The 72,089-nt window shown below is 31.0% G+C and overlaps 1 protein-coding gene across 2 annotated transcripts; it reads right to left on the reverse strand.

Moving 5' to 3' along the window:
- Positions 1 to 7,001: 7,001 nt before the first annotated feature.
- LOC143073407 (G-protein coupled receptor dmsr-1-like) lies at positions 7,002 to 56,359 on the reverse strand. 2 transcript variants are annotated; one of them, XM_076248931.1, is made up of 2 exons: positions 56,277 to 56,359; positions 7,002 to 11,723 (listed from the first exon to the last, which is right to left on the reverse strand). In XM_076248931.1, the coding sequence occupies exon 2, from the start codon at positions 11,656 to 11,658 to the stop codon at positions 10,432 to 10,434; it is 1,227 nt and encodes a 408-aa protein (XP_076105046.1). In that variant the 5' UTR covers positions 11,659 to 11,723; positions 56,277 to 56,359; the 3' UTR covers positions 7,002 to 10,431. The 2 variants fall into 2 exon arrangements, with proteins under 2 accessions (XP_076105046.1, XP_076105045.1); XM_076248930.1 differs by lacking the exon at positions 56,277 to 56,359 and adding an exon at positions 36,270 to 36,471.
- Between the last annotated feature and the right edge of the window lie 15,730 nt (positions 56,360 to 72,089).

The following is a 72,089-nucleotide window of genomic DNA, read 5'->3' on the forward strand; positions in this document are numbered from 1 at the left end:
GTTATAAATTCACAAACGCACAATAATAACAGTAATAATTTAAGTGATACAAGAGTCTCAAGGAGAGGCAGTGCTTTTGCAAAAGTTCCGACACTTTCTTGCCAAAAAACCGAACCCTAGGGTAAAAGAAGGAAAGACATAAAAAATAATAAAATCAAACTTGAGACTATATCAACGAATGAAATTCAACTATCACATACCCGACTTGAAATTTATATATTGAATCACTTCATTATATTCAAGTTTACCACTAAATGGCCATATCAGTTTATTTTTACTTTTATATATCTTTTTTCCTATTGCAAAATCCCCACCAAAACAATAGTGTTGGCACAGTGTGAAAAAAATGAGAATTATGCATGTTTTCTGGCATAATCTTTAAAATACAATAGTTAACATATCTGACATATGTTAATTCGTGTACTTTTATATATTAAAACACGGACTTGATCATAAATGCAAAATTTTATGCATTTTTATTAGAAAAAAACATTATTCACGCTGACTAGAAATTCTGTTTTCCGATCACTTGTAGTATCTATTTGACTAAAAAAAGTCTGTAAAATACATTGGAGACTTCAGAAACACGGCATCAAGATGATGTAGTCAAATATTTATTAAACATGATTGTATTGTATAAAATCTTCTCAGCATATGCTATTATTCTCATGAATGAGTTTTAAATACGACCAAGAGGCTTGTGCACTGCATTACTAATGATTTACCAGGTGCAAGTTCAGTTTAGACAGATGCTCATCAATATTACAATTTCTTGGAACGATATTCTCAGTAACTAAGACAAAAAAAATTCTTCTTTTTATTGTAAACAACATGAAGACCTATATTAATACATGCTGTACACCAGGAAAACAGAGATAAACGTGTAAAGGAAGAAGGTCATTAGTTTGAGGAAAAAGGTCATATGTATGAGTGAGGAAGGTTATAAGTGTAAAAAGTAAAGTCAAATGTGTGATTGAGGAAGGTTATAAGTGTAAAGAGGAAGGTCAAATGTGTGACTGAGGAAGGTTATTAGTATAAATGAGGAAGCTCATTAGTATGAGTGAAAATGATCATTTGTATGTGCGGAGAAAGTCATCAGTGTGAAAGAAGAATTATTTAACTTTGTTATACCTGTTTCGGTGACAAACAAAAATGATCTGCAAAGGTATGTAAAAATAGGTCAACATGGAGGAAATACTAAAATGAGTAATTGATTTCGAAAACTGATTTTAAACCTTCTTTTAACATTCTAAAAGATAAAAAAGCCCCTGCCGAAATTCTTTAGAATGAAATTCAAAACAGTGTGGCTGTGGCCATTGATTGATACATTAAATTCATCCATTGACTGGGACAATTTACGTGAACGTTTGTCTGTAACGACCACTGTTCACGACGTACCTACGATAGACATTTGAACTGTGGGGTCACCAAAGTGTTCTTAACGCCTTTAATTATAAAATAATTCGAAAAATTAATCAGGAATAACATTTATGTTTTGATTTATATAATTGATATACTAGTAAATCAAAACATCGTGTTATTTCTGATTAATTTTTCGAATTACTTTATTAAGGTGTTGAGAACCTTTGGTGACCCCATAGTTTAAGTGTCTTTAAAAAGTACATAGTGAGCAGTGGTCGTTACATAAAAAAGTTCACCTAAATTGTCCCAGTCAATGGATGAATTTAATGTGTCAGTCAATGGCCACAGCCACACTGTTTTGAATTTCATTCTATTATTATTTTCAGATTTATTGATGATGTCCTATCACTGAATATGTCATATTTCAGTCAGTACTTACATCTCATATATCCCAGCGAACATTTCCATATAAGCGGGAGGTTAACTAGCCATAAAACCAGATTCAACCCACCTTTCTTTCTTAAAATGTCCTATACCAAGTCAATAATAAGGCAGTTGTTATCAAATAGTCCGTTCCTATGTTTGGTAGCGTTTGTTTTTGTAGCAGTTCTGTATTTCTGTTATTCCGTTGTTCTCCTCTTATTATTGATGTGTTTCCATCGGTTTTGATTTGTGACATGGATTTTTCGTCTTTTTCTTATTATGGTATCTAGTTATCCATCAGACTTTTTTTATGATTACAAACTGGTTTGTTTTCGTTTAATCGATTTATTACTATTCAACAGCGATTATAATACTGTTGCCTTTATTTACATGAAGCAATCGGAATATTTTGCCTTGAATCATTTTTATTTGTTCGTTGAGCAATATAGCCTAAATGGAAACATGAATACAAAGATTGCAAATTAGAAAGAACATGACACGAAAAATGTATATAGTTGATTCTATAGACTAAACGTCCCGAGGTATACATTTCGACTATATTTAGGACGAGAATAAGTGAATCATAATCATAAATCAAAGCGGTAGGATCTGCCAAGTTTGGCGACTGTAATATAGGGCTAGAACTTTAGATGATTGTCTCTGAAAAAAGTGAAATTTTACTTAACTCTATGCCTTGCAACCGATGCCGCTCTTTTTACGGGTGGGAGAAATCCGAAAACCAAATTTATCTAAACCCGTCACATCTGGGATTTGATGACAACGAATATTAGAAATGTAAATAAGAAGATGTGGTCATAGTGTAAATGAGACACCTCTCCTTCCAGGTCACAATGTTTAAAATGTTAACAATAATAGGCCTAGGTCAAAGTACGTCCTTCAACACGAGGCATTGACTCACACCGAACAGCCAGCTATAAAGCACCCAAAATAACTAGTGTAAAACAATTCAAACAGGAAAACCATAAGACCAATAAAAAACGAGAAACGCAAATCGAGCACACCTATGATACACACCAAATAACGACAACCACTCAACAACAGGCTGGTTTTGGGACAGGTGCATAAAAAACAGGGCATGTCTTGAATGTAACTGTAAAGTTCAAATATTAATAAAATATCCGATGTCAGTCTTTAAGGTAAATAAAAAAGCTACAGTTTGACTCACTTGTTCTTATTTGTTTGACATGTAATTCAGAAATCAAACGAAATATTAATCAACTTTCAACATTACTTCAGTATTTGACAGTATAGTAAAAACAATGTCACAGGTACCAGAAAATAGTTATGGAAGGTACCAAGTTTATAATTTAATACTCCCGATGCACGTTTCCTCTTCATAAGACTCATTAGTGACGATGAGATCAAATAGTTAGAAAGACAAATAAATACAAAGTTGTAAAGCATTGAGGACCCAAAATTCCCAAAAGGTTGTGCCAAATATAACTAAGATAATCTATACCTGGGATAAGAAGATCCTTATTATTTCGAATAATACATACTTTTGCAAACAGTAAATTTAAAAACAAATTACCATATAATTGACATTCATGTCAACACCAAAGTGATGATTACTGGGCTGGTGATACACTCGGGGACAAAACGTCCATCTGCAGCGGCATCGACCCAGTGTTGTAAATAGTTATCAAAGGTACCAGGCTAATAATTTAATACGACAGACTTGCGTTTTGTCTACATAAGTCTCATCAGTGACGCTCAGATCAAAATAGTAACCGCGACTATTTTAAAGATTGAATGATAAAATCTTTATAATATCATGATTTGAGAATTACAACCAATAAGCATTCATAAACTACATACTTTCTTGTTCGTTGATATCAGACCCTCCTGTAATTATCAACTCGTTAAAAAAATTAATCGTCTTTGTTTTGTTGATGTTGCTTCTTCTGCTGTTTCCTAACTTGTTTATGTTTATCTTTTTTGACAGTCTCTTGTATATACAGTTAACCTTCTGACCTGATAAACTTGTTAATGAAATCAATTTGATTAAACTTGTAACAACAGTTTGATCTATGGCTTTTATTTTATGACACCATCGTTTATGTCCTGTTAGAGTGTTTTATGCTTTCCGTTAGTTTCTTTTCATTCAGGAGATTGCCATTGATTTGGTGAATGAAAAGAGAGAAGAAATTAATCTAGAGAAACTTCTTAATTAAGAATGTTTATCCCCTGAACAAAGAGATTGACTACATGTTACATATTACCTCTTACGGCTTGTCACACAATTTTTAGGATATTTTATTCAAGGGACGTATATACTTTTCCTTCAAAAAGGCTTTAGAGTCCGTGCTGTAATATGCGTACAACACATACTAATGTCAATCACTTGGTATTTCAATTCGTTTTGTTATATGTTTAAAAAAAGCAACAGTACAAATTACAAGGTCTAAATGGAAAAAAAGAGAGAAAAGAAAAATAAACCATACAGAATAAATTTAAAACAGAGTTAATTTAATACAAATGATGGATGGATGGTGATGGTTTAATATATATTGTAATATCTAATGCATATACATGAATATAACTCTGTTTGTACCAGTCCGTAGGCTGAGTCGGATTTTGAAAAAAAATGCTAGACCAACAAGTAATAGTCTTCAGGAAGATATGTCTCTCTTCTCACTCTTCGGTGTTGACGTGAATATCAATAATATGGTCATTTTTATAAATTTACTGTTTGCACAAGTATGAACTATTCTAAATACTAGGGATTTTCTTATCCCATGCACAGATAAACTTAGTCGTATTTGGCAAAACCTTTTGGAGTTTTGGATCATCAATGCTCTTCAACTTTGTACTGTTTTGGATTTTTTACCATTTTGATCTGAACGTCTTATGTAGACGAAATGCGCGTCTGGCGTATTAAATTATAAGCCTCGTACCTTTGATAACTATCAGCATCTCGAAATGTACAATTGTATTGCTTCTTTGTGTTTTCATCTGTCCTGGATGTTCTTACATTTATATATACTGTAGTCCTGTCATGTAATGTTGTCATTTTAGTGTTATATTTAGCATTGTCATATGAAGCGCGAGGTTTGGCTAGCCACAAAATCAGGTTCAACGAACCATTTTTTCTTAATATTTTCTGTACCAAGTCAGGAAAATGGCAGTTGTTATCTTATTCTTCGTTTTGTGTGTGTGTGTGTGTGTGTGTGTGTGTGTTGCATTGTCATTGTTTTTTTGTTGCACTTCAATGTTTCTGTTTTCCTCTTATAGTTGATGTGTTATTCTCGGTTTTAATTTGTAGCCTGGATTTGTTTTTTTCTCAATCGATTTATGACTTTCGCACAGCAGTATTCTACTGTTGCCTTTTCTTAACCGTCCAATCATTGCTCTAACTCCGTAAATTATGTGTGTTCAATGAAGATGTAGATGATACACATTTAAAAAATTATCAAACAAACCAAACTAACTGTGGATACCAAACATTACATGAATTCTCTGCTTAAACCGGGCTGGTATATAAACATAAAAAAGAAAAACATTTGGCAGTATAAGAGGTGTTTCGTCAGGATATGTCATTATGCCTACTGCTGACACGACAGTCGTCTGCTAGAAATGTGCAGTAATTAAAAGACCGGAATAAGAGATCGGAACTAAATGAAAATATGTCTCCAACCATGATATTTATGTAATGAGGACAGCAGCAACTGTATGCCACCATGATTTCATATTGTCTTCCACATATTGTCTCTAACCATGATAAGAAAAAGATAAAAGAATGTGACTTAAGATGCAGTAAAAGATGTTGTAACATTGACAATGAAACTATCCGCCAGCTTTTGAAGAAATTAGTTAGTAGTTTGTTTTGATTAATTGTGATTGAGCTTTCGATTTTGCCATTTGATTAGGGACTTTCCGTTTTGAATTTTCCTCGAAATTCAGTATATTTGTGATTTTACTTTTTGAGTTATCATTTTTGTCATGTTAGCGATGTACAGAAGGGTAAAATATGACATAGAAATATAATATAATCATGCTATCAGAAATAGCTTCTACCGATATGATTTCTCATTTAAATAATAGCAGTAGTAATGTAGTTTAGAACTGGTATCTGCACATAACTGTGTGATGTTTTCACTCGCTCTTTTTTCATTTTTCTTTTTCATATTTTCAACGCAGATACTTTATGTCTGCCGCCTTAATCTTTTATTTTGACTAACTCTTAAATCTTAATTAACTATGGCTACCTCCAATAAAAAATTATTACTGCCTCCTAAATATTTATTATAACTTCAGACATTTGTGTATTAAATATTTCGTGTATTCCAACAGATGTCGTACCGATTTATTTTCATTTTCCATGGAATCTTAACAAACTCCTGAATGATTAACGTCACAAAAAAAAAATCGTCGTAAAAACAAGGGTTAGAGTTTGTGCGTCAGATACGTGTTTCACGGCAAAGGGATCACGCCATTTCGTCTTTCTTTGTTTCAATGATCAGAGGTTTCTGAATTTTTTTAGTTCTGTACTTTTTTTTGTGTATCGTGCCAAGTTTTATAATGGTTGGATAGTTGAAATCAAATAAAAAAATCAGCGAATCCTGCTCTTTGATTTCAACTGTTAAACTATCTAATGGTGTTTTAATTACTATTTTGCTTACACAGGCTGAGCACACACCATCACAATGAACTAAATAAACTTATCTCTCAGAGCACACCTTTGGGACATCCTATGTGTACTATATCATGCAAAATATCAATGAACATGTCATAGTAGGTCCTCAGATCACATGAAGATACATTTATAGGTATATGCATGTATTTGTTTTTAGTTTATCAAGATGTACCTGTTGTGCTTTTGTATATGCATGTCTGCACCTAGAACAAAGAGATGTTTCTGAGATAGCAGTAACATGGGTATTTCAATTAGATAACATTAATGGCGGCGATATCTGTTTTATTTCCTATACTGAACACAAATACACACTAAACCGTTAAAAGCTTCACATTTGATACGGTGATGTATAGCGCGTTGCATTAGATTGCATCTAATACTCTTTTTTCCATTAAAGTCGAGGAGAAATTTATTTCGCAGTAAAGATGGCGCTTTATAGTGTTGACGATATCAGCTATTTAAGTAATATTTACAGACTCGTCCAAGAAAATCAATTTGGTCTGATCGTCATTTCATTCATACGATTCTATGATCAAAGGAGCCACACAAAAGGACACACTAACGATTTTAAATATCTTTATTGCTTAATTCATGACTATTTGAATAATATGTTGTCAAATATGTTTGTGATACATTCGCAATTGTATTTGTAGTCTTGAAATGGTATAATTTTCATTATGGATAATTCTACAGTGAATACAGTATAATACAAACAGTTAAGACTGGCAACAGAAAATAGTATAAGGGTTTCCATCTTTTTTTCCAACAGACTAGACATTTGTATACATAAACTTTTTAAATATTCAGAAAATATAGAACAGATAACATCATAAAACAAGACCTTCAATATTGAGATATATCTAAATAATATCTTACATGTATTTTTTAATCTAATCAGCAGCTTTGGAACCAGTTTGTTTTAAAATTAGAATTGTTAGATGTAATGAAATGTGAGTTGCATTTAATAGACAGGGCATTAAAACCTATCGACCTTAAAAAGATTACTCAAGCAAGAAAAGAAAAGATATATGTTAAAAAAAATGTTTAATACTAGAAGCTAAGTATGATCTTTTGCAGGATGCAGTTTAGTACACATAGTCATCTACTCTCTACACATCGATGTCTTTTGCTGTCTTATTGTTTCATGCCCTACATCTCATTTTATTCATATGGAATCAAATAGGTTTATATAATATTGTATTTTATGGAAAATAATAAAATAACCCTTTTCCATTACTTCTATTAGTCTTTAAAAGAAAAAAAAATCATAAAAAATAAACTTCATGTTAAAAAATACAAAACTTGGTCCATTTTAATACTTTATTTTTGAAGGTCAGATTTTCAAAAACCTATTGTCTAAATTGAACAAATTTGTAAATTGGTGCCACAAGTATATATCATGTTATTGAAACTCGATCAATTTGTACATTTGTTAAAATCATTTGGCAAATTCAATCTACACTTAACATGCATCAAACTGTTTGCATTTATTGTAATAAACACGAACAGTACCTTACATTTTTGTGACCCACACTTGAATTTGCATTTTCAAATTGTCTACAAAGTTATTCACTGCAACTGATCACTAATATACTGATACGAAGTCTATATGACGTTCACAGTTGTAGCACACACAAACTATGGACGTAACACCAAGTGTGTTTTTCTAATGTAATAAGGTTTTCCGGTGTAATATTAATATGTTAGTGGCTGAAATGTAAACTTTAAATATTTGTGATAATTTGCACTTGTAAATAAACATTATCGACTCGTTTTGTAAATGATTTATAAATGATTTGTTGTTTCTTTAACGTCCACTGACAAATAGACCAAGCTTGATTTGAACGGCCATTTTTTCTAAATGCAAAATACATTTTTATTTTCGATTTTTATACCTGTTCCAACAAGGTTTTCGATTTCTAGTTATTGAAAGGAATTCAACAAAATGTTTTATGAACATAATTTGATTAGTTAACTTCTTAATCTTATTAAGTTTGGATTTTTGAACGAACCTCTTTTTATCTATTAAAGGACATTGAATTTAGAAAGAAAATTCCATATGCACGTCTAACTAAATAGAAAATCAATATCTTCAATATAAAACAGATTTATTTTACTAATTGATATATAACTTAACTTATCAAGACCACTGTTGATACGTTTTGTAAATGTACAATGTAATCAAAATTGTTCACTGGGATGTTTAATTATCTTATAGAGTGAAACCTGTCTAAACTGAATCTTGCATACATTGAACACCTGGCTAAATAAAACATGTCCCTAGCCCAGTCATATGAAATATTATGTGTTTTGAACCTGATGAAACAGAACATCTGCCACAACCGAACAAAATCTAAAGTCCCGAATAGGATCGGTTTAGACAGGTTTCACTGTATTACTTATCAGCAAGGCACCACTACAACAACAACAAATACGGTTATATACAATTCTGGTTTAATGCAAAATAATGTATTTACTTAGCATAGCTATGCCAATCAATCATGCATTTAAAAATTCCCCGAGAACTAAGAAGAACCCCATTGGAAATAAACGAAAACGCTATTTTGGAACGATATAAATTTATAATTGCATGTTAAGGCTTGTTCACAGAATTGTAGTTAATGTTTTAACCACTTTTATAAATATTTGAAAACAATAACATATATGTTATCCAGCAGTAAAGCATGATAAATACTTATATTAGTTTCATAAGCTTTAAAGTTATAATTCACAGCTAAAAGTTTACTTCATTTAGTCAGGGTTAAATGTAATGAATTAAGCATAGCAACCAAACTGATAAACTAAACGTTTGAGCGAAGCTGATCACTACTTATTTAATGTCTGCAATTTGCAATAACAACTTGATGCTAAAATTGTGCGGGAATAAGAGTTAACAAGACTATGAGCTTAAACCTGAGAATTACTATCAATTTTGAACTTCTAATTGGTCAATTACCTATCACCATACTTATACAATTATCTTAGTTGTGCACGCTAAAAGACTTGGACAAGGTGTAAGAAAAGTTTACATGATTCTACAATATTGCATATTTGACATTGTTAACCGGTATCAATTCATTTTATTTTTCCATTTCAATAAAGTTTTACATATATTTAAAAAAAAAAAAAAAATGGTAATATATTATTATAAAAAAATCATTCTGAAATTGGTTTGTAACAACATCCGTTCTGTAGATTTACTTGGAAATACAGTACTCGGGTGAAAGACCCATTACACTTTATAACGGATCTTTCTTTTGATTAAAAGTATTTTATCAAATTCTCAAGCCATAAGCCAGAAGTCGTTATATGAACAAATAATTAATATGGTAAAAACAATGACCACTCTTAAGAAAATTGGCTAAAAGAGAAACAACTAATATATTTATCTAAACATAAAAGGTGACGTACAAATACAGATGAGTGCAGACACAACCTTCTAAACAGTGCACGGTCATTTACTATGTATTAGTGTACGATAGTTTGTACAATATTCTAATTATTAAGTAGATGATAATGTTGCTTTCATTTTGACAATACAAAAATGTAGAGAAAACAGTTATTACCTGCCAGTTAAATGGAAAGGACAGTAGGGGATGTTATGTCGAACCTGTTCTGTATAAAATACATAAACAACCCGAGTCTTTCCTGATGATCTTATTATCTTATTATTGTGTTCAGTTTACTGCGAAAAATGACAATTATTGTAATTTTTGAATATAATTATTCATAAATATTTTCTGTATTGAATGAATTTCACGAACATAAAATACTTGTGAATGTACTTATTCGGTTTTATCGACATCGTAAACATATATACATAGAGGATTGTGGCCAGTTTTGGGCAAACATATGTATTACATGTAAATAGTTATTAACCTATGCAGTCACGACCTTATTTTGTCTTTTGCTCACAAATGCTGAAAAATCCATGCTTCAGAATATCCGTTGTATTTTTAAATGACAGAAAAAAAAAAACCCATCTATTATCATACATGGGTAGTAGTAACTGTAGCTCCATTCCTTTCAGCGTGTGCCACACCCATTTTCCTCCATCCTGGACGAATTTTGGGGCAACAACTACAGAATGTTTGACGAAAAGTTTCTCTGAATTGTGTGCTCATCGTACAATACAAGACAAAGTTAATCGCGTTGTTGCACAAAGCCGTAATGTCAAATAAGTCACCTAGAGGCATATACACACTTTCGTAAAATCTTTCGATATCAACTATGTTGAGAATTGTCATGATACCTTGTGGGAGCTCTGTAATTAGGAACAAAACCACGACAGCTAGTAACATTAACGTAGTGCGGTTGTGTTCATTGTGCTTGTCTGAGTCCTCTTTCTTACCCTTGTTCTTTAAAGCCATTCGTCTTTTATACGCTCGATGCATGGCAACAACAAGCAAGATTGTAAGAAGTGTCAGCATTATACATGGAATTATTTTCATCAAGCTGGCTTGTACAAAAAAGTTTAAAGATTCGTTAAATTGAAAGAAGGCATTTTCTTGTCGGAGTTTCCATTTGTATATTTTTTCTCTTTTATATATCACAGTACTTGTGTTTGTTGTATTGATGGTTTTCTCGCACACATTCACAAAATCAAAGTCGTTTGCAATAACGTTAGGTATTGTGAAAATAATTGTACTGACAATTATCACAACGATGACTTTTTTAGCATGATCCAGTGAACATAAAGTGCTACCTCTCGTTGGAAACCATATGTATAAAAATCTAAAAATAGCCAGCGCTATTGTTAGCCATATTGCTATTGTGTGACAACATATGCTGAAGCTGCCATGGAACAGAAGAAAACAAATCCAACCGTAGCCGCGGGTAAAAAGCGGGGGTAAATCCACATCTTTCAGAATGTAAAAATGCACTGCGAATGGGAAGTAATCAAGCATCGTAAATAAATCCGCTATAGCTAGCCATGTTAAGATAAAATTTGTCGATGAAATCATATTTTTCCTTGTCAATACTATTATGTTTGCCATGTTCGCCATGAAACCAAAAAGACAAACACAAATACTGATGTATCCATGTAAGTAGGCATAAGCAACTCCAAATACTTGTAAAGGGGTAAGTGACGAACTATTGACGCTAGTAAATAACGCGTCCCCCGGAGCACATGTTACCGGTGACGTATTCATTCTTTCTGTTGAATTCATTGACGACGTCACAATAGAAGTGATGTTTGATAGTGTCACAGACATCTTGTCTTTCAGGTTCTGTTAAAATCTACTTCAATATCACATGATTACGTCTGCTATCTTGTAACCTGAAAAAAAAACCAAAAAGGTGAATTTAAAACAAAATGCAAAAAATCTCAAACAACATTTAAAAATGTGTATATACCTAATGTAATTTGTGTAGAATTTAACCCTCATAAGGGCAGATAATAAAAATCATAATAAGGGCAGATAGTAAAAAATCCATACATGCCTAATATAATTTATGTAGAATTTAACCCTCATATGGGCAGATAATAAAAATCATAATAAGGGCAGATAATAAAAATCCATACATAACTTATGTAAATTATGTAAAATTTAACCCTAAAAAGGGCAGATAATAATATTCTTCAACACCTAATGTGATTTATGTAGAATTAAACCCAAACAAGGGCAGCTAATGAATTCATACATACCTAATGTAATTCATGTAGAATTGTACCCTAACAAGGGCAGATGAAAATAAGTTTGAAACATTCTTAACTGCGTAAGAGAAAAGATCAGAAAATACTTTATTCCATGGCGAGTGTTAAACTGTTAATAGAAAGATGGTATTATTCATGAATCGCAATGCATCTTTGAATGTCATCAATATTTTTTATGTCACAAAGAAGGTCAGGTTTACATAGATTCCTTTATACTTATTATCTTGACATCAAATACAAGGAGGTATACCACCATTCTATTAACACTTATTGGCGAGACTCAACATTTGAACAGGTGCGAGTGCTAAATCGGATTGTTATTCATAAGTACGGTCTGACTATAAAATAACTTAATTCATTCTGACAAAAAATGAATGTCATTAAATAATGCAATAAAGTAATTTGATTTTTATTGGGAGCTTATAACTCTAGATGATTTATGCGGCATTCTCATGATGATTAGCAAATACCTTGACAACTGAAATACTGAAATAATGGTGGAATTAATTTATAAGTCCCGTCAATTGAATGTATTCTTATATGCGACATAATATCAATGGTAATTTAACAACTAAAGAAGTTTGACTTTCATTTCACATATTTATCAAAATCCTTATAACACTAAATCCAATATTTTTATCACCCACTCTTATTCGCCTCCTGCACTAAAAAGTGTTATGATTCTATCAGAAGGTCATAACAGAAGTTTCTAATTTGTCCTCTGAAATGTCACAATCCTTTTACTAAAGTCACAGGTTATCGAGGAAATTGGAAGGTTTATTTGGGCAAACACAATTTTCTATTTTCATTATAAAAGAATGAGACCTTTTCATATATCCTGCAATTATATAAGACAATTTTGACGTTTCTTAATTTCTTTAAAAACTCTGCATGTAAGATTAAATTGATTTAAATTTATCATCAGAATTTCATACAGAATGTCAAATGATTAAAAATTGCAATTTTCGTTTTAGTGACATGTATAATTGACATTTTGTATGTTTCCTTCTATTTAACAAACCAATCACGATCCTAAAATTCGATTTTATCCATACTCTAAAATCACTATAGCTCCATTTTTAATATACCTTGTTTTATGTGTTTTATTTCAACTTTATTGTTTGAAGTTTGATTCAATACAAAATAGAAAAATAAACAATTTCTTAAAAGATTGAAAAATAAACTCATTTAAAGATACCATGATTAAAATATTGCACACCAGGACGCGTCTTTCATCTACAAAAGACTTCAGTGGTGCTCGAATACAAAAGTAAAAAAAGAGTATCAAGTTGCAGAGCATTGAAGACATAAAATTACGATAGGTTTCGCCAAATTCCACTAAGATAAGAAGTGTATAGATTTATTATACAGTTAAATAGATCTACAGTCTCAACCCCCATATCCCCTACAAAAACACATCTTCCGGTGCTTTGCTTTTGCGCCAATTGGCATTTCATTTGCGCCAAAAAAATATTTCATTTGCGCCATAAACCATATTTCATTTGCGCCAAAATAAAACCTTTCAATTGCGCCAATATTACAGGTACTAGATACAGAAGATAGTATAAAACATGGTTTTATATTAATAAAAAAACCGACTTTTGATAATAAAAGCAGTTTTTGTTTGTAAAGTTAAATAAACTCCTCAGCAATCAGTCGAGATTAAACCACACAAGTAATGTTAAATAAATTTAGAATAGTGAAACGCAGTTCTGTTAAAAATAAACATGATCATATTAAAACACTTTTAATAAAACATAAGAACGATACACTGTAATAAAGTTATACGTCTATCCTGGCACAAAACTTGTGAGCGACGGTCCTGATGTATTTATGTCTAGAAAATTCCTCCTCTCATGTGCATACCATATTGATTCAAAAGATAATCCGTTTTTTCATGAACTGCAGTCAGTGTCAGTTGTAATACTGGCTTTGCAAGGTTTATTTATTTGGGGTACCACTAAACGACTCGTCTCCATTTTTCAGAACACATGATTTGATGATATTAACCTAAATGTGTGATCATAAAAAAATACAGACTTAAATCTTCTGTCCATCTCGACACCTCGAAAGAGCACTATATATAATTATAAACCTTAGTGACTCTCAGCTTCAGAAATGAGTATTGCATTGTACTCACTTCATTATCCTGGGGGAATACTGTAGAGACAAATTTATTAGAGAAATAAATATTTAACTTGTCCGTTATATCTTACCTGAATTAACTGTAAAATGGCGCAAATGATTTTTTTTTAGCGCAAATGAAATATTACCTTGTGGCACAAATGAAAGACTAAAATTTTCAAAAATTGGCGCAAATGCAATGCACTCCACATCTTCACCTTCCAGCCAGCATGATGTATTAATGAATTTAAATCTTACATTTCCATTTCCATTTAAAAGTTAACGACTATGTTCAATCTCTATGCAATTTAAAATCTACCAATTGTAAAAGAACGTACAAAATATATATTGACCTAAAAATATTTATCGGATTTTTTTTGTCGTTTAGTTGCTGCCCAACTGGCAACCCTTCAAGTTTTATTATTTACTAATCATGACACGATGACACGAATGTGGCAACTATTCACCATAGGACAAATGACAAACTTAAAGGTATTAAGTAGATATAAGAAGGTGTGGTATAAGTGTCAATGAGACAAAAGAGGGACAACTCTCCATCCAAGTCACAATTTAAAAAAGTAAACCCTTATAAGTCATTATACAACCATTACGACAGTGTCCTTTATTTTCCTTTAAGGAAAAATCTGAGTATCTACGGAAAACTTACTTATCGATAGTATGGATGAACGAGTAAAAAAAAACCCACTTTTCATTAAATATCACTTAAATTTAAAATTAAAGAAACGGGATACAAGAAAAATAGTTAACAAAAAAAGTTTAACAAATTAATGTTGTTCATTTTCATTTTCATCACATTTAAAAACAACTATTACGAAAAAATAGTTAGAACACCAATTTACGATAAAACACTCTTCGTGAAACATCAAAGCATAGATTCCACTAGTTAATGAAGAAATTACTCAATATAAATGCTGATTACATTTTATACTTGATATCTAGGCTGCTATTTATGATGATAATCTTTAATGAACCACTTTCAACACTGCAGAATTTTCGATTTTATGATTACCTCAAAGACATTTTAATTCGTTTTTTTTTAAGTGTACAAAGTTCTGTAAAGTATATTGCCTGGACAAGATCCTGGTCATTTCGATAATGCCGCCTACACCAACATTTATACGTGATTACTATTTTAATACCTGTACATGTATACTAATTAAATCTGTGCTACAAGAAGAAGACTTTTAGTACTTTACGAGCTGTAGATTTGAAATAAACAGAGGAATCGACTGTTTCCTGTTAAAGTGGCACGGTAATATATACATTCCGGGATACCAAAGGACGAGGATGAACACATCTATATGTTACTTAACGACCTTCAAATATAAGCAAAAAACCGATGAAAATGTTCATGGACAACTTGTTCTTCTTGTCTGAAATCCTGAAAAAAATTATATTTTGAACAAACTGAACATCTCTTAGGGAAACGTTTGACAAAAAATGTTCTTGTATTCGTGTATATGGTACCAAAAAGTTTTATACAATGCAGCATGAAAAATGTAAATAAATAAGGAAGTGAAAACAATTTTAACAATGAGGTATTTTTATTCTGAAAAAAAAACCCACCCACAGTCACTGACGAGGGCTATTTTCCCGTGTCGACATACATTTCGTTGTATATACGGTAAAATTACATTGACATACAATATCTTGGTTTAAATTTTTATAATATTTATATATATTTCCCTGTCATTTTCGTTGGATCGTAATTTCAGGCGATCCGATACCACTCAGATGTTCTGGTTGGATGATTTCACTCGTACATATGTATATACAATTACAAAAGAAAATAATTTTAATATCATATTTATTTCCTTTTCAATAAGAATTTTGGAGCCATCTTGCAAATGCTTCCCTATATTTATACGATTTTTAAATGTTAACAATTTAAAACAGACGATCTTGACCTGCTTATCTCATATTCATAGCAATCTTCTATTAATGTTCGAAAATTTACATAAACAAACATGTACTAATGCCATATAATGAAGAATAGAGATTGAATGACTTTCAGTTGTAATGCTGCCCCATAAATATTCATAAACTGAAACTGCAGTTTCATTACTATATGAAATGCTGTGCAAATTTTTTCTAGTTGAATGCAGCAATTATTTTCAGAATGAAAATTGCATTCGAAAATCTAATAATGATCCCAGAGTACATAAAAAAACAAATGAAAATGTAATTTTAGAGTGATGTCATTATTCTAAATGCATTTTAATAGTTATTGTTATTGTAAAATTATTTTCTATTCCGGGACATTTGAATTTCAGTGTTTTACTTGACAAATCGAATAAACCGTTAGAATAAACTTGCCATGTATTTTACTCAGAGAAAACAATTTAATTAAAACTGATGCTGTTATATTTTCTCTGCTTTAATTTAATTCAAACTTTCGTTATGTAAAAAACAGCACAGTTTCCGTTTTTTTCAAAAACATTTGCATTTGAAATTTAAGGATATAATTTATGTACCCTTTTGTTGTTTCAGTGCAACACATTTGAAAATTTTATAGACAATCCACAGCACGTCCCCTTGTACCCTTACATTTCATTTAATTCGATACGAAATTGAAAGAGTATTGCTGAATGCAGTGCCATCTATATGACTTCAACAACAAAAGTTTTAGAGAATATTTATAACTTCAAAACAAGTACAAATATGGACCTACACAATTACCGCTTCTAGGGTGCGGTCAACTTTATCATGAGACGATGTAGACGATGTCGTCACGATGTCGTCAACATGACGATGTCTACGATGTAGACAGAAAAGTGGACGATGTATACAATGTTGCGAGCAGGTCAAAAATCATGAACGAAGTTGACGATATCGGCGATATCGTCACTACATTGTGCACTGGAATCAACCGTTGTATGATATTCTATTTATATAATGTCTCTTTTTAAGCACGATTACCATTGTAGAAAGATAAAACAAAAGATTTATTTTTCCATAAGTTTTAACAATAAACATAAGCATTGGACTCTCAAAACAGTCCTTAATGGATTATAATGTATGTACATGTACAACACAAATACGAGATACACGTGCAGTCTCAACATAGAACCATGATATAAGAAGATACACTTAACAGTTGCCGCGAATAAAACCTCTCATTTTTGTGGTTGGAAGATACAAAGTTCAAAAAATCAATCAGAGTTTGACACATTATTCTCATTAAATAGACTTACATGCTTGCTTTACCGAAACTCCCATGTTTCAAAGTGCAATCAAAATTTACCGGTTCTTTATCCAAGAACTAATACATAGTTTCATTGTTTAATTAGTCCTCGTTCTGAATATGCACGAAGATAACAATATCTTAATACAATAAAATAACAATAATATTTTTCTTAGCGATGCACGTGGAGATGTAATTTCTGAGACAACTGGTATTCTATATGAAGGGACTTAATTAAAAACATCAAATAAAGAATGTTTCATAATATAGAATGAAATTCAAAACAGTGTAGCTGTGGCCATTGATTGACACATTAAAATCATCCATTGACTGGGACAATTTAGGTGAACGTTTGTATGTAACGACCAATGCTCACTATGTACTTTTTAAAGACACTTAAACTATGGGGTCACCAAAGGTTCTCAACACCTAAATAAAGTAATTCGAAAAATTAATCAGAAAAAAAAACACGATATTTTGATTTATATCAATTATATAAATCAAAACATAAAGGTTATTCCTGATTAATTTTTCGAATTATTTTATAATTAAAGGCGTTAAGAAACCTTTGGTGACCCCACAGTTTAAATGTCTATCGTAGGTACGTCGTGAACAGTGGTCGTTACAGACAAACGTTCACGTAAATTGTCCCAGTCAATGGATGATTTTAATGTGTCAATCAATGGTCACAGCTACACTGTTTTGAATTTCATTCTAATATCTAATGCATAGAACGATGCAACTAATGAATAAATTTAAACTACAACTGAGTTCAAAGTAAAGCTAAAACTGTTCTTTTTGGATTACAAAATGTTCACTTAGCATTTTGAGTACTAGTTTTAAAAGCAGTGCATATTTGTTCACTGAACTAGTTATTCCCAGGCTTTTTCTTTTTCAATTAGAGCTTCAAACGATAACATTAGATAAAACTAATATACTCCATTATCATTGTCAATGAATGACTGAAATGAACAAAGAGATGTTTTATAGAAAACATACCATGCTGTTTATTAAAGCAATTATCTTGGTCCATTAAAAAAAAATCCTATATTTTTAGCTCTCGTTTAAATGGTTTTTGGTTGAGATGCTACTCTGTGACATTTTTTCTGAATAAAAAATCTAAAAATATTATTAAATTTTAATCAAAGGCAAAGTTAGTTAATACGTTTCATTTCCAACTTAAACATTAGTTAAGTAAAAGCAAACATGGAACCCAATTATTTCAATTATTTATAGTTATTTAAGCAATCTAAATTAAAGTTTGATGATTTAAACACCTTTTTAACAATCTTTCAAAAGAAATGACACGATATTTAACACGTAAACTTCAGCATATGAGAATCAAATGTAAGTCAATAAACCGTTTATGAAAATGTATTTGATTCATAAAACATTGTCTGTTATCAACTGATACTATGTAGGTCCGATACTCTGCAGGTCTTACATATTATGCACAAAATACTCACCACATTATACCCGTGGAAATTTGATAAAATCGGTAAAATTTACCATTTACGCTCTGATTTACGCTTAAAGTCTCTTTGTAAATACAGAAATTTAATCAATTTTATATTACTTTAGCATAAAAATTTGATAAACTACATTTTTTCTTCATGAAACATCGGAATGGTATATAAATAAATAAAAATGCCATTATGTAAACATGATCATTTAACGTTATTGTTGTGCATTTTAAGTAAGATAAAAGCCGTGGTTATTGATCAGAGGCTTTCCTTTCCGTCCTGTTTGGATGTGGAAAGACTTTTCCGGTATTAAAGCGCCGTGTGTTTTAAATATGAGGCAATATATCAATACCACGCTGGCAATTTAGCTGTAATTTGAATGTAACATGACATAATAAAAATACTTTTCAGGCGCATCACTCTTAATAATTATGGTAATAGAACAGCTCCACGTCTAAACGGCTGAAAATTATGTTATTTTCACACATAAAGATTCGCTCATTGAATCACTGTACAAGAAAATTGACATGGCAAATTATAACTATACTGGTTCGTAATTTGATCTAGTCACACCTGAAAACCTAACAGCATTTACTAGCAGAATCATGTCTTAAGGTACGCAATGTCTTATATAAACAATATATAATACCACAAAGAACTCTTTAACACAGATATACGTCAAACAGACACGAATTTTTGGAATGTAACAATAGAGTATCAATGCTTTCAATTGGACTTTAGAAAAGTGTCTTATTAATCTTGGTGACGCTATCCTTCAGAGTTTAAGGTTCCCTATTCTTCTCTGATAGTATTTGACAAAGTCTTTATTCGAGCAAATGTTTAAATGTACTTTAAAAATCTTCATGGTTACATAAAAAGTCATGAAGAAACCAACCAAAAAAGTATATGGCGTAGAGAACGATTTTGTAATTCTGATATATATAATTGAGATTGTAAGCTGTCACATGATTTGTCGTGACATTTGGTGTTGGATAAGACTGAATGGCACGAGGATTGCATGCAATACATGCCCACACCGTAGTGGACTTGGTCAAATTCAGTTTGGAGTTCATTATACCCTCCAGTAACTACACAAAAGCGAAAGCAAAAGCGCAAAAGCGTCAACAATACCACATCTCCTTTTTTTTATACTACATGTTCCTACTTGGAATTCCGATGTTTGAAACGACACCGGTATATTTTAAACGGCATCGGGATATTTCAAATAATTCGATACAGAACAACGAGGAATGCATGCACTGTTTACTTTTCCCCAAACACCACAAATTTCCCTATCCCTCTGCCTCGTAATGACGTCACATAATGTTATAAAGACATCAACAATTTCGGCAGACAATTATCCTTTTAAACGACATTGATTTAATTAATCTCAAAATGCCGATTCGTCTTTTTTGGACATTTATGTTCAATTGTTTTGACTAGAATAGTGACATTTACTCTTATGGTGATCAGTCGTAAACAACTATCAATAAAATTACGATTCTGTTACAAGAAATACATTAAAGGTGTTCCCTGCAAGACAGAAGGGTTTAAATATCCAGACTCAAGAGTAGACCAATAGCGTTATTAGTAGTTATAAACTTGGTTAGACTACTCCGTTTCTTTCAAGTTTACGACGAAGCCAAGGAAATGGAGATCGTTTTGATTAATATTCCTTCAATTATTTAAATTCTGCATGCTATAAAACTAGAAACCTAATAACGTTAGTCATCATGCTTCATGTGACATCTTTTTCAATATAAAATTTCATTCCAAAATGTAAAGAATTTATAGTGAATTTTTGAGAGTTTGATTAAATAACCATTCCCATGGAGACCTAAATGATGCTCGTATTTAGACATTTTCATTTTACAGTTGGCCCATCAACAGCGAAACTTCATTGAGTTGAAAAGTTTGGTATCAATATGCTGCATGAATTGAATTTTTATTAGAAAAATCAATGCGAAAGAATCACGTTCGATACTTCTAGCAGAATTTCTTATAGTACATCTTGGCGGCATCTTATTGAATTTAGTCAAGTTATAGAAATCATCATTGTATTTTGCATGTTAACATTTCATAAATAATGTGATTATTTATCCATTCAAAAAGGGTAGGGCAAACTTTCTCGAACAACGATTATACATGGAATAAACGATTTTGAAATGCGTACCTCTAGATGTCTCTAATTTTTTGTGTCTTTAGTTTGCTGTCGCAAAATGTTAATAAATTTACCACACAAGTCAAAACTCGTTTCGAATAAATTTCATAGTGACTATAAAAAATATGTTATAATTATCAAATCCCCAAAATGACAAAAGCCTATATATATATTCAGAGTCAAGGGAGAAGAATGTTCTCACTTGTGAGACACATGCATAATGTATAACAGGAATAAATATGACATCTATTTATAGCTCAAACCCATTTAAGCTCGACCAATTGAATATAAAAAATATATTTATTTATAAAAGAAGGTTCAATTAGAACTAGTTTACAATTGATGCTCAAGTCTGTGATAACGGTATACGATAAACAAAATAATAGATCCACACAAATACAAATTCATACTCTATGAAAAGGAATCATTAACAGAATTATTACTGTTGAAAAATTTCGATACGTTATCGAACAAAACCTTGAAAACTTACTCGTTAGGCCATTAAATAGCACTCACACTGGTTTAAATTAATACATTAAATGATGGTGTCGTTAATTGTGAACACTCGACATCTCCTTGTATTTTATTTGTATTATAATTTAACATTTGAAGTACACATAAATAAGTGGTGCTGAATCAATGGTAACTGTTGACGCTTTAACGAATCAATTTGATTACATGTTTCCCTGAAAGCGAGAGAAAAAACATGACCTCCAATTGCCTTATGCATATTAAACGTATCCCTTATTTATCCAAAGCCAAATATTTAGACAGGCCAATTGATTTATTAGAGCGAAGGCTTACAAACGAATCGCAAAATAATTACGTTTTCATGTGTATACAAAGACCCGTTGATAGCATTGAGCTGCAACTAAATCTTCTGTAGGCAGATGCCAATAATTCGTTAGCTTTGTACTTCTCGTCTCCTCCAAGATATTTACATATTAAAATACAATAATAATTGAATGTTATTTGACATTCAAATTGACAACCGGAAATCCACGTCATCTTTTTCACAATTTAGCTGTCTTTAATGTGTTTAAACAGTAAAGCGGAGTTGCTGACATAATACAACTATAAAAAATGTTCAAATTACAAGCCGATCAAGATATACGAAAACAATGAACTTTTTGTTGTTTTCTGAAACTTTTAAATTCAGTAACTGCAAAATGACGGGACTATGATAGCCAACAATAAATTATAATTATAACATGTCTCGTGTACCAGATAAACACATAACCAATACTATTTTTATACAGTCTTGTCCCTGACTGTACTATCTATCACACGTCGGTCCGGTTGTAAGATAATATTTCAAATTGAAGGATTTAAAAAAAAAAAACAAACTATAAACTACACAATTCAGATGCATTGATTCTAAGAATAAAAAAAGGACGCCTATGTTTCGTGTCACAAAATCAAAATCTACATTTTTTTTAAAACTTGCCTGACACAGTACTTTGATGCTTTTAAACCAAAAAACACATTTGCAATCGGCAATTATCGAAACAATCAATAAGAGATATATCCGTGAAAAAAGTACATTCATCTTTCAATGATATAATTAAAAAAAAACCTCAAACTGAAAGCAGTAATTTAAATGCTTAACGATGGTTTTTGTGGTTTTAAAGGTAAAATACAACTACTATTCGAGTAGCATGTACATTAAAAGAAATGTAGGGTATTCGTCAACGAGACAGTAACACATCAAGAATAACCAAAAAAAACATATAGAGGTCAACATGCAGTGTTCAACATAATCCGGATAATTCAGTCCCTCCCCGAAACCGATCTCTACTACTTGCAATGGATGCAAGCGTAGAGAAGCGGAATTTAACGTCTAAATGTTTCTAGTTTGCAAAATAGGAAATATAATAACATATTTACCATCAGTTATATGAATGGAAAGTTTAGCACGAGAATCCATGATTTTAATACATGATATATACATGAAGCTATAGCTGGTATCTCAGAGACAACCAACTTTCTATTCCTCCTCACAACAACTCAATAAGTGTATACTATGACACACTTGCATAGTATTAAACATTTCCTGGAAGAATGAAAACTCGGTGCAATCCAGGTAACTTAGTTTGAAACAGAAGGCGTAGACATTGTGTGAAGGAAGAACCCTTATTATGTTCAAGTTTTGACATTTAAGAAAATTCTTATCAGCTTCATCAGCATGGATGAAATCAATTTCAAAAGGCGATGTATGATTTACGTCTTTTCACACAACGCATTGTTGGCTTAAACATAAAAATTGATTGGAACCGCTTTTCTGCCTTCCTTTAATTGAGAAAGACCATTGTTTGCATGGTGCAATAATAACGTTCGAAGATAACATTAATTCAGAAGAAAGAAAGCCAAGGCTAAAAAGCTCAACACGAAACAGGTTGGCAATTAATTTTTGTTCGACTAGGTGTTCCGGATATTTGTTTACGAGTCAATGATTTTCACTAAGTTTTATATCGATATATTATCAATGTTTAGAACTGGGCGTTTTACTGTTATCAGCTTACATAAGAACGTACTTACACATTGTAATAAAAGACACACAAACATATAAGCTTGAATTTATTAATTACTATGCACCTAAAATTCCGATGTTTCATAGTCAATGGTAGAATAAATGTTTTTCATGCATATCATCTTATTTGCCTGCTGTTTTAATTTTCAATGTCGTAATTCAGGAAGTAAATAGCAACATACATAGTCACCCTTACGTTTTCACTGATTGTGCCCGGTTCATTCTTTCTAAGTAAATAACGTTACAATTTCATGCATCGATATAACGATACAACATATAGAGTTGCTGTTTTTGTTTAACACTATAGAAACATATTGAAATATCTAATAATTTATACTGTTAAAACTTGATATTTTGAGAAATTTGAAATGCAAATATGTAATCTTCAAATATAACAGCACCATTATTATCTATAGATCAATATCAATGAATAAACATTAGGTATTCCTCACATTCCAGCACCATTAGTATTTATAGATCAAAATCAACGGTAAATATTAGGTGCTGCGAATAATGATGAAAATGATAACCAAATAACATATTCTGTACAATAACTTAAAGAATCTTAGAAATCATATTTTCACGATGTTAACCAATTCTATGTTTTCTATTAAATTGGTGCGTAACATACCAAATAGAAAGTGAAAAGAAGTGTACAAGTCGACAAAAGGATTCCATGTGTGCATAAGTTACCTTGTCGATCTCTAAATCGCAGCGAGTGAAGAATTATTGTGAATACATCTTAAACGAACTACAACAGACTTGAATCAACGGTAGAATAACATCATCATGTGACAATTAACACTGAAAAACCACACACCACTTACCTTAAATAATCTTCTTTCAATAATTCAACCTTATTCACATTGTATTGAAAATTAAAACATAGCATGTGATATGAGGTTCACATTTCAAATGAGGAAACATTTTTCTACGTCTTAGGGTATTTTTTTGTTGAAAGTTAGTAAAGCAAAACGAATAGCAAAGTTATGTGTTACTACTTCATACACATTTGTAAAATAACAATTAACAGGTCAGTATGAGTAGACATGGGGACGGTATAAGGAATTACGACGAAAACAGGCCAATAAAAACTGACAAGTCGGTGACCGCTCCGATATTTTCAAAAACTACTAAAATTCAACAAAATGGTCGAATTAAAAGACTGAATGGTCTCTATTTAGTCACTAATCCCTTCAAACACATAGTTTTAATCTCCCAACATGTTTACATTACAAATATGTAAAAAAAAAAAATATTCGCGAAAAACATTGAATTATGAATAAATGCTATTAACAAAAGTTGATGCTTTCATGAATCCCATAAGACAACTCTCCTTAAAGACCAACTGACCTAGAAGTTAGCAATTATATGTCGCCGTACGGTCTAAAACAATGAGCAAAACCCTTACATCAGATTGAAGCTATAATAATGTATATCTATGTAAAACGGTTACTACAATGATTGTAAATTAATTAATAATGATGAAAAAAATTAATATCAGAACATGCAAGGCTTTGCAAAAAAAAAAAGGCAAACAGCTAAAGAACAAAGACATAGGTCATCATTTCAGAATAGAAAAGATTTTCATTTTCACATAGATTTCCAATTTCAAATTGAAAAACATGTTTATTCAAATATATTCAAAAAGTCTCTTTTTTACTTTTACAAATTGTGACTTGGACGAGAAAGTTGTCTGATTGGCACTCATACTACATCTTCTTATTTCTACTTTAGAATTAGTTATGGTATTTTTCTGCCAGCACACGAATCTATAACTTGTCAAAAACGTCAAAACAACTAATTCAATTGACTTAGTTTTGATAGCTCATAGAAAAATAAGAATACAGTTAATTTACCTATGTTACAAATATTTTGATATGAGCGTCACTGATGAGTCTTATGTAGACGAAACGCGCGTCTGGCGTACTAAATTATAATCCTGGTACCTTTGATAACTATTTACAGTATAGGGATCTTTGCTATAATAGAATAATGCTGATCCATTTGCATTTGCCAACACGTACATTGTCACAATTCTGTATTTCTAATGTGCAATATGAAAACCTCAAACACTTTATCGAAGAATAATATAATAAATTTGTTTCTGATCAACACAAACTATTCCATTCTTTAGACAGATGGTAAAACTCTTCATATCTGTTAAATAGCATGTGGTAGACTAATAGGTTACTAATCAGAAACTATTTACAATATTAACATTGCTGCCGTTTGTAATTAATAAACACTTATTACTGTATTTCCTGGTAAAAGCATACATTTGTATATGTATTCCATGCTGGAACGCCATGACCAGATTAAAATAATAGCATTTAAATTTGCAGCATTAATAAGTATATTTACAAATGTATGGTATTCAAGGAAGTCTACCACAAACATTGGAAAAAGACGATTTTCGTATAAAATGGTTAAACAAGTCTGCAACATCCAAAGATAGTGTGCAATGTTTTACTGGTAATATATATATAACATGTCTGTTCATCTGCTTAAAAGTTAAAGAACATATTTAGCTTGAATCTAAATTGTCACCATGTGAAATTATATTGCAAAAGATGCATTATTTCATTTTATATAAAAAAAATATTTCCACCAATGTGGATTTAAGTTTTTGTGACAAATATTCTGCTTCAATCGCGAACAAGAACTTGATGTACATAGAAAAGAAAAAAAAAAACGTTTGAGGAAAGAGAAATAGTGGTGCAACGATTACTATGATGTCTGCATCAAAAAGACTAGTACATGTAAAAGTTAACGTCATAAATACGACGTAGAGATAGAGAAAACGTTAGACTCGAAACTGCCAAATGAAACTAACATACCATCCTATTTTTATACAAACAATATATACTGATATTTGAGTGTGTGTGTCAGCACAGCAATTTATTCTATAATTACTTATAACCCTGGTACCATATTGAACATTTTTAAGCAGACAGTTGTATTGTAATGACGTCATGCAATGTACCATTTGTTTCTTACACAGATTGACGTTTCCGTGATGTCACGTGGTTAAACTTTAATCTTTAGGGAAATAATGTTCTTTCTTTAATCAGATTGAACTATTTATACACACAACAAAGGAAAAAACCCAAGATCTTCATTAAATCTTTTTAATTATTCTATTTCATGACAATAGTTGTACTCAAGTTTAACTTTTCTGCACTGTTATACTTTAAGTCCTAAAGAAAGTACAATGCGTGACATGCGTACTACCAGCTACGTTTGTTGGGTTAAAATCTAAAATCTAAAATCGGAAATTATTTTTATTGAATAATTTCTTTCATTTGACTAACATTTTTAACCTTAGATCTAAATCTATCTGTCCGAAACGATTATTTAAGTTTTATTAAAAATCAGTCTTTTTGTTTTATTTCTGTTTATTTTTAGACTAGATAACGTAGAGCGTACAGTTTGACAAATTTAAGAGCTGCTCTTTAAATTTCGTCTCTACTACAAAACTCCAGTAATCTTTGACTTTTACAAGGTTAATGTCACGCTTTTCGAAATAAAATGGCAATTCAAGTCAATTAATCTGACATGTTAGGGGAATAAGAAAGTAAAACTTTTATGTTTAAACAATAGTGGGTGTTTTTAGTATTCTCAAAGATTGGTTCAGGGTTGCATAATGATTTGTCTAACAAAAAAAAAAAAAACAAAAAAAAAAAACTCACAATATACAAACGCATAGAGAAAAGTATAGAACGTCGCAAAATTCTTTTTCCGAGTTATAAAAGTACGGACAGAAAAAATAAATTAAAATAGATATTCCAATAAGACACAAAACCGACAATGAAAAATAAACGAAATGGCACAAACCCATCTACTCATTTTCATACATTATTTATCCCAGTCAAATTACCAGATTCAGGTAAAGACAACTGCAAAAAAAAAAAAAAAAAGTGTTTATAGGAAATCGTGACAATGTAGTTTCTGTGGAGCCATTGACATTATGATATAAATATAAATGACACTGTTACATAATCGTCCCATGTTCTTCAGAAACAACGCAAGGCAAATTGTTGATTCTTTTTCAAGAAGACATATTATGACGGTTCGCTTCATTGGTACAATAGTTATCAAAGGTACCAGGACTATAATTTAGTACGTCAGACTCGCGTTTCGTCTACATACATATGTAAGACTCATGAGTGACGCTCATATCAAAATATTTAAAAAGCCAAACAAGTACAAAATTGAAGAGCATTGTGGAAGAAGCTCCCACTCATGTGCATTAAGAATGAGGCAACCAGTACCTGTTGTCTTACAACTACGCTACACAATCGACTCTGATACTTTCGCCCCCTCCTAGAAATGTATTACAAGTACAATAACTAACACCTATATTCTAAAAGTAAACATCCATGCCAGTAGCATTACATCATATTAATTTCATCATTGAGTAAAGAGATTAATATCATTATTTTCTTCAAGGTCTTTTAGTGAGTACTTTTAGTGAGTACTTTAAATGAGTACTTTTAGTGAGTACCACCTTTACGTCATGCTATAAATACCCAAGACAGTTGAGAGCAAGATAACAGTCAATTTCAAAGTTTCCTTTACTTTATATCCCAAAGTTGTGAACAGAACGAACTATTATGTTTATTACTTAGTACATGTACATAAATGATGGTAATATTTCAATGCAACACACATGACAAAACAATACAGAAGCGTGACGCTAGATTTAAGTGCCTCAAGATGATTATGATTTTCTTTTTTATAACCTCTAATTATGTTTTGGAATATATATTGTGATATACAGTAATTATGTTAAGAACTACATAAACCATTACAGATACAACACGCCAATACCATTTGACTTAATTGACTATTTATCTAACACTGATAACACAAATTTACAGTTTTGTAGAATTCATTCTCATCTCAGATATGAAAAATAAAAAATTTAAATTCAATATTAGAAAGCAAAGATAAGAATGTTTCTTGCTATGACCGATTTATGATGTGTCTGGCTGAAACACAAATTCCACTGGTTCTACCGAATCCATGCCATTTGAAGTACAACCTTTAAAGTACATCCTTCTACGAGGATTTATTTTTAGCGTACACTCTTCGTGATGGGGTGACCTGTGAGAATTGTAATGACAAATTTCTTGCAAATTGTTCGTTTTTAACTTTTACTTCGTGTTCACAACAAATTTGTTGTCCATTCTGATAGGGGACGTGGCATGCACTTATTAAGGACTGGCATGCTCCTTGTGGAGTTTTAGATTTAGACAACATCAGATTACCAATATTCAAATATTATAAATGTATTTAGAAGATAAAAGTCAAGATAAAAAAACCCCCCAAAAACCTCCAACAAAACACCAAAAGACCTGATGGATAATGCAACTCGTTTTCATATAAATGAAATAAAAAGCCAGGTATACACCAATAATCGAGTGTCCAATAACCATATCGGAAAACCAAAAAAAAAACATTTCGCTATAGAACTTAACAAACTAATGGTAAAATTATACACTATTTCTCTCAGGTTTTATAACGTTCCAGCGGATGTTTTGTTATTTTTAATGTCCTTTATTTGCTGAACATATTTATCTATGCACGGTCAGCAATCAACCAACAGACTATTGCATAAAAAAATGAAGACAGTAATGGCCACTAAATTTTGGAACCAATATTTAAGAATAACTATAAATGAGATCTTAAGAGATCAACATCTTAGATTACTGACTCGTTTTCTGACCTGTCCTATTTACTTATTAGCTCAATTTTCTTTTCCGGGTGGCAGAGCACATTTATAATTAGAATTTATACTACATTAACTGACAAAAACTTTAAAAGCACAATAACTAGTGGACACGTATATGTATTTTACAAAAAAATTGCAAAGACGTAAGATTGATTTTCTGAATTTTTGAAAATCCACCAGTCATATACAAAATGTACAAAGAATAAATTTTATTTACTTTAATGATTATATCTTTAGTATTTGAAATGATATAAAAAACATATAATGCAACAAATGTTATCAGCTGTTAACCGCTCAATGTTTTCCTTGCAATTCCCAAGATATAATCGCGTATAGTCTATTGTAAATGAATATTAGCATTTTGATTATTTATTTTATATTAGAACTTGCCAGTTGTGCCTGGAAAACATCTTTGTTTGTTTTTCCAACAGAATTATAACAGGTCGGGCAGATAAACAGTTTTTGATCGTATTTTTGATTATATCAGTGACGCGCGATCGGCTCCTCGCTTCATTAGAGTTGGTCTGATAGCAAGAATTTATTAAGAAAGCATTCGCTTTATCTATCCGATTGCTCTAACGATCTTTTCAATGTAAAGCTAAGATACCATTCCATTAAAACACATACTTCTTCTTGTTTTACGTTATTATTGTATGAAAAAACTAGTGTTTTAGTAATTTATCAATATAGAATCGACATATTAATGGAGAGAGGGATAGCAAATCGTTTAAATGTGTCATGTTGGTAATGTTGAAAACTGAATATATCTTAAGATTGTAAATATCTGTTTGAACTGATTGATAGCCAGTTGATCTTTTGCCTCAAAAACGATTTAAAAAAAAACACATTCAGTAATTGATGCACTAAATGAAATGCAAGTCTCACTGCACATGCAACCATTTGTAACAAATTTCAATTTATTTGTCGTTTCAGAAACTGATTGCGAGTCATCTATAAACGCTATTCTGTAGTTCATCAGTAAAGTGAAAAAAAAACCACCAAAAAAGTGTGTGATTGTGTGTGTGTGTGTGTGTGTGTGCTTATACAGGTGTTTGTGAGTAAGATATGGCTATTATTCTCATTAAAAAGACATCATTGTTCCTTATTTAAGACCGTTTAGGGAAATACATAATCTTGTTCTACATTTATGATAGATATTTTTTGTCATTTACATCATGATGCTATTAATCTATTAAAATCTATAATATTGCATTAACGTGATGTAAATTAGATATAACCGATCAGGTTAACGCCCGCAACTTATATATTTGTAATCACACATCTCCCTGGTTTGCTATCAATTTATTTTTCTTCTTTATCTCTTTTGGTACAGAGAGACTTAATGTAAACAAATGTAGACGTTCTGCTATACACGGCTCATAGATGTGACATGTGATAACATGGGTATTTGATGTTTGAACCACTCTATCTCTACATTTACAATTTAAAAGATAATTTCAATTTTACTGTTTACTGAACATGGTGAAAAACAACGACAAACGCAAATCGAAAGTTTCACTTATCATCTTCAGGGGCCTGGTTTTCGAAAGTATCATAAGACATGTCGCGAGGGGTCTTAAGTTTACGACAAAAGTTTTGACAAATCGTAACTTGGGACACTTTCGAAAACATATCTTCCGACTATGACATGTCCTAAGACCATCATAAGACATGTCTTAGTCATAAGATACTTTCGAAAACCAGGCCCCAGGCTACTTACACAAACATCTTAAGATTTAGAATTGCTGTTTCTGTAAAACATCTATATCAAAACAAAGAATTATCCTCAATTGCAAAAAGACCTTTAGAGACAAGGAACGCGATTTGTTTTGTAAAAATGTAGTGCCAACTTCCCAGTATTTGTTAAACTTTCAGGGTCAAAACGTTAAAGCTGTCCAATCCTTTGAAACTTGATTATTAGAGGATGTATAGCATGCACATTTAAAATTGAGTATCACACTATTAGATATTTCTATTAAGCTATAAAGTTATTCTTGTTGGAGGCTTGTTTATACAATAGTGGACATTTCACAGGTTCTTGGAAACAAATGAGTTACTTTGAACCCGAAAGACAAAGCATAGTTTTACCTTCAATAGAATGTTGGTTTGGTTTACCGATGTCCTTCTTGTTAATGAAACCAGAGACATATAATATGTCTCTGATGAATCATACTTAAAATTAGCATAATATCTCAAAATTTTGTTTTAACAATTTGTCGACAAAATCGGAAAATATCCAAAATATCGTAAGAACCTTATAAGGTAGAATTTTAGGCTGTGGTACTATGATTCTCAGAAATCTAATGAAAAAACAACTTTTCGAAAATGGCTCTGTTGTCCCTAGTTCTTTCGGAATGGAAAGTAAAATTTCCCATTGAATACTGTACTTAAAAAAGATAAAAAAAAGTCCCCATGAATCATGCATTATCATTTACATATTTTATAAATAACTATTTCAAGACAGCTGTGTGAAATGTATATTTTACAGTATGACATTTAAATATATAATTCAATTACTGCACCACAACACAAAATGTACATCAGATTTTCCACTTCAAAACATTTGTATGTAAAGAACTTCATACATGTACGTTAATATTTAATAATTCATGCACATTAATTATACATTGTTCAATATTGATACGAACATTACAAGCTTCGATTTGATACATATATTACAAACTTGTATTACATGTAGATTTATTGAAAATTATTAATTTTTCAGTTGTACAAAGATTGTCGGGTAGTAATTCTTTCTTTTTATTTCGAGTTCATTTAAAAAGTTTGTTACATTCAAAAATTGATTGAGGTAAAATAAAAGCAAATAACTCTATTTAGAGTATTATTTTCAATGGTATTCTGAAATCATAATTGAAAAAGATGCCAAAAAGACAGTATCGTAATAAAAATAATCGAATATGTTGATAACAGACACCATATAAAGTTTCAATAATCAAGTTTTTTTAAATACATATTCAAAGCACTATCTTTCTACTATCTTTCTTTTAAAAATACATTGTAATTATCGAATCGAGAAAATATGTTTTTTTCCTGAAATCTTTAGAATTTTATAGATAAACACTTCAAGGACGAAATACTATTGTCAACCTGACGATTTTGATTCCAAAACTGAATACATTGAATTTAATATCTTTAAACCAAGGTCAATTATATATATATATTTTTACTGTTGAATGATTTTCTACCATTACAATATGAATAAATGAAAAAAAAATAAAATAAAAAACCCATCAAATCCAGAAATGAAACTTTTATAAATTACAAAAAACAATATCAAACAAAACGTTTAGTTGTTTCAAATGGACATTTTTAAATGGACATTGTCAATTGTACTAAGTATTGAAAAATGTCATCGCTCATCAATAGAAAGTGTTTTCAAAAATACAGAATAGCTGGTGTTATCAGTTAATGTGTTTATTGATATAGTTATTGATTGGGTGTTAATTAAAGAGCTAAACTGTAATTGTAAACTGTAAAAAGATCAAGACTGGGACGAAATAAAACAAAACGCCATTCAAAGTTTGCACTTGTTGCCCTTTGTGTGACAATATTAGATATTAGTTTTGAACTTGAATGAAAAATATGATAACTAAATTTGTTTTACACTTTTTTTTTAAGATATAATAACGTCATACAGAATATGTGCCTCTCTGAAAGGTAAGAGGTCTATAATGTATGGTATGAATAAGCGTTATTTAACATGAAACTGTTTGTTATTAAGTTGTTACTACTCCCCCCCCCCCTGATACTAGACAGAATTAAAGGTATTTACTTTGATTCGATGATTTAAAATGCTGTCTTCATTAGACATACCCATATTTCATCTTATTTCACAGCTTTAAAAAATGATATACTTGTTGATTTATGGGGGTTCATATATGTTTTTATAATGGTCTTTGAAAGAAAATAAAACTCTTCAGATAGGTTTAATTTATAAATATATCATTGTTATTGAATTGTTTTAGAAATATTAAAATCTTTTTCTGAATACAACTAAATGTAAGATTTAAAAATTCAGATATAATTTTTCAAATTGATAAAGTTTTGTTTTGGAATGCGGGTGCAATCATTTATTGTTGCACATCAGATCAATATTTAACAATAATTTGTAAGCGAAAGGTCAGGGTGATGTTAAAAAATGTTGAGGTATACCTCAAATAGCCAGACATTGACATGGTTTGCAATTGTTCTTATAGCATCTCCGTTTATTCAATATAACTGAACTGCTAAAAAAAAATCTTTTTCAAATACGTGAAAGATGTCAAATTTCCTCCTTATTTGGTATAAAACAACATTTCAAGGAAGTTCTCACTTCAATTAGGTGTTCTAACAGTGAAATAACAGCATTACGTATAATCCTTTATAAAGCATTGCAAAGAACTCATTGTTAGAGGGTAAATCAAATCATACAACCTTACGCATTCCCAACACAAAACGTAAACATTTCTTTAGTGATTAAGTGTGAATTCATTCTTTTCGACTTGTTAATTGTTGATTTAAGGATTGACGTGTGTCTTTTAGGAATAGACCCGTTCATCTTCAAACAAAGGCAAAAAACACACAGCTAAATAACGTGTTAGGAGGACATTCTAACCAACACCAAAAATTCGAACTCAAGCAAGCTCTATATTATATCTCTGATATTACTTTTACTGTTAACCAACTTTTTTTGTGATATACATTTTACGTGACTCTGTACTTATGTATCACGTCATACTTTGAACCACACTATATTTTTTTATTTATTATTATTACTTTAACTGCTAAGTCAGTGTTTGTTATATCTATTTTGCGTGACTGTATTTATGCATCCCGACATACTTTGAACGACAAAATTATTTCATGTCTACCTGTGCGAATTTCAAACGCGCAATTTTACACCAGTACCCATACCCTCCTTCCTTGATGGGTGCATTTTACATAGACAAATATAATCGTATAATATAATCAAAATGAGGATGTTAATTTGATGTATGCCTTTTTGTGCTTCTTCGTTACATTTGTTGTTTTTATAGTGATTAAGATGATAACACAATGTTGACTGCTGTACCCCTATTTTTGACATTTTTACCTATTATGTCTGTTTGTTTTGTTCACGCATCGGTGACTATATAATGGAATTTGATGCGACTGTCATACAAGTGAGAGGTTTAGCTAGCTATAAAACCAGGTTCAATCCACCATTTTCTACATTTGAAAATGCCTGTACCAAGTCAGGAATATGACAGTTCTTGTCCATTCGTTTTTGATGCGTTTTGTTATTTGATTTTGCCATGTGATTATGGACTTTCCGAATTGATTTTCCTCTGAGTTCAGTATTTTTGTGATTTTACTTTTTTCTGATACCAATAAGTTTGTTGTGTTTGAGATGTCTTTCGATGCAAAATTTGTCAATAACAGGTAAACTATGTAGGATTTCTAGTGAACAAAAGTGTAAAAAGAATCACCGTCCGTGAATTTTATATTCTGACTTACCTATTTTCAATTGCATAATTTATCAATTTCAAACACTTGAAAAATGAGATTAGCTGAAATTAAAGTTTACAGTATTTATATTTCATGGATTCATTTATTTTTTTCAACAGACCTGATCTATTAGAAGAGTCAATATTTGGATTACCATAATTAAAAATCATCACTCGAGCTGAATATTGGTAATTTAAGGATAACAAGTAAATACGAGTTGCATTTGTAATTTTATTGTGGTAGCTGAAAAACTCGATTGGATATATTTTATTCAATGTATTGAATTCGACTCAACTCCATAGATGATTTGGTTTTGATTTGCTTTAATTTTTTGTATCTTTAATCAACAAAAAACAGCTTTTTATTTCACATTTATCCTTTTGTTTTCTTTGATAAGTTGTTAAACGCTTCTATCATGCAGCTTATGTAACATTTTTCATTTTTTTTATATTATCATTCCCTTATATCATATAGCTTATGTGACATTATGTTATACATTATTTATAAAAGACGAAATCTTTTCGTAGATATCTAAAAATCACAAGGTCATCAAAAATTTGTTTCATTCTTTGAATTTTTTAAAAACTAGGTCAATACTGCAATTGAAATCAGAAATAGGGAGCTTGAAGATAATTCAAAGAATTAATTGAAATGTGCTACTGACAAAAAATCATTTAGTTTATGAAGTGCCTAAGATGTAACCAACTAAGGATTATGACCACGAAGGGTTAAAAACGGCCCTGTCTCAGAAATTAACGAAATTACTGCAGAATGATCACTAACTAGTGTAGTTTATAAAATGCTTACCATTAGACTTGTAACTGTCTTTGTATAATTTTCCAGGACGTCAGAAAAGACCAAGGTAAAATGATTTTTTAGCCATTTTCGCGTAACGATAATATTGTTTTCTAACGTTAACGTTCTGGTAAATTTTTAATCATTTCACCACAAGAATTTTTTAACAAATTATTTCTTGAATCTCGTCCATATATATAATTGTTATTATTTTAAAACTTATAAATTACGGTCAGTTTACGCAGGTTTAAAGCAAAAACGTCTTAAGAATTTGATCTCAAAATAATCATTAACTTATATAATGAAGCAATTTATTACTTCATACTGGCCTTATTAAAGTTTTTTCCAGCTAAATATATTCTGTTGTTTAAAGTTATTTTTGTTGATTTGTACTTTACTAATTTCTGCATCAGAAACGTGATGATACCATCATATCTATTATCCATTAGAAAAACACGCTTCGTTTCCACAATTCATTCATTAATAAGATGTTATGTATTTAAGAGATTACATACACATTAAACTATTTCTTACAAAATATTAGTTATAATAAACGAGAAAAATTAAGTCTGGAATATAGCTAAATAAATTGGAAAAAATATTTGTTGAAAAAAATTTACTCAACAAAAATATCAAAATTAAATAATAAAAATTAAAATTACTTACATAGGGAAAACTATAAGAAATTTCCAAGTTTGCGTCTCTCTCTCCCTGTTTCAAAACCATTAACTTCTCTGCTTTCAGCAGATTATAAAAGAAGCATAATTTCATGAAATCGATCACACCAAACTGCCAATCAAACTCCGCCTGAGAGAACCGTTTATATTGTCAATACTTAATGGTAACTAATTTCTCTAAAATACTGTCAGGACGAGGCTAATAGGCAGCCGTATTAATAATTGCGGTGAATTGTAATTTTACTGTTACAAATAACACCTTTTAATCATTTGCTGACAAATAATTAATAAGGATTTGTTTCTTTGTTTATCATTCATTATTAGTTTTATGTAAAATTATACAATTTATTGGATAAAATATAAGTTGAAACAAAAGCTTTCAATATCTTTTTCAGGGCTGTTTACAAAATCGGATACTTTATATAATGGATAATATTGATGATGTCATAAGCTAAACAAAAATGTTAACTTATTATGAAAGGGGTTTATTGTTTAAGTATGAAAAATTGATGTTCAATAATCTTTATGATCACAATATCATATTGTTTGTTGGCAATAAAAATAATTATTTGCTAATTAAGAAGCGGAATAAAATAATTTAAGACAGCAGGGAAGATTAACTTTGATTTTATTTAACAAAAACTAAAAAATCTCACCTTTAAAAATCACAAAGAATAAAGAGTGGATGTATCAATAAGTTAAGCTTCCAATTTAATCAATCCGTTTAATAAATAGAATACGACTATTCTGAACAACTAATAGTGGACCAATAATTATATTTATTGAGAGTATCTTTAATTAGTTACAATGTATATAAAGGAAGTTGTTTTCAATAAATAGATATCAATCAATCGTATAATAGATAACGAAAGTAAATCAATTCCTGGTTACATTTCACAATACGTCAGGAATAAAAGCGCTGTCATTGACCACAAAAAGAGAAATTGTTACAATAATGCAGTTATAGTCTAAGTTTATATGGTCCAAGTAGAGAAATTGGTACAAAGATTGTCTAAGTATGAGAAAAAAATCCGATTTATTTGTGTAGTCATATGTTAGTTAGCAAGTAAGAGAGAAAAGCAGTATACCGATGCTCAAAACTCGCTAATTAAATTTTAATACACAAATCAATGTAACCGACCATTCAATCACATACAATACAAACGGTACGAGACTTGATGTATCAGAAGGGAAGTGGCTCCTTCTCTGTACATACAATACAAATGGGACGAGACTTGATGTATCGGAAGGGAAGTGGACGAGACTTGATGTATCGGAAGGGAAGTGGCTCCTTCTCTGTACATACAATACAAATGGGACGAGACTTGATGTATCGGAAGGGAAGTGGACGAGACTTGATGTATCGGAAGGGAAGTGGCTCCTTCTTTGCATACATCAACACTCATGTGAATCCACATGCAGTCAAAATATACAATGAGAGAATGGGACATTACCAAAAATAAACCAAATAAATGAAAAAAAGTTGTGATAGCACTAGAATAAAAATTGAAAAAAAATGTTTGTGAATAAAAAAGTAAGCAAGTTCAAAGAGATTAGGCTCTACAATATGATGATAATTATTATTTGAATAAAACAGTTTATCAAATGATTACGCAATGAGATACGGAGTCGGTTTTACAAAGACGATTAGCATTCCAATGGGAACAAACTGTGCCCCTCTACTTGCCACTTGTTTCTTTATTATTATGAGGCTGACTTCATGCAGGAACTTCTTAGGAAGAAAGATAAGAAGTTAGCAATATCCTTTCACTCCACTTTTCGCTATATAGATGATGTTCTTTCACTAAATAATTCAAAAGTTGGTGACTATGTGGAGCACATCTATCCAATCGAGCTAGAGATAAAGGATACTACAGATACAGTTAAGTCGGCCTCATATCTTGACTTACATCTAGAAATTGACACTGAGGGTCGGTTGAAAACAAAACTTTACGACAAAAGCGATGCTTTCAGCTTTCCAATCGTGAACTTTTCATTTCTAAGTAGCAACATTCCAGCAGCACCTGCATACGGGGTATATATCTCCCAATTGATACGATATTCCCGTGCTTGCATTTCCTATCATGATTTTCTTGATAGAGGGTTGCTGCTCACAAGGAAGCTATTAAACCAAGAGTTCCAAATGGTGAAGTTGAAATCATCCCTTCGTAAATTTTACGGACGCCATCACGAGTTGGTTGACCGTTATGGAATAACCGTTTCACAAATGATATCGGACATGTTCCTTACGTCGTAACTACAATCCCCTTCCCTTTCATGAATGTGACCTACCGAATTAGACTATTTACCGGATTTGTTATCACAAAAGCAACACGACGGGTGCCACATGTGGAGCAGGATCTGCTTACCCTTCCTGAGCACCTGAGATCACCCCTAGTTTTTTTGTGGGGTTCGTGTTGTTTATTCTTTGGTTTTCTATGTTGTGTCGTGTGTGCTGTTGTTTGATTGTCTTTTTCGTTTTTAGCCATGGCGTTGTCAGTTGTTTTGGATTTATAAGTTTGACTGTCCCTTTGGTATCTTTCGTCCCTCTTTTAGGACTAAAATTTATCGTAAGTATACTGGATTATTCATGATTTACGATCAATCTTACTCGTTATTTTTTGTTGTGAAATCGACTCGAGCATGCGCAGGTACGTATTTTCTAAAACGAGAAATCGAAAAAAGAAAACTAAGCCATCGCGTTTGTCTTAGGAAGCTGTTCATCGGCAAAAGTTTCAAAAAGGGAAAAATATCTAAGTTTGAATGAGACCTTCTTGTAATTGTTGTAATCCTAATATCTAGTCGGCAGGGATATTTGATAATTTGTTTAAGAAAAGAATTTAGGAGATGAAGAATAATAAGCAATAAAGCTTATTTCAGGAATTTATTTGTATGTATTTTTATTATCTTCTCAAGCATGTTTGTTTCACTATAAAAATGTTATTGAAACAAAGAAAAGGATTTACTAGTATTTTATGCAGGGACATTATTCATTTTTCTGAGAAAATTATTTATGTTGTTCTAAGATTTTTTTTCTGGTCACTATGAAAATTGTGTAGTAAGTTTTCCCCTCCTTCTACTTCAGAGTCTGTATGAGCTAGTACAAACTGACTGTCGAGTGACTTTTGACATTTGAATTCGAAAAAAATCAAACAAATTTATTACGTTATAGACAAATGACAAAGTGATAATTTCTACTTCAGAGTATTTGTTTTTAGAACTAGTGTGTGATCCAATATCGATTGACATTTTCACGGACAAACAAGGACAATACAGACAAATAATTAGAATTTTAAACTAAAGCTAACCAAACACAAAGCAAAACAGAATGTTACAAGAGAATTTCTGTACCACTCGATTTTCCTTCGTAAACCAAATTTTCTCAAAAATCATATCATAGAAGGATATATAGACAGGTCTTCGCCATGTTCGACTAAACATCTTTCTAACATTCTTAACATCAATTCTGTCTACAGGAAGGAATGGCATTAAGAGTTATTGTTACGAGGTATATTAAGCCTTCGACGAAAATCTGTTGAAGATTTTTGAAATTTTACTCAAGAATTTTCTTTCACAATCTTGTATATTTTTAGTAATGTCAAAGCTTCTAATTTTTCTACGTTTAAGAATACTATTCCTCATGATCAAATGAAAGATCGAATACGCCGTCTCATAAGACAGAGCTTTTGTATTCAGATATGGGAAACGGAGATAAGTTTTTTGCTTTGGGTCTTTAACAATCTGCCCTTATGGAGAACTGCAGAGATTACAAAAATAAATAAAACAAGGTGATATCATCAAAATCATTTTTTTGTCTACAACAAATTTGTTGAAATTAGAAGATTTAATGGGACGATAAATATGTCTGTTTCGAAACCCACTATTCTTAGATCTTAGGATTCTAGAATAGCTGCCTTATATTCATGTAAATTTACCGATTGTGTCCAACTCAAGTGTCTGACTTATGATTTGATTGTGAATTCGCATGGCAGGTAATGCATACATGGCAAGAGACGGTCACCATGCCGATGCAACGATCTTGCCTGTTTTGGAGTTTACTCAGTTGTCTTAGTTTTTGTTTGTTGCTTTGATCTGTTTAATTAATCAATTTATTAGATTTGAACTTTGAGAAACTACTGTATAGTCAAAACTTATGCCAAACTTAGTCCAAATAATAATGACGTATTGTAGGCTATTTTAAATGTTTGCTTTGACGCCTTCCTGTCAATGTAAGGCGTCAAAGAAAAAAAAATATATAATAGCCTTTCAATGTGTCATAATTATTTGGACTATTCCAAACCATGCATGGAACAAAGGTTTTATATAAACATACAAACGGAATTACAAGTTATAAATGGTCAATCCCTTGTTGAAGATGGATACTAAAACTGAAAGCAAGCAAAACAAACATTATGAAGATTAACCATATTTTGACAAGTCTCAGTTTAATTTTAATGAAAATAAATTTTGAGCTAACTCGGAAAATAGTAAATTTATAAATCTTAAAAATGAACTACCATTCAGTAAACATTATCGCTTGATTTGACACAGAATAAGTGAAAGAGTAAATGTCTACCGGGATCTTGAAAATGTTAAAGATGCTTAAATTAAAAAAAATCACCCATAAAACTAAATGATAAAAGGGAAGATTTGTGCTTTCGTAAAACTGGTTGAACATCAATCACATCGATTAAAAAAAATAACTATGTAAAACACAAATACAGTCCAAACAACATTACACAGTATACCTATTATTGAACAAACCACCGTTATAACTTCAATAGTACAAGACGAGGAAGTGTTTTCTGGTACACTTTAACCATACAACGTGATGCAAATAAAAACAATCCACCAATCATTATTCAGTGGTTAGTTCGATGACTTGAGATTATGGTAATGTGAAAATGGATTATATTCACCCACATCTATAGAGTTAATAAAGGTCCACCGACGAAACATAGGGGTTTGACAATTGTGTTTTAGGTATTATGTGATGATTTAATACACCATACCCGTCATCGTCCTTAACTAATTAAAAAAAAAAAAAAAAAAAACAAGCAAAAAAAATCAATTAAACATTATAAGGAAATGAACTAAGTTCGCAGTCATCTCAGATCGACGACCTGTTTCATTAAGCATACATGTAAGCCTATATATGCCCTTGTACGCGTAGATTAACCACAACAAGCGAAAAATTATCATGGCGATTACACATTTTTATAAAATGTACTAACAGTTCCATTACAAGAGGACATTCACCAACAAAAACATAGACCATAACGAGGTTTGTTTGATTTCAAGTTAATGAGGATCACAGTTTATTTATGCAAGCCTAGTAAATTGAATTGAATTCTTACTTTACATACAAATTCTTCCAAAAACGATAGTTAACGTACAAAATGGATATATTATATTATAGTAAATGAAATAAATACTTCACAAAACGGTTTCCAAGATTTCTCAGAATATTATATTTGATCAGCATATTTTCAATTAGGAATTCAGCTCGTAATGTTGACTTATAGAAATCGTTAAATGTGACACGGTTCACTGTTGCATATTACTAGACCTGAGTTATTTTCAATCTGTATTTCACTGAATAGTTTCGTTCAAATATTTTTTAAGTGTCATGCATTCATCAATAAAAGAAAAGATGGCAATTGATATTAAACTTAAAGGAAACGTGAAATCCATATTACTACTTCAAAGACCACTAGATCTTCCATTCTTTCGTGACGGTCCGACATTCAGGTAAAATCCGTTGACATGGAATGTTTTATAACATCATCTTGTAGACATATGTTGTTTATTGAGATATGTTATCTTCTGTGCACGACTATTTACACAGACTGTCGTAAAGTAAGACTTTAATTCCGGATCAATGTATCGAACCAGGCAGAACGGAAACGATTTTTTTTAATTGTGGAAGTCGGTACAGTTCTGTTGAAGTACAAAACCAAGATATGAACATGCCAAAAATAAATTGAATAGTACACGACACGGACAAACACGGAATGTTACGTTTGTTGTATAAACGCATTAAAATCCATCGTGTTGTTATACAAAAAAGAAAGACAGAAGCCACTAGGAAGTATATCAAAATCCGAATGACAAGTTTATGTATCTACAATTTTGTAAATACGATTCAATACCTATTTACACCACTGGGTCGATGCCACTGCTGGTGGACGTTTCGTCTCCGAGGGTATTACCAGCCCAGTAGTCAACACTTCGGTGTTTATATGAATATCATTAATGTGATCTTTGTGTTTTTTTTTTATAAATTTCCTGTTTACAAAACTTTGAATTTTTGGAAAAACTAAGGATTTTCTTATCCCAGGCAAAGATTACCTTAGCCGTATTTGGCGCAACTTTTGGAATTTTGGATCTTCAATGCTTGGAAGTTCTTGGATGTTCACGAAAAAAATACAACTTAATAAACAAAAGTAATAGAGTGTCGGTGTTACGATTAGGGCCTAACGTTATGTATAGTAGCCTACATCCAATATTATTGCTACTAATAGAGGTCGGTCATTTAAAAACGTATCAACCGTATCGTATACGTTGACGTATCCGCATCTTCAGATTTATCAAAAAATATTATGTGATCCCGAGCTCAAAAACAATTTACGTTCGAAACAATCAAACATTCACTTTCACAATTTACAATAGTGAATAATAATAAGGGGGTCTATCAACTACTTTTACATGCCCTTCAAAAGAAGCCAATGTAGGGCAGGCAGTGGCGGATCCAGCCATATTAAAAAGGGGGATCCCAACCCAGGACAAAGAAAGGGAGGGGTTCCAACTATAAGCTTAAATGTATTGATCGGCCAAAAAAAGGGGGGTTCCAACCCCCGGACCAACCTTGGATCCGCCAATGGGCAGGTACACAAATATCGTACACAATCCTTTAATAATCTAGTAAAAAAAAATTTCAAGGTCTTACATGAATAAACACACACAAGAAATCAAATGTTCTACTTATAAACATGTAAGGAACTTTGAATATTGTTCATTTGCGATGTTATCATAAGAGGTAATAGAAATTAGAGTTGTCTTCAGATGTCATATAAATACATGTACATTTAATAAATCAGTAGTGAGTATCACTCTATTTGTCAAATAACAATTTGGTTCTACGTGAGCACAAGTTAGAACACAAATAAACGATTTTAACCGTATTCTCTCCTATCATGCCTGTAAACTGTTCCAACTATCCGAAATATCTTTAAAAGTCGGATTACATGTTCCACAAAAACTCGATATTTCCTCATTGTTTTGTTATGTTTTGCATTAGAAATTTTAAAATCAGTTGCTCATTTGCATTATTGAAAGTACATAGAATTAAAGCTCGAGATCACATACTGTATTTTGATAAATCTACAGATGCGAATACGTCAACGTAAACGATACGGTTGATGCGTCTTTGAATGACCGATCTCTATTCACCCCGTATAACCCCGATACAAATGAATCCGGACGTTGACGTGTTCGAAGCGATAATCAGGACAACATTTGGGATGACAACAATTTCGAATGCCTCTGTAGAACTTATTTGAGTATATATGAATATGTCAATGTGCATGATAGTTTATTTATTCAATTATACAGTTGTTGTAAGTTTTAGATATTGCATAGAACGTTTGATAAAACTGCTAGATGCAAAACGCACAGACATGGTGCAATTTCATACGTTTTATGAGGTAAACAATGTTGCATACACCTTTGCATAATAATACTTTAAGCCAATAATAAATAACTGTACGTAGAATTACTACGTGCCTCCATCTGTATCGGGGTTATACAGGGTGCTATTAAGCATATACAAACCTATATCAAAGATATTATCTACCTTAAGCCAGACTTTTTTTTTCCAGATACGGGATGACGCACAAGATGAAAAAAAATAGTAATAAGTTGTAAATGTAAGATCTAGCATACTTTAACATTAATTAAATATATATATATATATATCAAATATTGTGATGACCATATGTGACTTAACGTGAGTAAAATAATTATTTAATGTCTTAATAATCAATCGTAGGTGTAAAAATATAATAACATATAACCATTATTCACACATATGTTCTACACAGGTATCTCAATTATCACTTGAATTCACGAAGTCAATATAATACACATTGTTTCGTTCATCAAACGAAATTTTACTTGACAAAAGATGAATATATTTTGTCACCTTGCTATAATGGATGTAGAAATAATCATATATATAATTAATTACTTAACACTATCTATAACATTGCAGGAAATATAATTAGATTCACACTTGTTATTGAACATTTACCTGGCTACCTTTAATTAATCAAAAACAGATCGCATCTTGGTCATTACATTTACATTTATAATAATGGTATGTTTGTTAATTTCATTGAGCGAACCAAAAGATAGTCATTAAGGGGAGGTTACCAGATTTGGCTATATTTTAGGTTCATTTTGGTTAGATAAGTTCTTCAACATTTATATTAGGTTTTGGATCTAACAATACTGTGGCCTTGAACTTCGCTCAAAATACGTCCATTGTCAAAATGTGCATCTGGTGCAGTTTCGCTTATTGAAATGGATGTTTTGTAAAATTACTTAAATAAAGGCCTATAAGAAGTTTCTAGTGTTATACTGTCAATAAATTGTTGGCGGATGTAAAGGTACACTATACAATTTTTTTTTTATAAAAAAGAGAAATGAGAAAAATACCGAATTACAAGGGAAATTCGAATCGGAAAATACCTTATCAAAAGGCAAGATAAAAACCTTAAACCCATAAAACAAACTGAGAACAACTGTCATATTCCTGACTTACAATAGGCATTTACTGATGCAGAAAAGGTGGATTTAACCTGTTTTTATAGCAGCAAAACCTTTCACTTATATGACAGTCGCATGAAATTACATTATATTGAAAACAAGGTGTGAACAAAACAATAAGACATAATAGGTCAACACTGTCATTAATAGGGGTTTATCAGTCAACATTGTGTTATAATCTTAATCATTATTAAAACAAACAAATATAAAAAAAAAAATATATAAAAGAGATGATAAACAAACACAAAAAGGAGATGCTGTTTTATTTCCTATTGTGAATTATCTATTCCCTTTTCACCATCTAAGATTCTTAAGTTTAAGTATCTGAACTTGTTCAATTAGCTTGTGTTTGTAAAAACGTGTTAGATTTTAACGAAAGAAATTTATGTATTACCAAAAAATTGTTACACTAGGATTTTCAATATCGATATCATAAACTAGTCTAAACATTTACTAAATTGTATCATCGGTACAAGAACATAATTCGTAAATATAAATCAACATGCAGACATCTTCTACAATTTTTTTTACGTTCAGGTATTTCACATCAAATCTTTTATAGTAATAACATTCATACCAAAGCTAACAAAAACTTTAAACATACTTTATATTAAGAAATGATATAGTTACGATTCTGTTGTCACGTGATTAAAGATGACATATTTTGGTTTTAATATTGAGGTTCTTTGCATCGGAAATAAACACTTTTATTCTAAAATAAGTTGTTGACATGATACAGGTTATGTTGTTCTCATATATTTTATGATGGTATGACACTACACACCTAACGGGAGGGATTGTGTTTGATATTCATATGAAGAAGACATAATCTTTCAGTGAGTTTAATTTATGCCTGTAGCTAGTAGTACTTTGTTTATTTATAATATTGTCATTTTGTTAAGTTTCTTTTGTTACCTATTCTGAAATCGGACACGGACTTCTTTTTAACCGAATTATACTGTTCGTATTGCTGTGTGTTTGTTTTTCTACAAGGACTAGAGGTATAGAGGGAGGGTTGAGTTCTCACACATGAATCACACATTTCTTTTAACTGAAGCATACTGAGCTCTTAATTGGAAATACAATTCTGTTACATCCATTTTTTGTTAGTTGATATACGATATGAAAAAATGACGATTACTGCTGTTCTTAATTTGTACAAATGTATGAAATAGACAAGTTTGTTGCGCAATGATGAAGGACAAGTGACATTCTAGGTGCCTTAAATGTCTATCATAGTTAAGAAATTATTGGTTTATGACGAGCAATTACCCTGCGGATTTAAGAGAAAACATAATATTTGAACATTCATGAGATTTGAAAAATTATCAAAAAATGATGTTTCCTCTTAATGTAGATATTGCAGATGCATTACCCATTCTAATGAGAGATCACTAACATCATATCTTTTAATTAATATAATAATGTAAAACGAATAATATATGATTCGAAATAAAACATATACCTTTAAAGGGATTGAATTTCTTTTAGAATGCACAGTATCTTTGATATTTAATCATTAAATTGCATTAATTTTTCGATTTATTACATGATTAGAAATGTATAGTTTTTGGATGAAATTGAGATTTTAAAACTGTGTTACGTTATCAATATCGCATGATAAAGGTAAATACATTTGAGTCGTGGTTAAGTGTACTAACCTGCATGACAATCAATACATCATTTGATAAGAACCTTTTACGTAAATAATATTCATTACTTATACAGCCTTATACATACTGTATATTGTAATTGTAATTAGTTGTTTTTATTGTTGTTTACCAGAATTCACATGAAATAAATGCTACGAAGTTTTTGTTGTTGTTACGAAATGTTTACAAAGAGGGATTACATCTGTTTTCTTCAATAACCTACGTGCTTTAGAAAGTGTAAGAACACAATTAAAGGTCATATTTGGTGTGATTAAAATGAAATATTGGGAACATGTCAATGAGTCAGCACACAAACAACTAAACGACATTAGTTCAACATACATCTGACACAAACAACTAAACGACATGAGTTCAACATACATCTGACACAAACAACTAAACAACATGAGTTCAACATACTTCTGACACAAACAACTAAACAACATGAGTTCAACATATATCTAAATCGTTTTAGATTAATTTCTGTTCAAAATGCAAAATTTACCAAAGTAGTGCATAACTGTAACAGAAATTGTAAAATGTCGTCCATCTCAACCGAAGAATCTTATTCACAAAAAGAATACACAAATAAATTGAGACAACCTCTGACAACATTTCCAACGACTGAAATGTTTGGCTTTCTGCGTTCCTGTTGATGGTAAATTTAGAAATGCGTTTTTGACGCATATAATTAATAAAGGGTTATTTTACTTTTCACTATCTTTATCAAACAAATGCTTGAAATATAGGCTAAACAAATTAGCTTCATGTAAGAAATGTATAATGGGATAAATAAACTACATCTTTGTGCAGGTACATGCTATTTTAGTTATTTATGGGTTAGTCTTGTTAATCTTTGATTATCAAGAACAAAATTACTGATATAAAGTTTGGAGATGGATGATTCTGTATTCAAAAAAGGACAAATGTTATTAGTGTATAATATATCATCAGTTTATTGATGTATAAAACAGACAACAACGGATAGTGGAATCATTTAAATTGACTTGCCCTCCACAATCAGGAAAAGTGGAACAGTTAAAAGTATATTGAAAGTTCAACTTCAGTATCAAAGTTCTCAGCAACATCATGAGCATGACGTATGCTTATTAATTTGCAATCATATCAGTATCGAACAATCAAATAAGTAGTGATTAAATGTTAAATAAACAACCTTTAGGAGATTTGGCATGATTAAACGTTTAGGAGTCAAACCAGTAACCTTCGTTGTACAACTATCAATGTAAGGTGTCAATTAATATTTAAAACCACTGATACCTGACAAAAAAAGACTGGTTAACCAAACATTGCCTGAATTTACCTTCTACATGTGTTTATGAGCAGCTTATGTTACAGATAGGTTAAAGAATAAGACAAAACACCTTTTAGCAGATGAGCAGGTGCCGGAAAGGTTTGTACGTGACGGGGAGTTAAGATACTTTCTGTCTTTGACATTGCATGGAACGGCAAATCGTTGATTATTTTTGCGCGTATAATGATATATTTTTCTTACCATACCAAAGGGTCAACAAAAGTTGTAAATAAAGGCAACAGTAGTATACCGCTGTTCAAAACTCATAAATCCATAGACAAAAAACAAAATCGGGGTAACAAACTAAAACTGAGGGAAACGCATTAAATATAATAGAACAACGACACAACATTAAAATGTAACACACACATACACAGAAACGGACCAAGCATCAGACAAAATCCCACGAGAACAACAAATATAACATCAAAACCAAACAAATGAACCCGGGATAGACAAATACCGTGACACATCTTATAATAATGTGAATTCACACTAAAAAAAATAAGAGAAAACAAACGACACAACGGAAACACAACGTTAAAATGTAACACACACAGAAACGAACTATAATATAACAATGGCCATATTCTTGACTTGGTACAGGACATTTTTAAAGGAAAAAATGGTGGGTTGAACTGGTTTTGTGGCATGCCAAACCTCCCTCTTTTATTGCCATGTGAAATATAACATTAAAATGACAACACAACACTACAAGTCTACAATATAAATAAATAGGAGAACACAATTGACAAAGAAACACACGAATAATGGCTAACAAAAGGCAACAAGTTTAAAAATAAAATTGATTTTATTATTTTTGTTTTTTGCCACCATTGTATGACAATGTCATGTTAATGATCAGGATTATGCGCAGTTAACCTTATTTATTTACTTTCACGTCATTTGTTTACTTGGCAACGTTAAACACTTTAATAGCTTGACTATCCCTTTGGTATCTTTCGTCCCTCTTTGATAGTCTTTTTTTTGTACGCAACTGAGACTGTGTACAGAATTGGAATTACCAATAAAAAATACAATATTAATAAATACCAGTACATGAAATTATAATGCATTCTTAGACCCTAAACATCTAAGGCAATATTTGGAAACAAAACTATAATGCATTATCATTTAATCGTCACACGGTTAATAACAGTAATAATTTGATTTAAAGAACCGTCTGATTTTTATTTTCTACGTTTCCTGTTATTCATACTGTCCTAATTCTAATATCAGCAAACGGGAAATAAGTCATAAACGCAACCAATAAAAAGAGAAATAACCAATGCAATCAGTAAAAAACAGATAACAAAAAAAACAAAAAAAAAAAAACAGACAAAATGTATATATCTAACATACGCAACGAGCAAAGGCGGAGGAATTGATCTCAAAGAGAAACATTTATTCGAAAAAAAGGTCATGAGAACACTAATTGATAAAGAGCGATACACGGTAACTTTTAAATGGGCTTCGCGATATTGATTGCTATGTTGTTCTTCTCACCTCAATAGAACATTTAGCCGATTTTTCGTTATTGGATATTTCTTAAAATCGGTATATGATACGTATTCTATGATGTGTTTTGTGTACTTTTGCTTCTACGCTGTTTAAAAAAAAATCATATGAGTTTAAATGTGCCTTTGGTATCTGTTGCCTCTATTTTAATTCGGTTTAGATGTATCAATAAAATGTGTAAACGGATAAGACCATTTGTGTTGGCCCCGTGACTTCTAAAATAAAAAGGAGTATTATAGAACTTTATTAACCAACTAAGTACATTATTGCCAAAAATGACTGGTTATTAAAAGTAACATATTTTCTGTAATGGCCCTGTTTTTTTCTGTAATGGCCCTGTTTTTCTGTAATGGCCCTGTTATTTCTGTAATGGCCCTGTTATTTCTGTAATGGCCCTGTTTTTCTGTAATGGCCTTGTATTAATGCCCAGCTTGTCTGTATTAATCCCAGTTAGGGTTTTTAATAAAGTTAATAAAATTAAGCTGTAAAGAGTATAATACCTTTTTGTATTTTATTTAATTTAGTAAACAGCAACAAACATTAAAGAATCATATAAAGGGATCACTGTTCATCCTGTTTTTCAACACATTACTTCTTTCAACTTAATATCTTGGATATTTGGTATATTTAAAGCTTGATCATGGTGAAGTACACATTATTTTTTTTCAAACTAAACTGCCATTAAAAGAGTAAGAGAGTACCTCAAGTTGGCAGCAACACATACACTTTTTTCAGTTGGTTAATAAATATATTAAGCAATGGGTGTTTTTATAATGGCCCTGTTATATGTCCTTGGTCAGTAATAATGGCCTCGGATGTCTGTAATGGCCCTCGGCGTTGCCTCGTGCCATTACAGACTTCCTCGACCATTATTACAGACATATAACAGGGCCATTATAAAAATACCAATTCATTAATACTATAATAAAATAGCATGCATTCTTCAGCTGCTCATAATACATAAGTCTTTCTGATATCTATACTTATGGTTTTTCGTAATTACATCCAATATATACAGGACTGGGGAAAAGACTGTCGAAAATAGCATCCCTTTAAGAGCTTGGAAATAATGTTAAATAAAATATGAGCAAAGGGGGTGTTTACCGTCAATAGAGTTTATTTACAGATGTTATAGGTGAAAAAACTTACTTTTGGATACGACCTTGTGTCATTATGTGATTTCACTGTAAGTATAAAATGACCGTTTTAGGCGAAAATGAGCCACATGATACAAAATCTCGATATCATGGCGTAATATTTCTTTTATTAATATATCAATTGAAATGACATTATATAGAGATCACAAATGACTTCAAGTTGCCAGATGATACCCTACCATTCTTTTATTATATTTATATCGGTCTGAAGTAATTGATGAATTCAACTTTTTAACGTTTCCATAGGTCAAATAAGTGCTCTTTTATACTTCCCCCTTGCATATGTAATAAATTCATATTCTTCTCTGTTTTGTTATTATTAGACATAAAACAATCGAAGTGAAAATGAGATACTAGATTGGGAAGCATATTTATGTAAGGAAAACCAAGAAAGTAATCCTCACAAAGGTTATTTCTGTATGATCCATGATATATACAAAGTCATGAATATTTTATATTCATGGTTTGTGCAATATCCGTCGACATCTATGCTGCAAAAGGCAACGGATGCACAATATATATGAACAGGCGCCCTAGATAACAAACATTATATAGTTATTGTATTTATTGTAAATTTTGTGAAAGATACCTGAAGTTTTACCTTGCTTAAGAGGTTATTTTTTTATAGAGCCTTAATTGAACTTTTCCATGAAAAATGTATGTTTCAAATAAATCTAGACTCGAAAATGTCTATATAAATAGCAAGAAAGTAATCTTCACATGGATTAAAGCTCTATGAGCCATGATGTATACAAAGTCATGAATATTTCTTGGCAGTTTATTTTATCTCCATTATGAATTTTCCCGTAAAGTGTTGCTGTTCAATATATACCGATACAATTCACAATATCATCTTTACTGTTATTGTAGTAAATTGGTTAATGTTCGAATGAATTTCTAAAAAGCCGAACGTCAACAGCATGCAATTATGTTGAAAACATGCGGATCGATTCCTTTAGAGCGGACAATAAAATTTCAGTTACACGTCGTGTCGTATCAGTGATTTTCATAAGATTTCCTATTTTAGTTCAATTTATAAGTTTGTTTTGCATATTTTCTTTGCGACGGATCAATGTCTTATGATTAAGTCACCTTTCTGCGTTAAGAGGACAACTAAGTCTGGTGACACAGACAAGCATCATGTTGCTTGCATAATTACAACAGATGTCAAACGTTGCGTATAATATCAAATTTGTTCTTTATGAATATAAAAACAAAGACGGACAAAATGCATTTGTTTTTATTTCTTTTTAAAAACTTTATTTTTACCTTTATGTTAAAAAATGCCTTACTACAAATGATATCTGTTATCATAAATTCTAGGTATTGATAATATTACATCCAACAACCCAGATTGGCGACAAAAATCTGAAAAGATCTAAAGTATGCAACATCAATTTTTATCATTTCCGTTGTACCTAATTCGATATAAGAATGTTTTTTTTTCCAAATTTTAACACTATAAGCAAAGGATTAACTGTTCCAAGAGGTCATTCCAAACTTATCAGTTAAACAAACCCAGAAAATACAATTGTTCTATGATAATGATATTTTTTTGTATTCTTGTCTTTAATTTTTGTTAATATGCTTTGTTTATATGCCTTTTTGTGTTTCTTGGTTACAAATAACATAGCTCTGTCCTTATACATCTCTTCAATGTGTGATTGTGCCATGATAAATGTTTGTTTGCATATTTGTTTTATAGTGATTACGATAAAACACAATGTTGACTGCTGTACCCCTTTTTTGACATTTTTACCTATCATGTCGGTTTGTTTTCTTCACATATCGTTGTCAATTTAATAGAATTTTATGCGATTTTTATACAAGTGAGAGGTTTAGCAAGCTATAACACCAGGTTGAATCCACCATTTTATACATAAGTAAATGCCTGTATCATGTCATGCATATGACGGTTGATGTCCATTTGTTTGAGCTTTTGATTTAGGTAGCAATACACAGTTAGGAAAAAAACTTAAAATTGACACTCATAATTTTTAAACACCCTCTTTCCCCTCCTGTCTAACAAAGAAGGCTTTATATGTGTGTTATGCATGTATATACTTATAGAAAGAGAATCTTCCATAGATTTGATTTCTAATGGTCATAAGGGTGAAATATAATCCCTCTTGGGTGTAACCATGGCAACAATCTGCATTTCTTAGATACAAAATATAGCAAAAAAGGGGGGGTGAACATGTCACAAAAGTCTCCAAAATTTGGTCTAAAGGAAAATTTCAATCAATTACAGTAATACCTTTCCTGAATCCATAGGTTTATATCTATCAAGTGGTCCCAAAAAAATCATATGCTTATCTGCTCGTTTTTCCATAAAATGGAATTGAAAAGATCGAGCGCAAAATCTTTGTTGATAAACACTACAATAATGTATGGACCTATGAACGGTACGGATAGGAAAATACGGACTGTCAATCATATTAATGGCCTATAAAACATGTTAAAAACAATCTTAATGTTCATATAAACCCACTGAGAAGGCTATATTATTCTTCAATTATCTAAAAATCAATTTTATTGTACAAAAACTTTCATATTTAAAAAATTCACAGGGGCCATAATGCGAAACTAAACTTCTAACTGTGTATTGCTACCTTAAGGATTAACATTTTTTTTCCCAATTCCACTTTAAATGGATTTCTGTTTTCTACTAGCTAAAACGAGCAAATTGGCCTGCTAGTTTTGAAAATCGGTTCAGAAATAAATATTTTATGAAGATTAGCAGTTGACACTGAAATGCAACAAAAAAGTGATTTTATGAAACATGCCATGTCAAAGTGCATTTTCTCCTTTTTTAGTCAAATTTCTAAAACTATACCTTCTAAGCCTGTCTTTTCTTGTTTAAAAACTTAAATTAACCTTAACAGTAGACAAATTTTACAAGTTAAAGCTATTTTAAAGCTCTAGAATGTCAATTTTGTTGTGTATTACCATACCAAAGCCTTGGTTAAAATTTAGTAAATACTGAATTCATTTATAATAGCGGGAAAAAATTTAGGCTTAATTCATGCTAAATTGTGACTTTATACTTGCTAAAATAATAAATTTTATTTAGTCGCATGAAAAAATATAAAGCGTTCCCTTCTAAGGTTTCTACATAACGCGCAATCTTCTTTTCCAAGGGGTAGCCAATAAAGTTTCAATTTATGACGGAACCAAGTCTTTGTGTAAAAATGTCTATATTGGTTGCTAAGGACAATAAACAACAAAACTAACATATATTGTCATTCTAAAGGTTGTTTCTCCCTCAGAATTGTATCTATAACCTAGTTATCAATAGATTTGTGGTATGATTTGTCTAAAAAAAAGCAATTCTTTGCTTTGTCAAATGCCATAAGGTAGCAATACACAGTTAGGAAAAAAACTTAAAATTGACACTCATAATTTTTAAACACCCTCTTTCCCCTCCTGTCTAACAAAGAAGGCTTTATATGTGTGTTATGCATGTATATACTTATAGAAAGAGAATCTTCCATAGATTTGATTTCTAATGGTCATAAGGGTGAAATATAATCCCTCTTGGGTGTAACCATGGCAACAATCTGCATTTCTTAGATACAAAATATAGCAAAAAAGGGGGGGTGAACATGTCACAAAAGTCTCCAAAATTTGGTCTAAAGGAAAATTTCAATCAATTACAGTAATACCTTTCCTGAATCCATAGGTTTATATCTATCAAGTGGTCCCAAAAAAATCATATGCTTATCTGCTCGTTTTTCCATAAAATGGAATTGAAAAGATCGAGCGCAAAATCTTTGTTGATAAACACTACAATAATGTATGGACCTATGAACGGTACGGATAGGAAAATACGGACTGTCAATCATATAAATGGCCTATAAAACATGTTAAAAACAATCTTAATGTTCATATAAACCCACTGAGAAGGCTATATTATTCTTCAATTATCTAAAAATCAATTTTATTGTACAAAAACTTTCATATTTAAAAAATTCACAGGGGCCATAATGCGAAACTAAACTTCTAACTGTGTATTGCTACCTTAGTCCTTTGATTTGGGACTTTCCGTTATGAATTTTTCATGGTGTTCAGTAATTTTGTGATTTTGCTTTTTACAAGGAAAATATGACAACACCAGCAACGATAGAATACCCCCCTCCCCCACCCCAGAAGATGGATAAATAGAAACCCCATAATGAAGAAAGAGTTATACGAAAATCATCAACACACATTTTTTTGATTTTGAGAAACGCGTATCAACCAACAAACATACGATTGAGTAAAACAATTCATACGGAATAAACTCTTCATATTTACCAGGCTTAAAATTTTTCACGCCAGACAATCGTTTTATCAACAAAAAATTCACCAGTGACGCTCGAATTAAGTTGAAATGGCCAATAAAGTATGAAGTTGAAAATTATTAAAAACCGCCAATCTCGAGAGGTTTAACCTAATACAGAAAACTGAAAAACACAAACACTACCGACACAATTAAGATTGGGTAATATGACCAGCTCTCAAAACTATCAGGAGATTCCGTAACTCAAACACCACCATCATACACAAAGTGAGTGACACATACCCATTTAATTACAGAAGATTAAGTTATACGAACTGCAACAACAAACACATGATTTAGAATATCATATGAGAACCTTCATTAACCCTGTCGTTATATGATATTTTAAAACTGGGTTTACATTTGTTACATAACTTCACTCTTATGATCATTCAAGTAGCGATGTTTTAATCAGAGGATCTAAGGGAATTGTTTAACCGATGAAAATTTAAAATATATGTGTTGCGTTTATCATATCTGAAATTTAATCATTAAATAAAATACGCTACAGCTGGCTGTCTTTGGAAGTTTATTGGATTTCAAATTGAAGAGAATTTTATTTCTTTTTCTCTTCTGAAACATCAATAAAGATATACAGATTTATTTCTATTTCATATCAAAGTGGATTTTCATGCTATAAAATACAATAACTTTTTATTTTTTCTCATTTGTGTAAGTAAAAAATGACAGTTTTGTGTCAAACTTTACTTTAAAAATTATCCTTCTTATGCCAATTTTTTTTTTTGTATTTTTCTTAATACAAGGCAAAAAGTGAAAAACAAAACATTTCAAACTACAATACTTACAAATAAAAAATTCAGAATATATCAACGCTGAAATAATCGTAATCTGATATAACGTGTATGCTGACCGACGTTCAAAATCATATCAAATATGACATGGGGAAAACTGTATTATTACATAATAATACGTGCAAGTTAAAATCAGTTTGATTAATGATTTATGAATGTCGAACCAAGATTGTACAAAAAACCTTTACACTCCTACAAATATTCAATGTTTCATTACTAATTCTTATTTAGAGCAGACTTGCTTTTCACATAGAATTGTTGCGGATTACAAGCTATAAACCGAGTTACTTTAACCTTTCGTGTAATAAATATTATTGAGTAATAACATATTATGCACAATTCACCATTTACCCATATATTTGACCACGAAAATGTAATAAAAAACTACAACTTACCCTTAAGAGCAGTAATTTACTGTTATAAAACGTTCAGAAGATCAAATAGTCTTTTATTTCTTCACAATATTACATCAATTCCGTTTGACAGACGTTTTAGAACCATTTAATACGGTCGTAACATAATTTGATCAATATGCGCGTTTTTATCAATTCTGCAACAATTGTAACATATGGAATTTAAGATGAACGAATTGAAATATATTTTACAAATCCTTAACTCTATTATTATTGATAAACGGCTGTCATAAATATATTTTTATTACATTATTGAAACGATTTATTAATTTAAAACACGATGTTAAAGTATTGTTTGTACTATTTTAGTCAAGTCTTATAACTATTAATATGCATGGGGAGTTTTCTATTCTTAGATATAAAAAAAGAAAAGAAAAAAGTTTTTATTAATGAACAATGTAAAAATCAATCCTAACAAGATGTTACCATCTTTAACCTAATGATTTGGGTCATACATTTCATCGCTTGAATTATGTTATAAGAAATGACATGTGACAACATATTATGCAAACACATAATATAATCTGCGTTGGAACTTACAGGTAGATAATTAACGACGACGAATCATCACCATAATCAAAGTAAAGTATAAAGGTAGAATACCGACGACAGTTAAAACATCATTGTCAGAATGAGAGTGTGAAGGTAGAAGAATACCGACGACAATTATAGCTCAATTCTACAATGCCAGCATGAATGAAGAATACCGAAGACAGTTAAAAAATTAATGTCATAATGAGAGTGTGAAGATAGAACTCCGACGACAATTAAAACTTAAAGAATCAATATCATAATGAGAGTGTGAAGGTAGAATTCCGACGACAGTAAAAACTTAAATCATCAATGTCATAATGAGTGTGTGAAGATAGAATTCCGACGACAGTTAAAACTTAAAGCATCAATATCATAATGAGAGTGTGAAGGTAGAATTCCGACCACATTTAAAACCTAAAGCATCAATATCATAATGAGAGTGTGAATGTAGAATTCCGACGACAGTTAAAACTTAAAGCATCAATGTCATAATGAGAGTGTGAAGGTAGAACTCTGACGACAGTTAAAACTTATAGTATTAATATCATAATGAGAGTGTGAATGTAGAATTCCGACGACAGTTAAAACTTAAAGCATCAATATCATACTGAGAGTGTGAATGTAGAATTCCGACGACAGTTAAAACTTAAATCATCAATGTCATAATGAGTGTGTGAAGATAGAATTCCGACGACAGTTAAAACTTAAAGCATCAATGTCATAATGAATTTGTGAAGGTAGTATTCCGACCACAGTTAAAACTTAAAGCATCAATGTCATAATGAGAGTGTGAAGGTAGAACTCTGACGACAGTTAAAACTTATAGTATCAATATCATAATGAGAGTGTGAATGTAGAATTCCGACGATAGTTAAAACTTAAAGCATCAATGCCATAATGAGAGTGTGAATGTAGAACTCCGACGACAGTTAAAACTTGAAGCATCAATGTCATAATGAGAGTGTGAAGGTAGAATTCCGACGACAGTTAAAACTTAAAGCATCAATATCATAATGAGAGTGTGAATGTAGAATACCGACGACAGTTGAAGTATGAATTTCATAATGAGAGTATGAAGAGAGAATACCGATCAAAGTTAAAGCATTAAAGGAATTAGGAAAGGTTACACACATAATGAAAACCATTATTAGGAGAAAATGAAGATTGAATACCGACGACAGTTAAAACATCAAAACCATCATAATGGTAATATAAATGTAGAATAATGACGACACTTGAAGCATCAATGCCACAATGCAAGTGTGAAGGCAGAATACCAACGACAGTTGAAGCATCAATGTCATCATTATGAGAATACGAAGGTAGAATAGCGACGACAATTAAAGCATCAACGATAACATTTTGAGAATACGGATATAGAATACCGACGACAGTTAGAGCACAATGTCATCATTATGAGAATACGAATACAATACCGACGACAGTTAAAGCATCAACATTAACACTATGAAAATACAGAAGAAGAATATCGACAACAAATTAAGCATAATTCTAGTGATGAGAATATGAAGGTAGAATGCCCACAACAGTTATAGCATCAATGTTGTCGTTTTGAAAATATGCAGATAGAATGATGACGATAGTTTAAGCATCCAAGTCATCATTAAAATATGTCATCACATCCTAGACCAAAGAAAATTCAAACATGTTATTAATATAAATGACAATAAAGGAATATCACTTTTAACATTTAAAAAATAATTCGAAAATCAGTGATTCAAGATTTGAAACATTATTTAATCATTTAAATTATAGTTTAATTCTTGTATAAGTTATTTTATTTATGACATTATATTTTTTCTGTACATGTATATAAAATATACCAGATACGATATCTTTTGTACGCAATGTCTTTGATGTCAGAAATCGTTGAAGGTCGTAGAGGAGTAACACCACAGTATGCATTACAACTAATGAATGAATAAAGGAGACAGTAGTATACATGGTATACCGCTGTTTAAAAGTCATAAATCGATTGAGAGAAAACAAATCCAGGTTACAAACTAAATCGAGGGAAACACTTCAACTATATATAAGAGTAAAACAACGGAACAACTGAAACACTGAATGCTGAATACTGTCTCTGAAGTAAAGATATTAAGCATTGTTTTTTTTTTTCTTGAGGTATTTTATTATAAGTGACAAAACCATCCGTATTTACAATAAAATAATAATTCTTTCCTGTGCGTACAAATTTGTTTTCATGAATATTTCAATTTCTAGATTTTTTTAAGTTTAAAAAGTTAAAAAATACTTTCTATTTGTTTCTTACGACCTTTGTAGGGGTAGATCAGAACACGTGCCAATATTTTCTTTCATCCCTTTGACAAATGAATCAATCAAATACTGATTTCTCAAATAACTGAACATTGTTTCATGTCGCCAATTTTATCTTTTAAGTAATAACACTTAATCCTTAGATCTATAATTAATGTTTTCACAAGACTGATTAAGAATATGAAAATTGATTTTCCCTATGCTTAGAATATTTATATATCTTATGAAAACAAAAACCAACGCAGATGTTAGTTTACATGAAAAGTTTTGTTTTGTTAGGTCTATGTAAACAAATTCGAATGGTAATACAAACAAAGATGCTTGATTTTGTATTTTTTGTTAAATAAATACAATAAAGCAATAACTTTCAGCTAACCTTACTTGCTTAATATAAATAATCATACAATTATTCAAGTTTAAACAACAATAATGACCGATACATTATTTATAAATTTCCTGTTTACAAAACTTTGAATTTTTCGAAAAACTTAGGATTTTCTTATCCCAGGCCTAGATTACCTAAGCCGTATTTGAAACAACTTTTAGGAATTTTGAACCTCAATGCTCTTCAACTTTGTACTTGTTTGGCTTATATATAATTTTGATATGAGCGTCACTGATGAGTCTTATGTAGACGAATCACGCATCTGGCATACTAAAACATAATCCTGGTACCATTGGTAACTATTTACATCCATTCAAAATGCCGAATTTGAATAATGTATGGATATATAAGGGCACAATAAAGGTACATTATACATTCACCTGTTGTATTGTTTAAAAAAAAAAACAACAAAAACACATTAATCATTATTATCAAAAAGACACATTATTTTCTTATGTATTTTAGTAACGTACAGCTATCGAATATAAACCTCTCTCCATAATGATCAAAACAAAAGTTGAAATAGAAAGTGGCGTAAATCACACATCCACCCCACCCCCTCCAAAGATACCAAACTTATGATTTAGTACATCACACAAGCGTTTCGTCTAACTAAAACTCACACATGACGCACGAATCCAAACAGTTGGTGGTGATACAATCCAGAAACGAACATCAATCAGCAGTAGCATAGATAAGAGTACTAATATTATAGCCTCACACTCAGTTAAGGCATTCATCGAATTGGAGAACTGTTTTCCATTTCTAACTGTGTTTTTGTTTTATTTTTGCGTCGATTGCATATTGTTTTATAGGTGTCAAAACCTGTTCCTTTCACTATAAGTATGAGTCGCAGAAATTTCAACGAAACAAATTATCATAACGAAAAGAAAAAGCAAATAAAATTAAGTGCTTTTAAAAACCCTCGTGTTCAGTAATTTAAGTTAAGGTTTGTTTATGTAATACGACCACTTAATTTCCATTTCACATTTTTTTTATATGCAAATTTTCTTAGAAAGGTATTGTTGAATGTCTTAAGGATGTATTTTTCTGACTTTTCAGTCTCGTTCAGTTGAAATCTCGTTCTTGAATTATTTCCAAAACATGTAATACAAGTGGAAAATGTCAATGAATTTTAAAAATATTATAATCAAACATAACTCTGTGAAAAAATTGTGTATTTACGATGAATGGTTTTTGAGTAATCCCGTTTTCAAATTTTACGACCAATCAAGTCTGTATTTTGAGCCAAAATTTTGAGAAAATGGGTGAGGGATACAAAAAATGATTTTACAAGAATCATGTACATCCCATATCATTTTGGTTTTTCAAATTGTATTTTTTTCAATCATTTTTAACAAAAATTGTGAAATAATATGCATTTTGTTCTTAAAACTGAGAAAAATCACAAAAATACCAATTTGACAGCATGGTAAATTTTACACAAAAAAGCGTCAAAATATGATAAAACTTTCTTATATTAACACCTACCTATGGTGTTTTTCAGTAAAATTTATTCAGATTGGTCCACTTCATCTTTAAAGAAAGTATGAAAAAAAGTTTAATTGTGGAACTGTGATTTTTTTCACGATAATAGCCCAAAAATAGGTAAAAATCGATGAAAAATGGGAAAATCATCAGAATTTGGCATTTTCAAAGGGCCGTAGCAAAAAAAAGAACTGCACCACCATATGATTTTTTCTTCACCAATTGTTTCGTTACAGCCTATAAACCCAAAAATCAGGTTAAGAAAAAAAGTTTAATTCTGGAAAATTTTGGCTCCTCAGAGGTGTACATCCTTAAGTTCAAGACGACTCTTTCAACCAGTTAGATATCTCGTTTACCCGGGGTAATTAGCACTTTTATATAGCTGCATGCTATTATACTATTTGCCCTATGACAATGTACTTAAGAATTCAAGAAAAAATGATAACATGCCTTTACAATGTAAACATAACATATACATTAAAATACGGTATAAGATAAGTTTGAAATTGTGTTCCTATCAATTAATATAACTTTTCTTTATCCCATGAGTACAATAACTGTTATTCAGTTCAATGTAATACTAAAATGAGTAGTCAAGTTATTGTTCAAGGTTTGTATATGTCGATTTATAATTGATTAAATACACCAGTACCACTCATAATACATATGTTTTAGTTAGGAAGACTTGTAGTAGTATTACATATCTTTTATACGAAATAGGACAATACCTAACGGGTCATTTAGTTCTAAAACAACATAAAGTACGGTTCCATTTAATTTGCATATATTCACATTTTGTTAGGTTTTATTTATAGAAGGCGAGGTTGCAAAGAAAAGTGTATGCAACAGATATTAGGCTTTAAGCATTACAAAATTGAGGCTATTTGTAAGGCAATTCCTTAGTTAGTCTGAAAAAAAAAATGCAACATAGGTCTTGAGTTTTTATATTCTTCTTACTCTTCTGTCACTAAAAGCTTCAGGGAGCATCAATTCCTGTGACGGAAATGTTGGTACAAGATATGTTAGTATATATAAATGCTTACGTTTAACTGAATAGTTTATGCTGTTTAGTTAATATACAGTGTTACAATACTTACAGGAAGTAACATATAATTTTTACAGTATAAAAATAGAATAAAATCTACGTGAATGCCATATTTTTTCGAAATGGTGTTTAACGGGCTGATATGAAACATTTATCACATGCTTTGATTATTATCACATGCCTTTCCGTAACGTTATCATATGGTGACACTCGGGAATTTCCGGAAAATACACCTCAATAGAACGTTTTCCGTGAAAAACATTACAAACAAAGTAGGGTTCAAAACTATTTTTACGATACATGATAATATATTATGTAATGCAAAAAAAAAAAGGGTTTTTAAAATAAAATTTTATGTACTTTAAAAAGTTTCCAGCATAATTTACAAAGTTACTGTACGCATGTAAATTTTTCTAAACAGTGTTTAATATGTTTTGTTGATTTGTTTTGGCAATATACAAAAATATATCATGCTGTTGTAGTTTCCCCTCTGTCAAGGGATATGATAGAAAAAAATCGTATCGGATGTACTACCTTTGGCGTCCGACGTCCATAAACTTTTCCCTTTTTGAACTTCTACGTGAGAAACACTAGAAAGGATCTATATATAAAATGCTATTTTTCTCCATTTTTTGAAGCATAAGGTAAAAAGATGTATAATCACCCCTCGGTCAATATAAGCCCTCGAGCCTCCGGCTCTTGGGCTAATATTGAGCCTTGGGCTGATAATAAATTTGATATGAAAAATGTCATGTTATAATCTGATAGTAATATTTGATATATTTGTAGAGCCGGTTTTTTCAATCAACAAGAACGAGAGATCATGATATCTCACCAAAAGCTGATTTATTGTTGCTGTATTATGAATGTCCAGTGATAAATATATCAGGTATATTTAGAGCTTTTTTTTTCATCAAAAAGAACGAGATTCATGCTATCTCATCAACAGTAGATCAGTTTTACCAGGAAGCGATATGTTTTTCTAGTGATATGATATCAATAGACTAATAAAAAGTTTTGTTCTCTATAGGGAAGGACGATAAATATTAAGTTGTTTTCTCTTACAGGGTGCAATTTCTTTTTCGTTGGTGTTTATTCGTTATCGAAACTATTCATTCAACATTAAATGGTAATAACTATTTTAACTAAAACATTGACTAGGGAATAGCTTTTATGAGTTCATTTTACGTCACCAGAAACCATCCTAGATGTGATAGTAGATATGCAAATAGTTAATGAAACAGAAATGTAGACTGCTGAAAATACTATCTAAAATACTTAAAAGGATAGTTGTTACAAACCATCTATTTATGGGCGAACACCCACACATTCATGTAGTCTTTTTACATATTTTATTCTAAACAAGAACTCGGAAAAGTATCATTGTTTTGATACATAAAATATTAAACATGAAATCAGCATACCATATTGAAAAAAGTTCCTATTCCTGAGGTTTTACTTCTGTGTATACCAGAATTAACTTTAAGAAAATCCACAAATAATTTAAAATTAAGCCATGTAAGAAAGAATAAAATGTAAAATAAATTGTAGCTAACTACGATGAAACTGTTTTAGTTCTTGACAAACAAAAACACTAAAGATTAATAATAAACTTTTTATCCCGCTAACATGTTTAACGTTTAACCCCTCAACATTATGTATGTATGTGCCTGTCCCAAGTCAGGGGCCTGTAATTCAAGGGTTGTCGTTAGTTTATGTGTTACATATTTATTTTTCGTTCATTTTTTGTACATTAATAAGGCCGTTAGTTTTCTCGTTGGAATTGTTATATATTGTCATTTCGGGGTCTTTTATAGACTATGCGGTATGGGCTTTGCTCATTGTTGAGGGCCATACGGTGACCTATAGTTGCTAATTTATGTGCCATGTTGGTCTCTTGTGGACAGTTGTCTCGTTGGCAATCATACCACAATTTCTTTTTTTTTTTATATTAAACATAAACAAGAATAAAGGATGTGATTCCTTAATTGTGAAATTTCAGCGTGTTCAGCTTGTCGTATTGTCTTTTTAAAGATAACTTTGATTTACACCATGACATTTTAATAAGAGCAAATTATCAAACAATATTGAAATGGGACAAAACAAAATTTATCTTAATAACAAAAAAAAAAATGCAGAAAAAAGTAAAATGATAAAGATATCGAACTTCAATGAAAATCCAAACGGAGAGTCCATTATCAAACACATCAGACAAATGGATAACAGCAGCAAAAAATCTTTAAGAATTAAGAATATTTATGTCGTTGGGTTGCTGTATCATTTAAGGATCACAGACAAGAAAAACAAATAAGAAAAAGACCTTCTGCTGTTGTCTGTTCTATGATCTGGTTGTTGACTCTTTGGCACATTCCCCATTTCAATTTTCAATTTTATTATACACATAAAGATTCGGGAAACATTATTCACAAGCAATTCTTTAACTATAGGACCCGATAAGAGTTCATGAAAAAGTAAAACACCAAGAAGAAATTGTATCTTGATGATCTCTGAAGGAAAAAAATCAAATGATTCATTGATTGATAGCTGCTTCAATAAAGACCAACGGCCATGATATGTGTATTCTTTGTGCACATGGAAGTGAAACTTTATGACAGTGTAGGAGAGGTAATCATAATAGTGCGGTGACAGAAGTGTAAAAAGTCGTCTAGATCGCGAGTTTAATCTCCCCAAATAACACAAGGCTAAAAATGGTCTTATCTTAAAGACAAATATGTCTTCTTTAGTTTTTGCCCTGTCGTCAGAATTTCGTACTGTCACTTTTTTCTAAAAAGTCGTTTTAATGACTTGTAGTATATTGGAGAGTTTCGACCCCCCTTTTTCAAAATGAAAAAATGTGTATGTTTGCTTACATTTAATTGAAATAGTTTTTCCTGAAGCTATTTTTATATGTCAAAATATTCCATTCAGTATTTTATTTTCTTCTAATCTATAAAATTTGCGAAGTTTAGACTATTTGAAATTGAGGTAATTTAAATTGCAAATTCAGACTCAAACTTTAGTTTCCTCTTCATAGTAGTAATACAAATTATCCCATAATGTTTTAAGCATATAATATTTAATAAAATTAATTAGTGATAAAAATTTCGGAAACAAAATATGAAAAAAAACTTAAGAAATCAATGGAAAAAGAATGGAGTAAATATCTTCAATTTCAACACGGAAATCAATTACTTGCCTTCCGTCACATTTTGTGTATTAGTCAATAATTTGCTCTCAAATGATATATGAAATTACTACCTTTTTCGCTATTATATACACATATTTTCAATTACAGTGCACTGATATATGCCACATACTTTGTTTGTATATGTTTATATTCTATGTTTTTTTCGTTATTAAACATCAAATTTACTTTGTCAGAAAAGTCTTATTGTAAAATCAAAATAATTGACGGATAGTTTCAGTAAATACTCCGTGATATGTCAAGTCCTTTGCAACTTGCTCCATTAAGTTCAAAGAAAAGACAAAAGTCGTTGCATTTTATGCAGTGCATAATATGCCAAATAAAAAAACCTCGATTGAAATTTTGAGACAATTTACCAGTTTAGGGAAGTCGATTTTTGTATCTGCATTGCATAAAAGATTGGATGAGGTGAACATCAAGCTGTTTCATGCAATAGCTGTTAATTTGAAAAACTCTGTGCTGGCAGTTATTCATCGTTCATGCTACAAAACTTACACAAGTAAACATATTTGTTCCCCCCTTTTAGAGCGAGGAAGCTTCTTGTCTAATATTTAATGACGACATACAATTATCTGACTGTTGTCCCTCAGTTTTGGGTATTTGTACACGTTCTAGAATGCAGTCGTTCAACTGGAGCGCTTGTATATTTTGTTGCAACAAAACATTTTAGAAAGTAGAAAATTACTCAAGTTTGAATCAGATGAGCGTATTAAAAATATTTTAACCGTGTCAGATAAAGTTAAAGTTGAAATAGTTTCCCGTCCATCTTTTAAACTTCAATCACTCTGTCATTTTGGTTGCATTACAAATTATTTGCTTAAAACGTAAAAAAAAAATCCAAACCCGTGGAAGCAGATATCTCAAAACACGATACTGCTTTTAGTAATTTTATTTTGGCTATTGACAACGATTCCTCATTGGTCATTCCTCACGACACCGTTACTCGATAAATATAGATCATTTCTTCCGGCTGATTCTAATTTAAAATATTCTACATGTAAAATGCAGTCTAAACTAATTTATTTCTATAGAAATTCAGTTGTCAAACAACTTCAACAAGTTCAAGGCAAATGTAACATAATATTTAATAGCAAAATAACTATTTAAGATGCCATATAAGCTTCTAGTCAATTGAAAACTGACCTTAAAATCTCAATGTCAACTGTAATAGACACAAATAACGGACAGATATTTCATTCCGCTTCAAGTTTACTTAGAAAAGACATCGAAACTCTAAAGAAGACTACCCAACTTCGGATGAATTGTCTCTTCGTTCTTAATTCAGCCAATGCCTTCGTATTTATTGCAATTCATTCTATGGTTACTCAATGAAAATGCATACAGCCAAGACTATTCTCAGGAAATGGCACTAGAGAAATTGTGGAAATGCTAAGCAATTGTTGAGGCAATCGTTTTTGTTTTACTCCTTTTCATTTAGGATTGGCTTTACAAATGTACCATGGGTTTGGTTCAAAACATCTTGTTGAAACATTGAATGTCAATGGATTTTATGCTTCTTAAAGTAAAGTGCGACGCTATCTAATGTGTTGCCAACCATGAAATTGAGCGAATTCAAGATAGTGCGTACGTCTCGTATAATGTTTCCCCAGCATCTTTGCAGACAAGCATATGGATGTCATCACACCTTCCTAAACCCCCTTTTAGATCTCTTTTAAAATCTTGGATAAATTGATAGGGATGGTTTGAAGCTGGTATTTTTTTAGGAACAAATGTGTTCGGACTTCCTACAATACCTTGTCTGTATTTGTAAAGAAAAACTCAAAATAAAGTGTTTGCTTTGAGCAGAACCTTTCATGTGCAGACCTGTGGCCATGAGTGAAATGTGTAGAAATATTAAAACATGTCTTGTGACGGTTGATGAAAATGAAGATGATGGAGATAACGGTTGGTTTGGTATAAAGCTTGTTGCACTGGTACACACGGTTCCAGTCCGAGGTTAAGGGAGTGTTGACGTGCCCTTAAAAAAGTTAAACCCCGCCAATATCTGTATGTGTCTGTTTCAAGTCACGAGACGGTAATGCAGTGTTTCTATATACTATATTTGTTTCTTTCTTATTTATTTTGTACATTAATCAGGTCGTTAGAGTTTTTGTTTGTTTTACATTATTCATTTCGGGAATTGAAGACTATGCAGTATGATTTTTACTCATTGTTGAAGCCCGTACGGGACCTATAATTGTTTTATGTCTCATTTGGTCTCATTTGGAGAGTTGTCTCATTTGCAATCATATTACATCTTCTTTTTTTATATGGAATACTTTTCAAGTTTGGGGTACGTTGCAAGGGATAAAAGGGGGATATAGTTACAAAACCTATAATGTAATAGATATTAACCAGAGTTAAATACACAACAAAAGATAATACTATGGTAGCAGTAATAATTGTGAAAAAAAAACAAAAATCAACGAGTAGTCTATAAAAAAAACTGAAGTATCCGCAAATTCAATTTGAGGTCATATTTGACTGCAGTGTTCTATGGCTATGTTTTGATGACTCACCCACTATGATAGTTTAAAAAATAATTTTAAAGTATTGTCCTGCATGACACTTGATTTTTACCTGAAATTGATATTTTTCATAAGGTTAAGGTGCTTTAAACATTTTATAGGTTGAAAACTTGATTTTTGAAGTTTTGTTTATAAAACGTCGTTTTAGCATTTTTTTGGATAAAAAAATCTCAATGATTAAGGTTTATGTATAAAAACAAACATTACTAAAGCCAAAACTGTATCATTTATATATAGGTAGAGTTTAGAAATAGAAAAAAATGTCAAAATTGAAAGCCTCCCAAACTTTCACAGATTTTTACATATGACCTTTGACCTCAATTTTAAAAAAATGTGACCACATCAAGTCCTGACGACAGGCATATTATTATAGTACACGATTTCCTCTTTCCAATGATATATTATGTAGGTGTGTGTTCGGTGGGGAGATTAAATTCCAAAAAATCTGCCTTCAGTCACCGCACTATAAAGAGTTGGTTTTGTTTAAAAAGGAGGGGAAAAACCAACACGATTGGTAGGGACAATACTTACTTTTTAATAAACATTAATGCAGATAAGAAAAAAAACAAAAAACGTTTTACATCATAATATCGAATGATTTGTACTCTGTGGGTTTGAACTTCTGAAGAATCACCAGTCTCAAATAACTTAGTCCTTGAATTGACTAATCATTATGTAGTCTGTTAATCTAAGTGTTTGTAAACAAAGGAAAAAATGTGACTTAATTAATGTTTACTACTATCAGTGAGAAATAATTGTCACAACAGGGATTAAGCAAATGAGAGAACTCACAAACTAGCTGGATCTAGTGTGGATAGAAAGATACCAATGCGTATAATTGAAATTCAAATATTTCAGCTGTATCACATTCCATATTTAAGTTGTTATTATCAGATGTATAAACCGAAACAATTTACTGACTTATTGAAAATTATTGGAAAAATGTTGATTGGAATTTTTTTTTTGAATTTATAAGAAAACATACATTTATAAGTTCTTTTTGGAAGAATACTCTTTTTTTTTACTTATGAACTAACGCGAGTCATGCTATCTCACCAACAGCAGATCAGTTTTACCAGTAAGTTGTGTTCTCCTTAGAGAAGGGCGATAAATGTTTCGGTTTTTTTTTCTTACAGGGTGCAACTCTTTTTCATATGTGTTCATTTGTTATCGAAGCTATTCGTTCAGACATTACATGGTAATTATTCCTTTAAATGAAATATTAACTAGGACATGGATTTCATGAATCCTTTTTACATCACCACACACAACCCTAGAGGTAATAATAGATATGCAAATATTGAACGAAACAGAAATATACACTGCTCAAAAATTATTTAATATACTTAAAAGGAAGGTTTTGACAAACAGTCTATATATATACGAACACCTTCACATTCATGTAATGGAAGTCTTTTCACATATTTGTTCTAAACAAGACATCCATCCTTCTCGAAAAAGTATAATTGTTGTTATATATATATATATGTAAAAACAAACAAATATTAAACATGGAACCAGCATACAATATTTAAAAAAAAATAAGTTCCATATAACTGAGGTTGTATTTCATGTTGTTCCAAAAATAACTTGATGAAAAGAATAAACATATGAATTAAAATAAGTTAATGTATATAGTGAACAAATGTTGCAATTACATTGTATACATTGTTGTTCACAACAATGAAACTGATTTAATTCTTGACAAACAATTATATAACATTTTAGATTATTGATAAACTTAATTAATAACTATACGGAGTGTTATTTCTTAATTGCCAAAGTTTAACACTCATACTGACATTTCAATAATTTTGCAAAGAGAAAACTACCAAACAACAATGAAACAAAATTACACCAAGAACAGGAAAAAGTGGGAAACAACAGGAAAATCATATTAAAAATTTTAAGACTTTAAATCATTTGGTCGTTGAATTGCTGTCCCATTCATGAATCACAGATAAGAAAAACAAATAAGAAAACCAGACACATTTAGATAAGGGAGAGATTATCTCCACTATCTTGACACAAAAAGTAGTTTAATAAATGGGAAGGGGGAAACCGGCACATTTAGCGGAGAGATCAATACTTACTTTTTTTTTTAAAATTAACACCAAAATAAAAACTAAAACAACAATAATACTGAACTCCAAGGAAAATTAAAAAAGGAAAGCCCCTTATCATATTGCAAAATCAAAAGTTCAAATACATCAAACGAATGGATAACAACTGTCATATTCCTGACTTGTTACATGCATTTGCCTTTATAGAACATGTTGCATTGAACCTAGCTATATAGCTACCTAAACCTCTCACTTTATTGACAGGTGCATAAAATTCCATTCTATTGATACAGTGCAATTAGAAACATAAGAATAGTTTTATGTCATCAAATCGAATAATTTGTACTATACAGGTTCAAAATTTTGAGGAATTGCCGTGTTATGTTAACTAAGTCCTTGACTCATCATTACGTGGTCTGTTAATCTGAGTGTTTGTAAACAAAGGGAAGTAGTTGGATTAATTAATGTTTACAGCTGTCAGTGAGAAATAATTGTCATTGCAGGGATTAGGCAAATGCGAAAACTCACAATCTCGCTGGATCTATTGTGGATAGAAGGATAACATAGTGCATAATTGAAATTCAAATATTCCAGCTGCATCTCATTCCCTCTTGAAGGTGTTATAATCAGATGTATGAACCGAAAAAGAAATACAGTGTTGTTGAAAATTTTTAGAAGAATGGTGGTTGAATTGTACTTTGTTAGAATGTTTTACATACACACAAATATCGAAGAAGTAACAAAAACTTCGATGCATAATTCTTTTTTAATAATTTTCTACCTTTCAATAGTTAAACAAATAAATAAAAGATATGATGGCAATTCTATATAAGCAGATTATTCGACCAACATGTTTTGCAGCATTTTTATGAGGCAGATGAACCTTACCTAAGTTTTTAATGATTATACCATTACTTATATAATGCTTAAAGTGATCCCATGAATTAATTTTCAATGACGGCAAAATGTCTTCTAACAACTAGACAAGAGTTATCTTTTAGTAATAGATATCGCGTATGTTCAAGGCAACATTTAGTTAATACATATACACAAATAAACAGATTTCAAATGATTGTAAATAGATAAATATCTGCGACAAAATACCACAGAACAATTATATTAGTTTATCTTCAAATTCATTTTCTTACTTTTTTATTAAATATTGATACCCTTTTTCCTATTTCTATCATATACCGATAAAGAATAAGCTTGTCACATGTATACTTAATTTGTGGCACCATGTATCCTTTATAAACGAACTACTTCATATATTCTGTTCGCACTTTTAAAACAGATGATTGAACTTGTTCGATTCGATTTAACAAAAATTTTAACATTGAGTGTCGAAAAATGTCACAGTACCTTCCTAAATGAAGACAATGTTTGTCTTCCCGTGACTAGAAGGAAAACAAGAATCAACGCACACATACAGAGTACAAAAAAGAGATTTAAACTTCATTGCTAAAAATGAGAAAAAAAAACAAAACACAAGCCATAGAGTAACCAAAACACAACATAGAACACCAAGGAAAGGACAACACGAACCCAACCAAAACAGAGGTAAATATCAGGTGCTCTGGAAGTGTTAGCATATCCTGCTCCACATGTGAAATCGTCGTGTTGCGTCTGTTAGTACAAACAAAGATTCATGTCTTATTCGACAGGTTACATTCGGGAAAAAAAGGACAGGATTGTGGTAACAACAATTGGAATTGATCTTTGATGGCTGATAAAAATGATGTTACTAATTTAGACAGAGGTTTTATAGAGGATTACCCACTTCTTCGTCTTTAGTTGAAAATGCGAAGAACCATAAAACAGACCTATGATTATTCCGGATTTCCTCTTTGGCAAGTGTTGTGGGGGCATACAAATATGTAGAAAAGAAAATGCTGATCCTGTATCAACTATCGAAAGGCAAATAATAGAATATCAGTTTTCTTTTATCTTTTGTTTTTATTCATTTTCACAGACTAGTACGTATATGACACGTTCATGTATGTATGTGATCAGTAGCAGATAAATTGGAAAGACGATGTTAAGCTTTACATGTTATTAATAGACTTGTTTATTTCTGGAGACCGTATACTGACCTCTCTACATTCTTTGATGTTTTTCTCTGTGTTGTACGGATTGCTCATGTGCATCTTCTCAATACAATTATAGTCCAGCTGGTCATATTATTACTGGTGACCTTGGTATTGTTACCAATGAACAACTAAGAGAGTTGCTAGCCAAGGGACCAAAGT

The sequence above is a fragment of the Mytilus galloprovincialis genome, chromosome 4 (assembly GCF_965363235.1).
Source record: "Mytilus galloprovincialis chromosome 4, xbMytGall1.hap1.1, whole genome shotgun sequence".
Lineage (NCBI taxonomy): Eukaryota > Metazoa > Mollusca > Bivalvia > Mytilida > Mytilidae > Mytilus > Mytilus galloprovincialis.

What these genes read in the sequence shown, in the direction of transcription:
- LOC143073407 (XM_076248931.1), bottom strand. Translation starts at nt 11,658, where the DNA reads ATGTCTGTGACACTATCAAACATCACTTCTATTGTGACGTCGTCAATG.